This window comes from Physcomitrium patens, chromosome 11 (assembly GCF_059467195.1).
Source record: "Physcomitrium patens ecotype Gransden chromosome 11, ASM5946719v1, whole genome shotgun sequence".
NCBI classification, from domain to species: Eukaryota; Viridiplantae; Streptophyta; class Bryopsida; order Funariales; family Funariaceae; genus Physcomitrium; species Physcomitrium patens.
Genome location: NC_143420.1, coordinates 8,687,787 through 8,759,875, shown reverse-complemented (window position 1 = coordinate 8,759,875; position 72,089 = coordinate 8,687,787). Strand labels below are relative to the sequence as shown.

General features: G+C 35.3%; 3 protein-coding genes across 7 annotated transcripts; 2 read left to right on the top strand and 1 right to left on the bottom strand.

Annotated features, from left to right (window-relative positions):
* Nucleotides 1-1,819: 1,819 nt before the first annotated feature.
* LOC112288292 (uncharacterized) lies at nucleotides 1,820-2,911 on the top strand. Of its 2 annotated transcripts, none has more exons than XM_024532349.3 (3): nucleotides 1,820-2,114; nucleotides 2,248-2,372; nucleotides 2,525-2,911. In XM_024532349.3, exons 1-3 carry the CDS (start codon nucleotides 1,844-1,846, stop codon nucleotides 2,678-2,680), a joined length of 552 nt encoding a protein of 183 aa, XP_024388117.1. In that variant the 5' UTR covers nucleotides 1,820-1,843; the 3' UTR covers nucleotides 2,681-2,911. The 2 variants fall into 2 exon arrangements, with proteins under 2 accessions (XP_024388117.1, XP_024388118.1); XM_024532350.3 differs by having other exon boundaries at nucleotides 2,459-2,911.
* Nucleotides 2,912-8,586: 5,675 nt separating this feature from the next.
* LOC112288760 (exocyst complex component SEC5C) lies at nucleotides 8,587-17,521 on the top strand. Of its 4 annotated transcripts, none has more exons than XM_024533292.3 (22): nucleotides 8,587-9,438; nucleotides 10,317-10,815; nucleotides 11,091-11,221; nucleotides 11,436-11,677; nucleotides 11,893-12,087; nucleotides 12,208-12,335; nucleotides 12,454-12,612; nucleotides 12,728-12,832; nucleotides 12,937-13,011; nucleotides 13,260-13,394; nucleotides 13,553-13,747; nucleotides 13,924-14,070; nucleotides 14,192-14,318; nucleotides 14,520-14,730; nucleotides 14,886-15,004; nucleotides 15,175-15,406; nucleotides 15,535-15,640; nucleotides 15,815-15,892; nucleotides 16,031-16,087; nucleotides 16,333-16,482; nucleotides 16,611-16,814; nucleotides 16,945-17,521. In XM_024533292.3, the coding sequence occupies exons 2-22, from the start codon at nucleotides 10,357-10,359 to the stop codon at nucleotides 17,302-17,304; spliced, it is 3,615 nt and encodes a 1,204-aa protein (XP_024389060.1). In that variant the 5' UTR covers nucleotides 8,587-9,438; nucleotides 10,317-10,356; the 3' UTR covers nucleotides 17,305-17,521. The 4 variants fall into 4 exon arrangements, with proteins under 4 accessions (XP_024389060.1, XP_024389061.1, XP_024389062.1 ...); XM_024533293.3 differs by lacking the exon at nucleotides 8,587-9,438 and adding an exon at nucleotides 9,775-9,916; XM_024533294.3 differs by lacking the exon at nucleotides 8,587-9,438 and adding an exon at nucleotides 9,971-10,166.
* A 35,829-nt stretch (nucleotides 17,522-53,350) lies between these two features.
* LOC112288333 (uncharacterized) lies at nucleotides 53,351-55,730 on the bottom strand. The gene has a single exon (XM_024532433.3). It carries the CDS (start codon nucleotides 54,611-54,613, stop codon nucleotides 53,939-53,941), a length of 675 nt encoding a protein of 224 aa, XP_024388201.1. The 5' UTR covers nucleotides 54,614-55,730; the 3' UTR covers nucleotides 53,351-53,938.
* Between the last annotated feature and the right edge of the window lie 16,359 nt (nucleotides 55,731-72,089).

The window sequence follows — 72,089 nt, the reverse complement described above, 5'->3', positions numbered from 1 at the left end:
TAAGTCCAAATTCTTCCACAACTAAATGTCTAGAGCATTTTTAAGTTAGTTTTCACATAACAAGATAATGTATTTTACAAGTTGGGCTTGTGTAAAGCATCTTGTAGAACATTGTCACAAAGTTGTAAGTTAGATAGTATATATAGATGTAAGAATGAAGCCTTCTTCACTTTTATCAATGTCTTTTTTTGTTTTTTTGTATTATTTCAAGAATTTCTAATTTTCTTGTCTTTAATAATAACTATTCCAATTTGAATATTATACTAATTTTGAATAAATATCTATTCTTTTTGAGTGACATAAGAATGTATTGATGTTTTGGTTGTTTGTGATTTATATTGTTGACAATCATAGTCTTAAAATATAGTTAAATTTGATTGAATCAATTACAAGATTTGGGTAAATTAATCTTAAGATTCCATTGAACTAATCTTAATAATTGTCTTTTGTTAATTAAATTCTACACATCTTATACAAAAAAAAAAAAAAAACAAACAAACAAAACAAAAAACAAAACAAAACAAAACAAAACAAATAAACAAAAATAAAGTAAGTATAGTGATACTTATACAATAATAGAATTTTATGTTTAAAAATATTTTTACCATGTTTATTTTAAGAAAAAAATAATTAATTTTAAAATAATAGATTTTAAATTTTAAATAAATACTATCTTAACTAGGAAAATTTATATATAAATATTAGCAGAAATCTCAGCCATTGGATAAAAAAAGGTTCTGTAATTCCATATTCTTTAAGTTTCATGGATTTCCCATCTTCACAACAAATGAAGGCAATCTCTTCTACACTACATGACCATAGAGAGCCCCACTTTTCCATGCTTTTGTATTCCCACACTTTCTGAGTTTTTGAATTCCTTGCGTTTCCTTCTGCATGGCCAATAAGAAGGCATTTTGTTTCTTTTTTTTACATCATACTTGTTTTATATAATAGATAGCATATATAAACATGGATTATTTTCTTAATTTAGTGATAAAAGTCTAAATTGATACCAATCTAGAATTTTATCTATTTATTTTTAAATACATAATTAATTATATTTTTGCACTTAAATGTTTGTTGTTCTTTTCTTTTGTTCAATTTTAAAAAAAGAAATTAATTCATACAAAAAACTTGTTTGTGGTTTCTAGGTTCAACATTTATCTCTGGTGCACATTCAAATCTTCTAAAATTTATGAATTCACTAAATTACATATTTTTCCTATCTTACCCAATTAAATGCAGAGACTTTATTTAAGGTAAGTTGCAAAGACTGCATTTAAGGTTTTAGCCTTTTTGGAGTTAAGTTTGGTGGTGTGTACATTTTTCCTAACTTACCCAATTTTCTTTTTCTTTTTCTTTATTTTTTACTTCCTGATCTCAGTTCCAAGATTTAAATTATTTTAAAATTTTAAAAAAATTATTGAAATTTTTTTAATTATTATTTTGAAAAAGAAAGTAGATTACCATATATTTTTGGAAGTTACAAGCTGAAACTTAATAGATAATGCTTAATTAACAGAAACCATAACCACTCTCCAAGTTTAGAAATATAATAATAATACTAAGAATAATCGAAAAAGTAATAATTATAATACTAAACAATGAGAGAATGAATAAATAATAAATAAATAAATAAATAAAGGCCTATTCTGTGTGTCGATGTTAGCTTGACCTCCACTTCCAGAGAGTCAAAATGAGACTTATCTATACCCGCTTACAGATGTCTATACCCGGTATTCAACGGGTATCAATTTCAGGAGGCGCTGGTTTCCTCCTTCTGTAGCTCTTCGCAGCTTTCAGGGAATGTGTTTGTCGTTGTTTGGTCGTCGACGTCTCAGGCATGGCGGCCTCGAGGGCGTTGGCTGCGGCGTTACTGCGATCCTCCGCGCGATCATCGTTGGCGGGATTTCGCTCTTCATCTTCACTCGCCTCGAACGACACCCCAGGATCCGGATTTGCTCTTTCCCGGCTGCTTTCGAGTGCGTTGTCAAGAGTCTCAACCTCACATGCCGATGGCTTGAGTTTGATGAAGCTCCCTAGGCAGCCGGTCCTCGTGCCGGCCCTTGGTGGCGTTAGGCATTATGCGAAGAGAGCGAAGAAATGGCAAGGCGGTGGGTGTAGTCTCTCCCAGCTGGGTTCAAAGCTGATTTTCTTGATTGATCGATTGTACCCTAAACCCTAATTTCTATTTCAAAGTTTCTTGAATTTCGGCTTTATTATGTCTTCTGGTAATTTTGAATGCAGCTCCGTATGCAATGCTGCCTGTACCTCCGGAAGGGGAAGAAATTCCTGATTCCCGACCGAATCAGGGGAGTGTTAGGAATCGGAATCATCAAAAGCGCATGGCACAGCGAGCCGAATTTGCTAAGGTACGTTATGATTTGGCATGAAAGGTGACCAGCCGATCAATAATTTTTCGTTTTGTGATTTCTTTTCACCGTCGATTACTTTGCAGGTCACACAGCGTGATTGTTCACGGCCATGTTTTGACTTCAAATACACGTCGGGGTTTTGAATATAGATGCAAGCGCACACTCGGAGGGAGCAGAAGAGAATAGCCATCACTGCTCGTGATACTGCTAGGAGAAAGAGATGGAAAGAAGGTGCTGAAAGATCTAAAGCATGGGCCCAAGTGTGTGCCGACCGGGCCGCCAAAGAAGTTCCTTTAGCCGTTTAGAGGACGCCTGTCGCGTAGACCTCAATTTCAGCAGTTTTTTATGTTCAAAAACCTGAGTATTCTCTTTCAAATAAGGGAGCGCCTTCTTCACTTCGGGTAACCACAGCAATAATATAGATTAGTTCCATCTACAAAGTTCATATTTGCTGCAGCGCTAGGACAGGAGGTGATGACCTTGGATGTTAAGTGCAGTTTCAAGGTATGAACAAAATTTATTACATTTTACAAGGATACCATAACCTTCTGAAGCCTGCGTTCTGACGTTGTCAAAGATCTGGGTTTCAGGTTCTAGACCAAATCTTTTCGTTTGTGAAAGTGCACAGGAAGCAGCAATCTTAAGTTCGTACATGCTTGCTTCTCGTTGCTAACAAGCAATGATTACTTTTCCATGCTTAATTTGACAGTGTCAAAAAATTAGCTTCATAAATCTATTTATTTATGCTCCATGGCTTGAGTTGACATTTGAGGCGAGTTGTATATTTAGGCGTTGCAGTCTTCTGTGCCTAAATTTTAAGTCCTTATCGTAGTATAAATAAGTACTACGATTTTTGTTGACAACCTCCAATTTTAAATCACAAACCCAACGTCAAAATTCAACAAAAGGTAGCCAACAAATTCATCAAATGATAAATCCAAATCAATTTCGCTCCAGAAGGACGCACAAGAAAAAGTACGCCAAGATTACCGCACACTAGGTGGCTACACAACATTAACACCATCCTCATGGCCACCATGGCTAACACAACCACACTCAGACAAAGCCTGTGGACTCAAAAACAATGTCCTGAAGTACTCTTCACAGTGAAGGTGTCCAAAGGACAGACGGCACTGGACTATGTTGACAGGGTAGCAACGCCCACAAACTCTGAGCTCCACATAAAAGCATTTGGAGCTCTTCTTGCCATGGAAAAAACCAAAAACAGTACAAATCAAAAAATAAAATAAAATAAAATAAAACCTCACAAAAGCAAATTACACAACAATCAAAGACAGTTAAAAAACATTATCATCAAGCCATCTTTACAGGTTGAATCATTATGCATACTAACATATAATGGGCCCTGTTCATTCCTAACGCAGACACTACTTCTGCCGTTGTTTTACAAAAACTCATGAAGTAGTCCAGTAAAGAGGTTGAGTCACTATGGAAGATTAATGGAGATGAAGAATAGTGCTTCAAAAGTCGATATTGAGGAACTAATTGTCACAAAATATCAAACATAGAAGTTACACATTCAATTTGTTGCTTAATTAAAATAATTTTTGCTTCTTGTGAGTGGAGCTAATAAGAAGTTTGTTAATTGTATTCCATTAGCACAAAGACAATAGGAACATTGACATAAGATGGCATGTATTACTATTTACCTCTCAGTAGATAAATCTTTAAGACAAGGTATCATACATTTCTAATGAATAGACGTAAGCTAATTCTATTTCAGTATGTATTTTATTATCTTTAAATACCAAACTTATTTTCTATTTAAGGTAGAAAATTAAAATATGAATATTATATAATAAAATTTAGAAGGAAGTAATCTTAGAATTATAATAAAATTATAATATATATTTTTTTAGAGATTAAAATTACTACATAAAATATTTAAAGATTATGCAATAAAAGAATCTAGCTTCTTTTTTTTATTTATTTTTTCTTTTTTAAAATTCAATTAGAAAATTAGAAAATTTGATTTTTTGTAATCTTCATCAATGGTTTTTTTTAGCTTTTCTTTTTAGAAAATTATGATTTTTTAATATTTTATAAGTACAAATCTTTTTTAAAAAATAAAGAATTATTTATGTTGTCAAAAACATTTACCACAACATATTTGTATCTTTTCATTTTTATTATGTACTTTAAAGAATTTTAATAATTCCTATAGAAATTTGGATGTGTCAAATTATAACTATATAAACTTTTATACAAGATCCAAAGAAAAGATTTTTGTTCTTGATAAAAGAATAAATACAAACATCTTAACTTTATAATTGAGAGTAAAAAAAAGATTAGAAACAAATCTTTTATATTATGTTGTAATTCACAAAAAAATTGACTTATAATTACAATAGTATTCTATGTAATGCCAACTGTTAGTTATATAATTATTAAACATATAAACTTAAAAAGACTTATCAAATGTATATTAAAAGAAATAAATTGTATTGGTACTAAAGACACAAATTTAGAAAAAAGTATAAAAAATAATATAATTATGTGTCATTAATGAAGAAAGAAAGTACAAGAAAGAAAAAAAATACTTATAAGATAGAAAAGAACTAAATTGAATACTATCAAATATAAAGAAACTAAAATTCTTGAATTTAGACCAGAATTTAATTAAAGTGTTGATAACATTGATGATGGCATCATTATTGCATCCATATGTATAAGCTATGAAGTATGTCTTCCACAAGATTAATAGAGATTGCAAGGTTTGTAGCCTAAATATCAATTTGTAAGTTGTTTCTCTTACAAACATTCAAAGATGATTTTAGAACCTTTAAAGAATCTTCTTCATCATAATGGATATTTCTAGAACATTCTAAGAACTTGATAGAAGTATGAGGTAGGTAGCTTAGAAACTAAGCTACGTTTGATGACAATGTTATATTGTAACTTGCCTAATGGGTGAAAGAGAGAAGAAAACATTACATCATAGAAGATCCCATTTTAAAATATAATAGAAGATTATCTTAGAAAAATAAATAATAGTCAAGGAGGTAATAAAACTAATAAGTGATAATATTGTCTTTTTATAAAATGAGCTTCTATTTACTTAATAGGACCATAAATAAGACAAAATAAGGTAGATTAATGAAATTAATATTATGGACATCTTAAGATAAAAGTAAATAGTTGCTTCTAGAAAAAATTACTTAAAAAAACTAAAAGTGGGCACAAAATTGTGTTCTCACAAAAAATTGAGGTTCTTATGTTGATTAGAGAATGGAATTTGAGAGAAAATCAGAAAAAGGTTCTTTGTACATTAGTCTTGATTGATTAGAGTTTGTAATGAGTTTGTATAGACTTTATTAGAACTTTGCAAAGTTAAGGTTGTTATAGGGTGGTCATGGTTTTTGTGAAATAAAAATGGATTTTTTTTTTTTTTTTTTTTTAAGAATATATTGTGAGATTTATAGCAAATTTAGAGGTGAAAATCTATAGATTTGTGATTATAGTTATGTTAAATGTTTGTTGTAAGTTTAAATTTGATTAAATAACTAAATTAAAGGATATTAAAATTTAAGTGTATTGAAGTTTGGAAATTAGAGTTTAGAGGATTTGTAAGGGTTTTTAAGATTTTTACAAACCATTCATTGGAGTGAGATAAAATTTGGCATATTTGTGGCAAATTAGATTTTTATCAAATTTGGAAATTTTAAGAGCAATTAAACACTAAAAACAAGAGATATTGGTAGTAAGAGATTAGCATTGAAATTGGAAAAAGAGACCAGCCAATGACTAAGCAAATTATGAAATTTTTTTCCCATTTGATAAATTCAATCTTCTTTAAATTTTTTGTGTTTGTTTTTAACTAAAAAGTTGAGAACTGTGCAAATTTTTAATTAAGATCAAAAATTAAATTATTAATTATTGTAGTTTTGAATCTGCTATAGGATTTGGTAAATATTGATAAGGATTACTTAAGATTTGATTAAGATTTTATTACAATTTGATTAGAATTTGGTTAAGAATTCAAAAGATTTTTTTTAAGATTTCATTAGGATTTTGTTAGTATTTGATTACGATTTAAATAAAGTCTAAACAAGGTTTTATTAGAAGTTAATAGTATTTAACTTGGATTTGGCTAGAATTGGATTAGAGATTATTTAGGATTTATTTAAAATTGATTAAAGTGTGATAAGATATATCTAAGATTTTTTAAGGTTGATAGAATGTACTTAGGATAATTGAAAGATTACTTAGGTTGTTTTAGGTTGTGAAATGGTGTTTGTAGACACCTTATCTATTGTTTTGGGTTATAAATCAAACTTCAAGGTAAGTTCAAATCTCTCCACAACCACATGCCTAGCGTATCCTTAAGTTAATTTTTACATAACACAACATCAAGTTATTTTATTTTTTAAATTTTAACATACATGCCATGATAAAAAAAAATGATACATTATGAATTTTTTCATAAGCATGCTTAAAATCTCAATCAATTTATAGTGATTACACATAATACATGTAATTGATGTGCTAGTATTAAAATATTTTTTTATAATTATTCATATAAGTTCATAAGATATTCCAGTAGTTTCAGATCCCACTAAAAATTTATGATTCTGATTTATGCAATTAACTACATAGAGAGTTTAAAATGAAAAAAATTGATATCCTTATCCTTAATAGTAATCACTCAGAATAAAATAAAATAAAATATTTATCTATCCTTGTATAATTAATTAAATTATCTATTATCATTATTGAATTATCAAGTTGGTTGTTGCAGGTTGGAATCTGCTGCAAGACATTTGGATTCAAGAAATTCTATTCAAATGTTTTATATCTGAATTGGAAGAGATAAATTGAATTTATGCTCTGTATCATAAAATTAAAAACATAGTAACTAAATCATTTTAATCTTGAAACAAATATATATATATATATATATATATATATATCGTAATTGAAATTATGAATTATAAGCATATAACATTATAAGTGTTTGAGCTCATCTTAGCCTATCTCAACATGCTGAATTTAGTTCAAAATAAAATTTATAGTTGTCTTTAATTACCATATTTCAATTCATATAAATATGCTTTATACATATGTACTTATATATATGTATATAGTATCTGCAGTATATTCAAAGAATGACGTAGTATTTTAGAATAATAAAAAATGATTACTCTATAGAAAATAAAAGCATTTAATTGTAAATGTTGAATAGTATATTTGTTTTCCAGTAATGCTGTTGTGGGTCATTTTCAAAATCAATTGATAAAACATAAACAAAAACCCACATTTTTTTTTACTGTGAATTCTATATATATATATATATATATATATATATATTGTTTTCCATATAAAAACATTCTATTCTGTATTTGTATTGCACTCTTCACAAGGCAACTTGTAAGAAAGAAAAAAAAAATGTAAAAATTTAGTGATGAAAAAACATAGATTAAAGCAATTGTGGCTTTTATGTTTTAAATTATGATGATTTACACTTAGCACAATCTCAAAATCATCAAAAAGTACCAAAGAAAATACCGGTTTTATTTTTATTGCTTTATTGCATTGAAAAATATGCTTTGATTTTCCAATCTTGTTTCAATCGTTTAAATTATCTATTGCTCTTGGATTCTTTAAGAAGACAATCAAACAAAGAAAAGGAAAAAGAAAAGAAAAGAAATAGAAAAAAGAAAACATGTGAAATTGACCAACCACATTCTTATATTACGTCTACAAAATGGATAGAGCATGTCCTCCTCAGGCAAGAGAGTCCTACGCCATGAAAATATGCAGCACATATCAGCGAACTTGACGTGACGAAAGCATGGCCACTCGTATGCCGGGCCCGGTATATAGACCTGTATAATGGCGTGCTAAGTGAGCCTTGGGTGCCGGTCCCCGCGGATAAGCATGGCCTGGCACGGCAAGCGCGGGACGCTGCCATATGCTGAGGCAAAAGCTCGCGACGCAGGGCGAGGAGGACGGTCTCACTCTCTCATGAACAGCGTCGACGATGAGAATCTGTTCTGTCTCCAACTTCGCTCCCGTTTATAGAAATTCCTCTCCAATTTTGTCTGCTGGTGACCGAAGTAGGAGACTAGCTTTTTTTTATGTTGACGAATGGAGCCGAGGTATCCTTCCGTCGGGGCCAGACCGAGAGAGGGTCCCTTCCGCGCCGTTTTAATCAAGCCATGAATCTGGGGCTCTATTTGCTCTTTCACAAGCCCACTGCTACGTTGGATTTCACTGCGTCGGCCCCAGCGGCCCGAATCTGACAACGCAGCTTTGGTGTCGAAGTGTGAGGTAACTGGAACATGAGAATAAGGTGGCGACGGAATTGGTGAATCTTGATTAACCAGGTGTACTTTGGTCGATCAGGTTTCTGTCTCGTGTGGATGCATCAGGTGCCTAGATCCGATAAATCTGACACTGACTGCGGTGTGCACACGGAGCTCTCAATCGGGTTCTTTGAGGACCTGTCGCAGCTGTTGCGGCGAAAAGAAAAAGGAAGTAACCGACCAATACGCCGAAGTCCCCCCCTGTGTGAATGATCCAAGGAGATCGCGGCATCGATTGGTACTCGTTTTGGCCCCTCGGCACTAGGCTAGAACTCCTGCCGCGGGGTGGGTATGGGGGTTAAGTGGAGAAAGTATTGTCCTCACTCCAGACTTCTCGCCTTTTCAGGTGAGCGCAATTGCAGGAGCGGAGGTGCAAAACCCCTGAGGCTCACGCATCGTTCATTTAAAGCCGCTGGGCCTCGCAATCAAAATTATATTTATATATATATATATATATATATATATATATAAGCACATGTGCAATCAAATTTTATTAGTCCAGAGGGAAACTGCTTCAGGCACTTATCCAGTGCAGAAACCACAGGGAATCCCCGACGTCCCTCAGTCACGCTCTGGAAGCGGAATTCGGAAAACCTGGTGAATGGGATATAGGTAGAATCGCGAGGCGAGGGACTCGGAGGAAAGAGGGGCACAGAAGCAGTAGTCCAGACGCTACACGCTGACAATCTGCACAAGCGTCAATTGGGGTTTCCTTCAGTGTCGTTTGACCGTTCCCGGTGAGCTCATTGTCATGTGCCTGGAATCGTCCGGTTTTGCTCGCACGAGTACAATTAGTGGACTCTTCTGTGTTGAGGTGACAGCTAGGAGGCTCATCTTTTATGTGGCGAGGTCTTTGTCACTCATCTTTCGTGAGGGTGGTACTCGATGGCCAGCTGGTCTTTCTGGTTGTGATGAATTGTTGTCAGGTTGTTAGTTTCGCGGGTATTTCGTACTGATCTTTAATGATTGCGTCGGTGTTGGTGCATTGGTCGGGGAGAGGAAGTTTTGAGTAGAGTGCGGAGTATCCACTTGCCGTGGGAGATTTTTGTTGTTGTGTTTTGCTGGTTTAGCAACCAGCAAAACAATTGTAAGCTTCTAGACCTAGCGTCAACTTCCATTCGTCACGCAACAATCATGCGAATTCAATGCACGGTTCTCGCTCATCCCGTGCACTCGATTACAATTCCTACCACATGACACCAAGCGCTGGAAAGGGTACTTATATATTTAACCCTATGCAAGGAATCCCCGAGCTTTCCGCAGGATTAGACTCTTTCCCCTTCATCATAGCGATGCTTCGTTTGTCAAAACCCAACCCTGATTCCACTCTGCAACGTTCTTCGTATATTATTTTCTTAAACACTAGTATCATAGATGTCCTTTTGCAATGCCGAATCCAATCCCCGCTCTGAAGGATGCCCGAGGAAAGGTGCTATCTGCATGGTGTATTTGAGCAATGTATTAGGTTAGAGAATCTCGTGTCCACAAGATTTTTTTTTTTTTTTTTTTTTTTTTTTTTCTCGTTACAGTTCCTTCTAAGTTGCATGCAATTAAATCGAGCTTCCTAATCAATCTAATCTCTTGGCTCTTCCTTCGTGAATATATTCTTTTACAGAAGCTGCATCGCTAGAGTTCATCAATAATTCGAGAGTGCAATGGCGACGCGGGCGCCAGGACACGATGAAGACGACGAAGAAGAGGAGCTTTTACAGAGAGCTTTGGCGGAGCAGGCAGCGAGAGAAGCGAACCTCCGGACTTCTCCTAATAAACCTACCTCGGTTGATCCCCCCAAGTCCCTCGTTCTTAGCAAAGCAGCTCCACCGGCTAAGGCACCTCCTAGTAGACCAGCGCCGCAGCTCCAACCGGGAGGACATCCCACGAGAGCACCTCAGGGTGCATTACAGCCTAGGCAAACACGTCCTCCAGTTGAAGATGACGACGACGACGAAGTGGACATGCTCAGCATCTCATCCGAAGATGAAAGCCCATCCGGCCGAGGCTTGAAGCATTTAGATGCGAACGGCAAACTCTCAGCGGAAGATGCACATGAAAATGAGTGGGAGGAAGATTACGAGGAAGAACCTTCGACATGGAAACCCTACTACAAAACTGAGGTCAGTGAGTTCAAGTGCTCATTACTCTCAAATTGCTTGCCAATTGTTTGTGTGTCTTTGCTGTCTCTTTGTGCGGCGTTTCTCTAATGTGCAAGCACGATAGCTCAGTGATTATCTTCACAACCTAAACAGCCAAATAAACAATCTGGTTCAAGTCAAAGAGTTGTTTTTGAAAGCTCATTGCTTCTATTATCCATATTTGTTTGTTTATTTGTTGTTTATTTATTTTTTATTTTTTATGCCTTTGATGAGCGTTGAGAGAGTTTGGAATGCAGCTGGAAAGACGGGTGCGGGAGCTTCGAGAAACTAGAGGAGCGTATTCTGCTACCCAAAACCTGAGGGAGAGATCCGTGGTGGATCCTGTTCTTTCTTACAGCGACGATTTTATTGATCCTTTGGGACTTGGGTGCGTGACTTTATTTCAGTGCACAATATCTTCAAAGTGTTCATGTTCTGAACTTTTCTATTGGCTCTATCAACTCATTCAGATCCTAGGCTGCAGCTTTAGGCAGAAAATTTAAAGCTCATTTCTTGGTTTTCATGCATAGCTTTATTCAGAAATCTCAGAATTTGTTAGCCAGGATCTTGCTGTTGACGCTACAATTTTTGTCGAACTGCAGTGTCATTGATGTGCGATCTTTAACTCTTGTTCCGAAGACTACGAAAGGCGATGACAGCTCTCCTGCAAATATGACCGCTGCTGCTTCCATTGGACAAGGAAGTGATCGTAAGCGGGGATTTCTTCGCAGCAGGAAGTCCATTAAAGTACCCGCTGTACAAGCTGTTACTGCTCCTACAGCAGAAGACGAGGCTTCTCCTCGAAAGGATGAAGCTCCAGTGATTAGAGACCAGGCAACCAGAGGTATGTACTCCGGTTGTTTATCTGATAGATGTATTGTGCTAATTGAGGAAGCCAGGGTTTCTACTTTTCTACTTTTATCTTCATTAGGTTACTTGTTAAGTTATTATTTTAGGATCGATTAGGAACCGTTTCTTAACCCTTTCATTGGTTTACTCGTCGTAGAGAAGAGCGCTGAGAATCAGCATAAGAAATAATCTGTTGTGTTTGTCTTGCAGAAAAGCTGCTTTATTTTTCAGAGAAGTTTGATCCCAAGTTCTTCCTATCCCACGTGCACCAGAATACTTTGGCTGCCGATCTGGAGAGAGCAGAGGAGGGGCTGAACCAAGACCTAAAACAGCGCAACAACGAATTGAAGAAGCTCGTGAAGGAAAATTTTGATTGTTTTATTTCATGTAAAAACACTATCGATGGTGAGTGTATTGCTGTTATTCTGACAGTTTTTATGTCATTTTGGGGCTCATGGTTTCACGCTCTTATGTGCATGTGTTTAATGAGGGCTTTGATTTGAAAGAAGCATTGTATGGTTACAGACATTCACTCGAAGCTGCAGCAGATAGAATCAAGCACTGAGGGAGGTGGCACTCAGCACCTTAGTAACTCCATCAAGCAGGTGGAAGATGCTGCAAACCATGCGTTCTCGCCTCTTTTGGAGCGGCAGGTTCTGTATTCAACTAGTGCTAAATCTTCTTGTCAAGTTATATCATCTCTTAACTTATCTTGTCAAAGTAGCAAATATCAGGGTGGACTTATTCAAGAGTTGGTCTTTATGGTGGTAGGCTCAAGTAGAACGTATTCGTTCCGTGCAAGGGATGCTACAAAGATTTAGAACTCTTTTTAATCTGCCGAGCATCATCAGAACTTATATCAGCAAAGGAGAGTACGACCAAGCCATACGAGAATACAAGAAGGCCAAGTCCTTGGATCTATACTCTCATGTGCGTTACTAAAGCTCTAATTGCATCGGATTTTACTAAATTCCTACGAATGTGTGGCAAATGGTTTAGTAGCATTTTAATTTCATAGAGCTCATCAGTGCTTTTCGATGTCCAGGTGGGTATTCTCAAGAGAGTGTTAGAGGAGGTAGACAAGATTGTTCAAGAGTTCAAGGAAACATTATACAAGTCTATGGAAGATCCTCACATTGAAGCTGCACAGGTAAGTAGCAAATTAAACTGCTACCTCTAATCACAACTATGAAAATATGTACACATGACGTTTTGAAGATCTTACTGAGCTAAATAAATGCTCATGATCTCTAGTTGGAGACCACAATTCGGCTGCTGTTGGAGCTGGAACCAAATTGCGATCCAGTTTGGCACTACCTTAACGTCCAGGTATTAAAGCCAAGTCCTGCAATAGCTCTTCATCATGTTCTTATTTCTGAACAAGGGTAGCAATTTATTTAGAGAATTGTATCAAATGTTCGAACACATGGTTTGACATGATCAGGGAATTCGTATTTCTATCAGGCATCTTGTATGTATTTGGTTTAGGGTTGGTATTTGGTTGAATGTATTTCTTTTGTTTTCTAGCCGTCAACACTATAGAGAATGCCCAATTGCGATGAATCAATTTATTACAGGATCGGAAGATACGTGGACTTCTGGAAGGATGTAGCCTGGAGCATGACGCCCGTATGGACGCCTTTTCCGGTCGAGTGCGGGACCGTGTTCTGTCAGACGCTCGTTGGAAAAAGCTCCAAGTTCAATCAAACAAGGTAATACGCCTTATCTCAATAGTCTCCCTTTTTCTACAGTAATTGTTGGTGTCATAAATGGAGTGTTTTCTGCAACATTGAACTTGATGTAAGCACTATATAGCTTACTGCTCATACGATTGAGCTGGCGACTCTGATAAGTGCATGTTCTGTTCCAGTCCGACGTAGATTATGCATTACTGCTTGGAGAAAATGAAAAAGATGTTCGAGTGGGGAGCCTTGCTGATACCACAAGCAACGAGTCAGATGCTTTGCTGGGACGTTTCATCCGAAGGCTCACCTTGGTGGTTGTGCATCACGTACCCCTCTTCTGGCGTCTCGCATTGTCCATAGTCACTGGGAAGTTTGCCACGGTAAGCTTGTTATCAGCACCTTATGCAACCTTGGTATTTATTCTCCTCCTCTAATATTGTTTACGTCCCTATTATGCGAGTTATATTTTTACAGTTTTTTTCACAATGCCCACGAATGTACAACTGATATCAATACAGTTTACCTTAACTGATGCATTGATCCGTTGGGGATGCAGGGAACAAGTGCAGTGGGCAGGAGTTTGTCTCGGGGTAGCACTGGTTCACTGTCCAGTGATGGATCAGATAGGGTACCTAAGACTTCACACACACTGGAGGAAGTGGAGACGATGGTCCATTGCACCATTTTTCTTTACGAATCTAAAGTAAGCATATGTCTATGTTTTTGGCATTTCTAGATACTAGGAATCAGGGTTGAGTTTATGTGAGTTGTCTTCGTTGGTTTTTAATTTTAATCTGATGATGGTGCATTGCATGTATCCGCAGGTCCATGCTGCGTTCTTACAGCTTGCAGAAGCGAATGTTTTGCGTCCATACATGCGAGACGCGCTTGCTGAAGTATCAAGAGCTTATACTGCTCTTAAGAATAATGACGCTGCCCCAAGCAGCGCAGGTGACCATGATTTACCTTTTCTACATAATCAATACATTAGAACCATTCTAGCTGATTAAACGTGTAGATTTGATATGTACCCTGTTTTTGATGATACGTGGAGAATATTTTTGGAGCTTAAAGCTTCACCAAACTTTGAGTTGCTTTCATTTACGTTTTGACGAATAAGTTTTCATTTTTCCTTTGTTGCAATGCTGCCAGTGCAAATGCTGTTGGCGTTGCGGACTGAGGTGACAAAGATCTTTGTACTCCGTGTCTGCTCACTAATGCACACGGCAGTTTCACAGTTTGCAATTGATGAGGATTGGGTGCCTGTTGCCGCGGCGCAACGCACCTCCTCGCCGTATGCAATCTCAAGCCTTCCACTGCGGTTCCAAGATTTGTTGGTGACGTCCTTGGATCACCTTACAGAGTAATCAACCTTTCTCTGTCGCTGACTGTCGTTGATGGTCCTTCAAATTGCTGGCTTGTTGTTGCTGTTGACCATTAGAGTTTTCTTTTCTTTCAGGTTTCCGTTTACTTGAATGGTGGGGTCTTATGGTGCCGTTCTATTGGGTGTGGAGTCAGGATGTTGGAGAGATTACGTAAGGATGGATCTGAACTCCACGAGGATATGATCCTGCAGTTGCACCAGATGCAGGATACAGTTCGCTATACTTTTTTTGAGTGCTTCTTAGCACTCGCTGGTAAGTAGTTTCATTTTTTTGATCCTAACATGAAACAAATCTATACAATAGTTTAGAGCCACCGCAGATGCAGAAGCTTTCAGTATTTAGTTCTAAATTGAGGTGGCAGGAGCAGAATGTGCGAGTGGATTGAATCCTGATCGCTGCTCTTTGAGATCATCCTAATGCAGGGAATTTGGAGAAACTAGCGAATGAATTGGCCGTTGCAACAACCGAGGACAAGACTGAGGAAGATGAAGAGGGACAAGAGTGGGAGGATGGATTTGTGGGGCTTCTAGCTGGAGTGGAGATCACTAGCACCCATCAGCGGCTGCTTATGGTGCTCAGCAATGTTGGGTTCTGCCTTTCTACTCTATTTCCAGAGCAAACACGGAAATACGAGCATGTTTGGACCTATGAAGGGTAAGTTCTATCAGCATTGATAAACCCTATTGTAAATTTTTTATTAGTTTTTCATCTGAATATTGCTAATTTTATTATGTTTTCTATGTCTTGCCCCTCACATGTTAGTTTCTCGTGGTGTGCTTCAGGTCTGATTCGACCAGCAAAGGGGGTAACATGGCCACCTACGAAGAAGTGACAAACACTCTCTCTGAATTAGAGAAGAAGATTCTAAATCACTATAACGTTGCTAAGGCGAGTGGTTAATGGGCTATGTTGCATATATTTTTAGATCTAGGCCCTTGCAAGTAATGAATGCCTTGATTTAGTTTGACATCAGTCAGTCTTTAAAGAAGGTTGTGACTATTACCTGTTTTGTTTGGTGACTCAATATGTGATGGTGAATGATAGACTGTCCTTGAAATGCAGGCAAGAGAGATTCTGAGAGCGACAGAAGCGTGTCTGTTGTATGATGGCAGCCAATGGTCTGCCACCCCTCCAGTTAAAGTAAGCCTTGTTATCTCATTTATTTCAATGCTTTTTATGTGTGTGTATGTATATATATATATATATATTTTTACATATTTATCCACAACTTGTGCGTCTTTTGGCGGATTTTCTCAAATTGGGTTTCATGAAAAACAGGGTTTCCGTTGCGCTTTAATGGAGTTAATTCATCCTTTGGTCAGCACTCATGCAGAGGTTAGCTCTCATCTTTGTAACTAAATTTTCTATCCACAAAATCCTACTTGGACCTCGTTCTAAAACGATTAGGTCTGAATTGAAGTCGATCTATCTCTGATTATTAATTAATTACAACTTACATTGACATCAAGTTGGGGAGCAACAAGCTTTATTGTAAACAGACCTTTAATGTCAAGCATCTGTATTACGTTTATTTTACAAAAACTTTATTATGCCGATTGTGTGGTTGCTTTGATGTGCAGGTTTTTTCTGGGGCCAAACCATTTCTGGAGAAAGTTATCAACTCTCTTGTAGAGGTTCTGATGGATACGTTGGTGGCTGTTTTTAACGATAACAAAAACACTGCATTTTTCAGATTTGATATTAATGGATACTGTCAACTAATGCTCGAGGTATTGTACGCCTTTTTTTCATGCAAAACAACTGACACAATTGTCTGACTCCATTTTCGTGTTGCGGAATGTGGATCTCTCAAACCTTTTGATTGAACTTGTTCTTGGTTTGGGTTTTTTGATGGCAGTTAGAGTATGTGCAAACCGTTTTGGAGGGATATTTGACTCCTCAAGCGAATGAATTGGCTGCAAACTTTCGTGCTTTACTACTGCACGCGGTTATGGAGACTGTTGCCGAAATGACAGATCCACAAAATCATGGCCGAGGTTCCATTAGAGGAGGAAGCCAAGATGGATACGATTATGGGGGAATGACTCCCGATGATTTACAGGTATTGTTTTACACTACTACGGCTCAAAATCAATCATGTCACCCTACCCCTTCGAACACAGCCTTAAATCCCAAACTTTAATCAGGTTGTAATTCTGACATGCGAGCGCTGACTGGGTTCGTGTCTACAGGGCCTTGCACAGGACCACATCCAGACCTACTTATCCATGGAGCTCGAGAGGACTCGCTTGAACGTGCTGTGCTTCGTGGAGGCATTTTCAGCAGGACATCTAGGTAACAGGCGTGGTTCTCAATCTTTTCTTAAACGGACTACATACGTAAACAATGCTTCTGGTCGGAGAAGTGGACCTTCTAGCCTGACGGAATCCGACTCAGGGAAGATCATGGGTGGGTTGCCGCCTCCTATCCCTCACTCTGGTGTCGACTCTCCTCGTGTTCACGACCGATACCTACGAGGGCGCCTTGATCCCAGGCGTCCCTCCTTCCGTGGCAACCCTCAAATTTATGTAGATAACGATGAGTTGAGATAGTTGAGAAGAGAGCTTGTGAAATATGATACTCTCCGAAAAATTCGTAGTGAGAGAAACAAGAATTGAAGGCCTCACAGGGTCAGGCATAAATCTAATCACATTTCGTGAGTTCATGGGGACATGCATAACTGAGTTACTGAAGCCTGAGTTTGTAATGCATCTTTTGTGCATCTCGCTGCCATTTTATGACATATTTATATGCAAGCATTTCATTTTATATGCTGTGTACATCAAAGCTTGAACCTGTTGCATTGATGGTTTCAACTGGAGAATCAACTTGCTTGATTGCCATTTCAGTGAATGCTGGTGAATTGTTCATGATGTGCATACGGCACCTGGAATACCATTGAACAAGAGGCGGTTCTGCGACATTCTTTTGGATGTGCACTGTGCAGCATTCGATGGAAGAATTTAAGACATGCCCGTAGAACAGACTCTTCAACATTGCTTTAAGGCCAAGGGAGTAAGAGAACTTAAACCCGGTCAATGGTACAAGTTCTGTATCGATCTGCATCACGAACATATATGAATCACCAACACGTGTAGATCTGCAATATAGAATACTAATTTTTCAGTGAAGAAGATCTGGAGGATCGTCCTAACTGCATCAAGTAAGAACTCGCAACCATCTAAACCACTCACAAAGAGATTCCTAACGACAGTCTTCTCCAGAACCTCCATAGGTTCTGCCGAATGTTTCTTCATCTTGCAATTCAGGCAGAAGGGTATTGTTCACTGCTTCATTCTGAGTATTTTTGTTGTTCGAAAGGAGCCAGGACAAGCTGCAAAAGCAGATACTGGATTCATTTGTGACGAACAAGGGATTCTTATCATGGCCTGGTGAAAGATACCATTTAAGATTGCAGTCCTGTTTAACCATTGTTTGCGTCTACCGCAGGTCTTCGGAAACTCAATATTGATATGCTACCGCTAGAATATCTGCACTCAGGAGATAAGTCTTAGGGGGTCAATGGTATGCTGATCTATTGTCCATATTTTTTTGGTGCATCCTATGCACATCTCAGTAGCTAAAAGCTTCTCCAACAAACCCTGTTGCTGGTCAGCAAAGTCGGATGCACCGGTCCCCAACGGTGTGGCATTTTAAAAGAAACATATCTGGTCCTTCCAGGAGGAGCCGTAGAACTAGCACAAGGAAGACAGGATCTGTGATGATTATCGAAGTCCGCTTGCACATAGCATTCGGGATAGGATTCCTAGATTAACAACAGACTAATACACTACATTGAGCAAAGCTCAGCAATGACTATATGGCTACTATGCCTTGTATAGTATACATGTATGTATCTCTAGCTTAATACTGAATCCTTGTATAGTATACATGCATGTATCTCTAGTTTAATCTTGAATCCTTGTATAGTATACATGCATATATCTCTAGCTTAATTCTGAATCCTTCTATAGTATACATGCATGTATCTCTAGCTTAATCCTGAATCCTTGTATAGTATACATGGATGTATCTCTAGCTTAATCCTGAATCCTTGTATAGTATACATGGATGTATCTCTAGCTTAATCCTGAATGCTTGTATAGTATACATGTATATATCTCTAGCTTAATCCTGAATCCTTGTATAGTATACATGTATGTATCTCTAGCTTAATCCTAAATCCTTGTATAGTATACATGCATGTATCTCTAGCTTAATCCTGAATCCTTGTATAATATACATGTATGTATCTCTAGCTTAATCCTAAATCCTTGTATAGTATACATGTATGTATCTCTAGCTTAATTCTAAATCCTTGTATAGTATACATGTATGTATCTCTAGCTTAATTCTAAATCCTTGTATAGTATACATGTATGTATCTCTAGCTTAATCCTAAATCCTTATATAGTATACATGTATGTATCTCTAGCTTAATCCTAAATCCTTGTATAGTTGTGATTGCTCGTTTTACTTATTCCAAATTAATCTTATGCAAATAAACTTGTATAGGGAGATTTGAACACGGGGAATGACTAGTTGCTTAAGCGTTCACATTAGGGTCACACAATCAATAACCTCTTGAATGTATCGTCTCTATTTCTAATATCTGAACACACAAGGAAACTATAATCTCTTCCTTCACCTTATCGGTCTCTTCCTTACAGCAATTCAGTCATACCAATAATTGCTATTTCCACCAATATATTCACCTTCATAATCTCCAATTGTAATACTGCGCCCTCACAGCTTTCAACACACAATTACCCTCATTCCAATCACTGGAATTCTTCACACAGAACTGCCATTCATATTACGGTGTTTCACACAAACATAGACTCATTCTCTTTACTGAACTACAATCAGATTTTAGCATTCAATCTTTCTTCTTTTCAAATAATACCAATCACATTTCCATTCTATAATTCACTTCACAATATTCAGAAACTCTCAATCCTCTTATTCAAAGAAAATAACAAACAAAAGAAAAGAGGTAGTACCAAGCTTACCCTGGCTCACAACTATTACAACAATGGCACCTTAATTAACTTCTACAACTCCTATATACTTTCCCCTGATTCTCCAGATTCCAACCGTAATTCTATAATTAATCACTTTTAATAACTAAATCACTCATCTGTCCTCCTAAATTTTCTATTATATGGACTATTAATATATTTTACCAATATCTTTCAAAAATGAATTAATATCTATTCTATATAGCCCTACTCCTATTTGTGCAGCGTCCTTGCAAACACTCAATTGAAACCTATTTAAAAATTATTTAAAAAAATTCTACAAAAATTGCAATCCCTCTGGCCTATCTAATTAATCAATTGTTGTAGTATCTGTTATTGGTTCCACCAATTCCGGTTCCAACTGTAAATCTTCGTCCTCCTCTAATCCTTCCATCGGGTCCTGCCTCAACTGAGCTAAAAGGTCTTCATTGTACTCGCCTAATTCACGGACTTGAGCTTCCAATTTCAGGATCTGGGCATCTCTCCATTCCAACTGGCACTGAAAGTGACTCCTCTCTTCTGAAACTTTGGAAACTGGCAACGTCCATACTTGTGCTTGATCAATATTGACTAAATCCTCTGCCAATCTTGTCACCTCAGCATTCAAGGCCTCAATTTCAGCCCTTAACTGCTCCATTTCATATTTTTATTGGTCACTCAATACCAATTTCTTTTGCGCCAATAACTCGGCCTTTTCTCGTTCCATTATCAATTGATCCTTCACTTTTTCCAATTCCAAAATTGAATGATTGCGAGCCCGGAATAGTTCTTGTCTGTGGGTCTCTACCATGCGTTCTCTTTCTTTGTCCCAAGCTTCCTGTTGTTCCCAAATTTTTTGCTCCAATAGTAGCTTGGATTCCGCATTCGCTCGGATGATCCGTTCTTGCTCTTCAATTCTTCGGGTCTGCTCTGATATCACCTTTTTGCTTGCCTCTAATTCCTATTTACCACTGCTCTTTACATCCAATGCTCGTACCATGCAATGTATTTACGAAATGCACTTCAATAGAGCATTTTTAAGATGTATGCCTTCCGATAGTCGGCCTTGTGGAAACACTAACTGATTGATATCTAACAACGTCGGGACTTCATTCTCCTCCTCCACCACCGAACGAATCGGAACCGTTTCCGGTGCCACTGGACGACTAGATTCCCCAATTTCATGTATTACCTTCGTTGTATTGATATTTTATGCCAACGAATTCCGTTCTCGCTGCGGAGGCACTGGCACTGGTTTAGAACTTCTCTCTACTGGCGATATTTGCCGCAATGTGTACGCGATCACAGCATACACATAATTGGAATATAGCAACCCTGTAAACTTCCCTATTTTACACTTGGCTCCCATTTTCGCATGAATACGGGTTGCTATATAAGCTGCCTAATTGAACACCATCCCTTCAAACATTCCTACCACTGCAAATATTAACCATCTTGACATATATGTGTTGTATCGATACAACCCTAGACGCCTCAACACAAAGCACAACCATTCCATGAGCTCTAGTGTAATTGCCTCAGCCGTCCGCCAACCTTGGTTCTTCTCAAACGATGATATGCCACCTTCGAAATAACTTCTCGGTCGAAAGTCACTGGACTCCTCAACACCCACTGCAATCTCTCCAACTGGAAGAAATAATACTTTTTTGAGGATCTTCTCATCAATATCGATAACGCACCCTTGTACTACGCTCGATCCATCCTGTGGGTCATAGTTCGCGATGTATTCTTCCACTAATGCCACATTAATTGAAGGCAAACTATCTGACCTTCGCAAAAACTGAAACATTTGCGCATTTCAAAAATCTCATATTCTCCTTGGTGTCCAGCAAATCTCCAGCTTCATAGGCTCCATATTGGTAATGATTACTACGGATGGTGGTCCTAAATTGCGTTTAGCTTTCACATTTCGGCCACTTTCTTCTTTGTCCGTAGCTCTCTTTGCACTCTCAATCGCCATAATGCACACTCTTTCAAGCTCTAACAGTCAATACTACACTCCAGTACTCCGAAACACCTGAAATTGTAACACCGAAAAGAAACAATAACAGAATGCAACACCAGAGAATGACCGTAAATAGGTGCCCCACTCCTATTCTTTTATCTAGTGGTGATAACGACAACATGTTACTCCTACTATCTGTTTTTTACCTCTGTCCCATCTGACACATTAGTAATTACTAACTATCCTTTCAGCCGCTTCTACACCCTAATGCACTTAATTAGGTCTTTCCTAAGTACATTCGACGTGACCTCCTCTAGAAATTGAAAACCGGTCCTGGGTTTTATATATGATATAACTATAATCGGTTCCCGTTAATGCGGGTACAGAATCGATGACCCATGAAATCCTCCAATTGAACAGACCCATTGGAAAATCCTTCAATCATACGATATGGCCCATGCTAGCATACTTAAAATTTGTTCGCAAAATGATTAAACTTACTATCATACAACAATACCAAATCATTGGGCATAAAACTCTTCAGACGCAGTTTACTATCATAGTAACTCTTCCATCATTTTTGAGTTGCTTCCATGTTGAAGAGAGCTGTAGCCCGTATTTCATCCAATTTATCCAATTCTGCCAACCGATATTGGAGTGATTCCTTATCTCCAAGACGTTCATCCAATGCAATATATAAACTCTGAACTTCCAATTCAATTGGTAATATTGCTTCTTGTCCGTACACCAATTGGAATGGTTTGGAATTGGTAGTCACTTTATATGCATTACGATACGCCCACAATGTCGCAAACAATTTAGTATACCAATCCGTTCCCGCGTCCGAAATTATTTTGGTTAAAATCTTACATAGAATACTATTGGTCTTTTCTGTCTGCCTATTGGCTTGAGGATGATATGGTGTTGTTTTCATGTGCTTGATTTCGTATGTGTTCATTAAAGCTGTTATGGTAGCATTTATGAAATGGGTGCCATGATCGCTAATCAATTCCTTCGGACACCCAAATCGAGTAATAATATTCTCATATAGAAAAGTAGCCACCGTACTAGCATTATCATTGTGGGTAGCAATAACCTCTGTCCATTTGGTTACATAGTCCATAGCGACTAAAATATACTACTTTTGTCCATGTCTCGATGTTGGTGCAATGGGTCCAACAAAATCAATTCCATATTTCTCAAATGGTGTCTGTGCCAAGATTGGTACTAACGGCATCGCTGAAGTACCCGTGGGTCGACCAATTCATTGACAGGGATCACAACGACAAACAAATTGGTGCACATCAGAAAACATTGTGGGCCACCAATATCCAGCTATTTAAGCCTTGCGAGCAGTACTGTCTTTCGCGAAATGTCCACCACAATTATCCAAATGACATCCCTCTAGTATCGATTGTACTTCACTGGAAAAGATGCAACGACGTAGAATTCCATCTCGGCCTTGCTTATACAAGGCATCTGCCATCATCGTATATGATGCACTTTTTAAAATCAGTCGTTTCTTGAGTTTCTCACTATATGTAGGTGGGAATGTCTGAAATGTCAGATATTGAATCAATTCACTATATTCAGTTGTAATCACTTTGACGGCATATAACTACGCGTCAGGAAGTGCATCATTAATACGCTCATTACCCAAGATATTGGAAAATCAGGACAAGTGATCCACATTGGCATGTTTCTTTCTTGATCATATATTAATAGTAAAATTAAATTCTTGAAGTAATAACACCCATTGAGCAATGCGTCCACTCAATTGAGGCTTATTAATCATGTATTTGAGGGCATTATGATCCACATAAAAGACAAATGGTTATTAAGAAAATAAGTACTTAGAAGATACAACACTTAGCATCAACAAGGTTGCACACAAAGAGAGTATGGAGTAAGATATCTCTTACTTCCAACATCCATTACTTATAGGTGGTAGTTGCTGTTCTAAAAGACAATGTCTACTCTTTGACTTTTACACATATGGCCCTAGGATCCTTTTGGCATCTCACGAGTCCCAAGGGTATCCTATATCCAATACTAACTACTCTTACGTCTTACACACATGCTCTTAGGATCCTTTGACATCTCACAAACTACGAGGATATCCTATGATACACACTAATGACTCATACTTAGTCTTTGGATATTCCCTTGTTAATACTTTATCCTTTTGACTTTGACTCTTGGTCCATGACTTCATCCTATATCCATTGGATGTCCTTACCATATACCAAGAGTCAAACCTTTGACTACTAGCAACTTACCTAAGGTAATATCCTATACAAGGTAACATTTTCTACTTTTATTTTAACATTCCTACTTTGCTATTGGTCAAATGCCTTTTAAGGCTAATGCCTTTGTCAACATGTGGTATCTATCTTTTATTAATGCCTTTTATCAACAAATTAGCAAGTATGTCCTCTGTTGTACAATACTTCATATCAATCACTCCCATTTCAATCTTCTCTCTTATAAAGTGATGTTGAATGTCAATGTGCTTGGTCCTTGAATGATACTTTGGATTCTTTGTAAATGCAAGACATCCTTGATTGTCACACTTCATTGGAGTTGCTTCCATTTGCACATCTCCAATGTCCTCCAAAATTTATCTTAACCATATTACCTCCATTGCACCATGGCTTGCTACCATATATTCCACCTCCATTGTTGACCTTGTAATTGTTGGTTGTTTCTTGCAATTCCATGAAATTGCTCCCACTCCAACAAAGAATACATACCCCATTGTTGACCTTCTATCATTTACATCTCCAGCCCAATCCGCATCACAATAACCATGCAAACTAATGTTATCACCTCCAAGGCATAATTTGAAGTTCAAAGTGCCTTTTAAGTACCTCATGATTCTTTTGATGGTTGTCCAATAGATTGGTCCAGCCTTTGACATGTGTTGACTCACAACACTCACCACATATGCAAGATCCACCCTTGTGCCAACCATTGCATATATAAGTGAGCCTATTGTTGCCTTGTATGAAACACCTTGCATTTGACCTTCAACTTCAGCAAACTCTTCATCCATGAACTTCATCAACTTCAAGTTTGCCTCCAATGGTGTTCCAATAGGCTTACACTCCTCAATATTGAATCGTTTCAATATTTCTTCAATGTACTTGTTTTGGCTCATTGTAATGGTCTTCTTAGCATGATCTCTTATAAACTCCACTCCTAAATAATAGTGAATCTCTTCCAAATCACTCATTTCATACTCCTTTTCTAACTTTGCCTTCAACCAATCCATCATCTTCAATGTATTGGTTAAGATGATCAAATCATCAACATAGAGGATGACAATCAATATGAATTCATTTGATTGCATCACATATAAAGAATGATCAGCCTCACTCCTTACAAATCCTTCACTCACAAAGAATGTATCAATGTGTTGGTACCATGTCCTTGGTGATTGCTTTAGCCCATACAAGGATTTTTTCAACTTACAAACAAGGTGTTGTTTGCCTTTTTCAACAAATCCTTGAGGTTGATCCATGTAGATGTCTTCTTTCAAACTTCCATTCAAGAAAGCCATCTTCACATCCATTTTATGCATCTCCAAATCCATTCCTGTCCCAATTGCCACAATGGTTCTAATAGTGGTGAATTTGGCCATGGGAGCAAATGTCTCATTGAAATCTACACCAGCAACTTGTGAGTAGCCTTTGGCAACCAATCTAGACTTGTATCTCACAATATTACCTATTGCATCCCTTTTGGTTCTAAACACCCACTTACAACCAATTGAAGATCGATTTGGTAGAAGTTGAGTCAATTCCCATGTTCCATTGTCCATGAGTGATTTTTATTCTTCTTCCATAGCATTCTCCCACTTCAACGCATCTGTGGACTTCATTGCATCACATAAACTCAATGGATCAGCAAGAAGTACAACATTGGCATGTTCTTCACTTACTTGAGGAAAGATGTGGTCCTTCTACCATTCACCACATGGTTTTTTTTCTCTCAAAGGATATCTCCTTTCATTTGAAGAAGACCCTTCTTCTTGCATTCCATCCTTCTTCTTCCTCAATGCTTGTCTTTTTTCACTCAAAGTTTGATATTCTTCATCATCATCATCACCTTCAATATCTTCATTGTCTTTATTGTTGGTTTTAGCAATTGAAGGCACACTATGATTTGCCTTCTTTGGCACTTGATCTTGACTTCTATTTCCTCCATCCTCATTGTGATCATCATCTTCTTCTTCTTCTTTCTTTGCTGAACTTGAAGATGTGTCCACAAACACACCTTTACTCTGACTTAGACACTCTTTTAAGTGCTCAAAAGCACTCTTATGTTCCAAAAACTCTACATCACGACTTTTGATGATCTTCTTGGTTTCTAAATACATTAGTCAATATGCTTTGGTACCTTCATAATATCCAACAAATACACATTTTGTACCTTTTGCATCAAGTTTGGACCTCATACAATCTGGTACCTTTGCATAAGCAATGCATCCAAAAATCCTCATGTGTGAAACACAAGGTTTCTTCCCACTCTAAGCTTCTTGTGGAGTCATTGATATAAGTGCACTTATAGGGCACCTATTCCTTGTGTACACCACATTTATCACAGCTTCCGCCCAATATTCATGCCCAAGGTTTTGTGTATGAAGCATACTCCTTGCCATCTCCACAATGGTATAATTTACTCTTTCAACAACTCCATTTTGTTGTGGAGTGTAAGGAATAGAGGTTTATCTTGTAATACCTTGAATCTTCATGAAGTCATCAAAATGCTTTGACATGTATTCACCTCCATTGTCCGTTCTCAACACTTTGATCTTGCACTCACATTATTTTTCTACAAGAGCCTTAAATTCTTTAAACTTTGAGAAACATTCACTCTTAGCTTTAATGATGTAAATCCACACCTTTCTTCAGAAATCATCAATGAATATAATAAAGTACCTTGCTCCTCCAATTGATGGTGTCTTCATTGGTCCACAAACATTTGAGTGCACAATCTCCAACAATTTTGTTGAACGTATTGCAACTCCACTTGGAAATGAAGCCCTTTGTTGTTTGCTTTGTATACATCCTTCACAAGCAAGTGTCATGGCATTGTGGCTGAATTGACCAAGATCTAAGTCACTTACCATAGATTGGAGCTCCTTCATGCATTTGGCATTCAAATGACCAAGTCGTTGATGCCAAATTCCAAACTTGTCTTGATCTTGTGGAAAATTAGCAAATGCCGCTACTTCAACTCCATTCACCTTTTTGCAATTGATGAAGTAGAGATTTCCATCTCTAAGGTCTTTGGCAACATGTTGGCCATCCAATGTCTTGACAAAACATCCATTCATATCAAATTGAACCTTATAACCATGTGATACAAGTTTGCTCATCGAAAGGAGGTTCTTCTTCATTTTTGGTACATGTAGGACTTCTTTCAATCTGATCCTCTTCATTTGGTCCTTCACAACAATCTCCACTACAATGGAGCCAATTCCAATAGCTTGTACCATGCCATTGTCTCCCAACCACACTTTTATTGCTGGAATTTCTTCATAAGTGTCAAATGAATACTTGTATGGTGTCATGTACTTAGTAGCACCTGAATCTATAATCCACTTTGATATGGCAGCCATGGAGGCTCTTTCTTTTGCCATGAAAGCATACTCATCTCCACCAAAACTATCATTAGTATTGTTTGCATTCTCCCTATCTCCTTTCTTGGCCTTGTAGCAATTTCTAGCAAAATGACCTGGTTTTCCATAAATATAGCAATTCTTCATATTACTTTTTGAATTATCACATTAGTGAGAATAGCTACCTTTGCCTTGTCTTGAAAATAGAGCCGAATCATCACTTATAAGCTCCTTTTGTTTTCTCTTGGTCACTTCATGGGCAAGTTTTGACATGACATAGTTCATAGTAAGCTCGTTCATATTGATGGACTCCAATGCCACAATGAGGTAGTTGTAGGATTTGAGAAGACTCATGAACAATGTCAACACAATGTCCTTATCATCAACTGGTTTGTCAACAACTGCTAGTTGCTTAGCAAGTACCTTGACCTTATTAACATGAGCCATGAGGTCATCTCCTTCTTCTATCTTTATTTTCAAGAACTTCCTTCTTATCCAAAGGATGTTGGCAAGGTTTCTACTCTCATAGATGTTGCAAAGAGTCTTCCATGCTTCCGCTGGTCTATTGCAAGGTATAACATGTGAAAAGTTGGCATCATCAAGGTTTGTTGCAATCATCCCAAAAGCCTTCCTTTCATGACGTTTGTACTCCTTCTTCACTTTGATATCAACATTGTCACTTGGAGGGTCTTCACTTTCATCAACAATATCCCAAAGATCCAATAAAGCCAACAAAAGCTCCATTTTCTTCTTCCAATGGTAAAAGTTGTCACCCCTAAACTTTTCAATCACTCTCAAGCTCTCACCCTCACTTGAAGCCATGTCTAAGGATGGGATGTGTGAAAGAAAATCAAGAAAATAAGATATAGAACTCTCAAAATCAACAAGAAGGTGTTGCTGCCTTAGAAACCTAGAATGCCTTCTTTGTAAGTAAACAAGTGATTTCACTCTTGTATCACTCTCAACTTCACATATAAGACTTCTCACAAGTCTTATACTCTATCTAAACCTCTTGTATAAGCTTTGCCACTCTTCAATCACCCCTCTTTTCTCACAAAATACTTCTAACCTCACAAAAAATACTTCTTGTGAAAATAGAACAATCTCTTAAGAAATTAAGTACATGAAACCACAAAGTTAGAACATCAATGATAAGTTTCACCAAAGAAATATAACACTAGAGTTCTAAAACATCGTTATATGGAGTCTAACATCAACAAAGACTATGAGTGCACTTAACAATAAATAAGAATAAAATTACATCAACAACTAGATGCATAAGAAGGATTAGAAGATAACAAACTCAAACTTCAGCAATAACCATAAGGTCTACTCGTACAATAAGAAAGAGTTCAAAGTACTTCAAAACTCACAAGTAACGGTGAGTGGGCCCATAACCTATTAAGAAAACAAGTACTTGGAAGACACAACACGTAGCATCAGCAAGGTTGTACACAAAGAGAGTATGGAGTAAGATATCTCTTACTTCCAACATCCATTACTTATAGGTGGTAGTTGCTGTTCTAAAAGACAACGTCCACTCTTTGACTTTTACACATGGCCCTAGGATCCTTTTGGCATCTCACGAGTCCCAAGAGTATCCTATATCCAATATTAATTACTCTTACGTCTTACACACATGCTTTTAGGATCCTTTGGTATCTCACGAACTACGAGAGTATCCTATGACACACACTAATGATTCATACTTAGTCTTTGGATATTCCCTTGTTAATACTTTATCCTTTTGACTTTGACTCTTGATCCATGACTTCGTCCTATATCTATTGGATGCCCTTACCATATACCAAGAGTCAAATCTTTGACCACTAGTAACTTACCTAAGATAATATCCTATACAAAGTAACATTTTTTACTTTTACTTCAACAATGGATACCCAAGGAAATAGTGCCGAAATTTTTGAACCGAGTATATCATATCCAACGCTTCTCGTTCAGTAGTAGTGTAATTACATTCGGTAGCCATCAATTGCCGACTAGCATAATAGATTGGATGATCCAGACCCTGGTCATCCTTTTGACTTAGCACTGATCCAATAGCCACATTAGATGCATCAACATACACATGAAAGAGCTTGGTCCAACAAGGGGCCACCAATATTGGTGCAGAGAACAATTTTGACTTTAATGCTTCAAAGGCCATGGTACACTCCATGGTCCAGATGGTACTAGTCCCAGCTAACGGAGGTTTCTTTAGTAAGTTTGTTAAAGGTTGATAAATAATTACAAACGAATGAATAAATCGTCAATAATAATTGACATTACCGAAGAACCCTCGAACACCGGAGACCGTCTCTGGTCTGGGCAAGTTCATTATATATTTCACTTTGTCTGGATCCATAGCGATACCACGGCTAGAGACGATATGTCCCAATAATTTTCTTGATGGAACACCAAAATGACACTTGTCCAAGTTCAACGATATCCCAAACTTAGCGCACTGAGCCAAGCATTTATCGAGACAATTAAGATGATCTTGTTTTGTACTGAATGTACAGAAGTCATCTAAAAAGATCTCCATAAATAGCTAGAAATAGTCTTGGAAGGCCTGAGTCATCACTCTCTAAAACATGACTGGGGCGTTACATAATCCAAAAGGCATCACGCAATAAGCGAATGTCCCCCAATCCGTAGTAAAGGTCGTCTTGAGCTAGTCTTCCATTGCAATTTGAACTTGATTATATCCAAAAAATCCATCTAGGAACGAATAACATTCATGACCTGCTACAGCGTCCAATATACTATCTGTGAGGACAATGGGAAGTAATCTTTTTTGGTGGCCGCATTAAATTTCTAGAAATCTTGACAAATTTGGATTTTTCCATTCTTTTTCAACACCATCATGATTGGAGAAACCCACTCACTATTTGGTATTGGGTAAATAAAACCAACCGCAAGAAGCTTGTCTAATTCCTTCTTTATTATGAGGGAATATTTAGGATTAAGGTGATGTTGCCTTTGCCGTACCGATTTAGCATTCTCATCTGAAATAATACGATGCTCATAGAATTCAATGAAAATACCTTTTAAATCATCATAAGTCCAAGCAAAAGTGGATTTATGATGCAAGAAAAATTCGGTCCAGTAGGTCAACTCTTGTTCCTTAATACCTTCGTAGACCTTAGTTGTCCGAGGTTCTGCTGTGGTCACCAAGTTGATAGTTTGACATAAAGGTACAACAGTGATGTTCTGTTTCAACCTACGCGCTGGTTTAAAGTCAGTCGGTAAGTTTGACATGTACGAAGTACTGAATCTTATATCTAGGGCAGTAACATGGTGTATATCATACTTGGTCATCTAATCAGTACTAACATAATCCGAGTTTTTCGAGTCCGTCGGGTATATCAAGTATTTCCCCGGACCTCCACATTGGTACACCACTCCAAGGTGTAGTGCTGCCTCAATAGGTGCCTCCATAATTGGTGCTACTGTGTCGTCATCGGAGCTAAGATCATCGTCCGATGTTAATTCACATGTTGGCAATTGAGATTTTCCATGATAGTATACTAGATACATTTTTAACACCATTTTGTCTCCGTCCTTGCCAATTGTCAAAGTACCCCGATCCCAATCGTTCTTGGTCTTTGCTTGATAAAGCCAGGGTCGTCCCAATAAAATTGGATATGATAAAGTTGAACGTTGTAATCGAAAGACAATATAGTCGATTTCATATGCAATACCAGTAATCATAGTTTGAACACTCCGTAAGATATCCATTGGTTTAACCTGGCTATGATCTGCCATCCGTAATACCAATATCGTGGGTACTAAGTGTTCTAAATCTAAAGCATCCGTTGTATCAGTGTTCATTAAATTGATGCTAGAACCACCATCCACCTGAACACCCGAGATCATAACACCGTCAATCGAAACATCGATGGTTGGTGCACCTGGGTCAAGGTTCAAACTGACTTCACACACTTCTTTATCACGATGCCTATGCCGTGCTAATGATAAATTCAATGTAGAAAGACACTCTGGTACGACCCCTAGAAGTTGCTTCATAGAAATAGAAGGCCGAATAGCATCCAGATCTTTCAAAATATCATAGGATTCTATATTTAGGATAATTTCCAATGCTCTCTTTCTTTTCATTGGTTTGAGTTTAACTCCGTGAGGTAAGATATTCTTTCGCCCTAGACTCGGAATTGAAACATCAGCCAGGGCTTCCTTAGAATTCCCGCCCCCGAGAAGATCTTTCAAGAAATAGGACGTTTCTTGGAACTGCATAGAGATCAGAACTACTTGGAACGGAACCGAAGCCTCCGTAATTGGGACCTCATTGGGTTGTGCCACCGAGTCAGGTTTCATACTGGATACGAAGCCCATAACAGGACCTGGATTGGATAGTTCCCTAATTGGTTCAAATTGATCTTTCGCATCAGGATTATCTAAATGTTGAATTGGTCCTTTTTCTTTTTGCTGACTCGAGATAAGAACGGCTTGGATACATTCCACCCGATTTATCAAAGAATCTTGTGGACCTCAATTTATCTCCTCAATTTTTCCTTGGCTTTGGATCTGCTGATTCCGATTATTGAAATTGAACGGAGCATTACATTGCTGATACGTATGCCCCTACTGCTTGTAATTTCCACAAACTGGTGCATAATTGTCACTGGCTCTGGGATTGAGACATTCATTGGCATAATGACCAATCTGTCTGCAACGGAAACAATGAAGTGATCTTCATGCACTCCCATCAGGCATATTAAGTATCTCCACTGATATATACCTACTAGGCTTATTCCATATAGTGTTAGAAAATGATCCTGATTGTCCCATTGGTATTGAGGGAACTTGGTTTGATGATGTCGGTGGAGCATATTGCTGATACCTCTACTGCTCCTTACCGTAGTTTTGTAGGTTCAATGCAAATCTTTGATTAAAATTGGAACTTTGAAAGTTATTGAATACTCGATTTTGTTGATTAAATTGATTTTCATTCTATCCAAACATATTTTCCATTTATACTTGATTGACATCCCACTGGATTGGTGGGATCATGGTCTGATTACTAAATTATTGTTGTTGTCTTTGCCAATTCCAACAATTTGCTGTTAGGTGCTTTCCTCCGTAAAATGTACATTAACCCATTATTTGTGAGGGTGAGGGGCATTCTGTTACAGAATGACTGTGGCCCTTACAATTACTACACCATACATTGGTTCTAATATTGGTAGGCTTCTGCCTCTTTTCCTTATCTTTGGCCATATTGATGGCCATTTCTTCCATTTTCTTCATCAAATTCAATATTAAGGTTTCATTGGAATCTTTTAGGGCTGGCATTATTGATATCTCTGTCGTAGTTAACGCTTGTTGTTGATACAGAAAATATAGAGTATACGTTGTTTTCACGTTTGGTGGTATAGCTTGCAATGGGTTGACATTAACTGGCCCTTGAATATTGGTATTGGAATTGGTCCCTGTTTCTCACATCTATGGATAAATATCCATTGATTCGTTCCAAGTCGGATTTTGATATCTACTTTAAACTGGAATCATCGTGGCTCCCGCAGTTAAAAACTGATCATAATGGCATTCCTCCCAAACCTTGGCTCTATTAAAGGACACAGCCACCGTAACGGGTTGAGCTTCCTTTACAAACATTTTTAGCTCTGGTGGATGCAAACCATTGATTAATATGGATAAGATAAATGCCTCCGACATTTGATGATTCGGCCACTTACTGAGTATATCAGCTACTCGGCCATAGTATAATTCCACCGCCTCCCCTAGGATCATTTTGCTGTTCATTAACCTCTCTCGAAGGCGGTCCTCAAAACCAATTAGCCAAAAATGAGATAAAAATACATTCTTCAATGCTTCCCAATTCAAAAATTAACCCACTAGTTGGCGGTTGTACCATTCAAACGCTATGTCTTTTAAGATTGCTGGCAGCCATCGCAACCAAATATCTTTAGTTCTGCCTTTATTAGCTACACATGCTGTAAGAAACTGAGACAAATGTTGATCGGGATCCACACCCAAAAATCTCCAAAAAATAGGTAGTGGCACGACACTAGTCATACGATCGCCTACTGCACCCATTTGTATTGCAATCAAAATGGCTGGCCTCCTGACGCCATTGAATTTCTTGTTCCGCTAAACTCCGTTTTAAAATAATCTCTACTTTTCTTTATTCTAATTTCCGAGCTCTCAGTGCTCCTCGATTTACTGTTATTTTCCGCAAATAGTTTTATTGGTTGAATTGCAGGTAAAAATGTTAGATTTTGAAATACAATATAATTATCTTTATTGGCAACCAATTTATGCCAATCTGAAGAGCCACTATTGCTCGTTTCAGTGGTACCCCATACTGAAAAAATATCCAATGGAGTACCAAATTCTTCTACACCTCCTTTTCTTTCAATTAATGGCCTCAAGATTTCCACTGGAATGTTAACAAAATTTCTCGCGAGTGTTCTTGGCAATTTTTCTAATGGTACATACGACTGCAGAATTAACAGTCTGTCCAGTTCTTGATATGTTCAAATGTACCGATAAGCTTGCAACCATGGTTTAATCCAATTCTATTGATGCTTCCTTTTAAGATTATGTTCTTGCTCCTCTCTAAGCAAGTTCCTTCCTTGTGCTCTTTCCTGTCTTTCTCTCAACTGATTTATTTTCCTCGATGCAATGCTCTCATTCTTATTAACTATAATCTTGCTTCAAATACTATTGAAATCATCTTCCATTGCCAATTTTCTCACACGTTTGGTAATTAATTCCTAACACTCAAAGCTATTATCACTCTCCGGCAGCGGCGCCAAAATGTGATTGCTCATTTTACTTATTCTAAATTAATCTAATGGGAATAAATCTATATAAGGGGATTCGAACATGGGGAATGACTAGTTGCTTAAGCATTCACGTTAGGGTCACACAATCAATTACCTCCTGAATTTATCATCTCTATTTCTAATATCTGAACACACAAGGAAACTATAATCTCTTCCTTCACCTTATCAGTCTCTTCCTTACAGTAATTTAGTCATACCAATAACTGCTATTTCCACTAATATATTCACCCTCATAATCTCCAACTGTAATACTGCGCCCTCGCAGCTTTTAGCACACAAATACCCTCACTCTAATCACTGGAATTCTTCACACAGAACTACCATTCACATTACGATGTTTCACACAAATACAGACTCATTGTCTCTGTTGAACTATAATCAGATTTCAACATTTAATCTTTCTTCTTTTCAAATAATACCAATCACATTTCCATTCCATAATTCACTTCACAATATTCAGAAACTCTCAATCCTCTTATTCAAAGAAAATAACAAACAAAAGAAAAGAGGTAGCACCAAGCTTACCCCGGCTCACAACTATCACAGCGATGGTACCTTAATTAACTTCTACAACTCCTATATACTTTCCTCTGATTCTCCAGATTCCAACCGTAATTCTATAATTAATCACTTTTAATAACTAAATCACTCATCCGTCCTCCTAAATTTCCTATTATATGGACTATTAATATATTTTACCAATATCTTTCAAAAACGAATTAGTATCTATTCTGCAATAGTATACATGTATGTATCTCTAGCTTAATCCTAAATCTTTATATAGTATATAGGTATGTATCTCTAGCTTAATCTTAAATCCTTATATAGTATACATGTATGTATCTCTAGCTTAATCCTAAATCCTTATATAGTATACATGTATGTATCTCTAGCTTAATCCTAAACCGATAATCTATACTCAACTTACTATGTACCTGAAATGATGAAAGTATTTTGGAGTTTCATCAACATCTTCCTAAACCCAACACCTCATTGTGTTACAAATGGTTTAATATGAATTAGCACAAATAAAAATTATAGAGTGCATCAGAGATTTTGTTGACAAGCTTTTAATGATAAAATATTATACTTAATTTAATTTACTTAATTTCCAATTGTAAAGTAACTATCTAATTTATGAGTATTCTTTGATATAGATGGACCTTAGTTCTACATTTCAAAAGTATGCATCATTTCTTTTTTGAACTGAAAGATGTTTTTGCTATTGTCTCTTAATACTAGAATGTTGTCTGTGTATAATTAAATAATTTCATATTTTTTTGTTTTTTATCAAAAAATATAGATTTGCATCTTCTTTGCTCTTTTATAGCTCTTATTGTTTTAGTTTATCATCTATATGATTGTACCAAGCTCTAAGAGCTTGTAGTTGATAGAGTACTTTTTTTCCAATTTGAATACTCTTTCTTGGTTGTTTTCTTTTTCAAAGCTTGGAAGCAAAGTCATGTATATTTTTTTTGTTAGTTTTATTATTCAAAAAATGTAGTTTTGATATTGAGATGTTATAATGTTTATTTGTTTCTAGTAGCAAGTGCAACAATATTGCAAATCGTAGTCTACTTTATAACTAGTACAAAGGTTTCAAAGAATTCAATGTCCTCTTCTTACTCAAAGCTTGAAACACAATTCTTGCTTTCAATTTCTTTATATTACAACTTGATTATGTTTTGGTTTTTAAGATTCATTTTGCATAGATAGATGTTTTTTTTTCTAGTAAGTCTATAAGTCTCTAATTTTGATTTTTCTTCATTGATTTGATTTCTTGCTTGATCACTTTCTTCCTACCATCATATTACATAGCTTGTTCAATTTTTTTTTGATTCCACTTCTTCTCTTGTCTCTACATTCATTAAGTAGTTATTACAAAATCTAAAATTAGGTCTTTATTCTTGTACATGGTATCTTGGTTAAGGATTTTGGTTTGATTCATGACTAGTTGGTGAAGTTATATGAGAAACTTTGTCTTGTGGTTCTTCAATAGTTAGAACTTCTACCATTTCTTGTGGTTGTTGGATTTCTACCATGTCTTTAGAGTTAGTTAAATGAGTCTTTAGAAACAAGGTTGGTTCTTCAGGAAGTAATTTCTTTGCTTTTATAAGACCATATCTCACTTGAACTTTATCAAAGATTATGTCTCTATTTATATGTATTCTACAAGTGATTGAATCAAACTCTTAATAAGCCGTATTTTAATCATTGTAGCCTACAAAGAAACACTTCAAAGATTTATTATCTAATTATAAATTTTTTTCTTTTAAAATATATAGAATGGCTATTGATCCAAAGATTTGGAGATGATCTATCTTTAGTTTTTTATTTCTCCATTTCTCATCTAGTCTTATTATGTGATTTGATCAAATTGGACTTAGATTGATTAACTAATTTGTTGTATTAACAGCTTCAATTTAGACATAAGATAGGAGTTTACTTGCCAAAGCTATGGATCTAGTTAATTCTACCCACATTCTTTTCTTCCATTCACTTGCTTTATTTTGTTGAGGTGTAATTACTATTGTATATAGCTTTTTTTGTATTTTTATCTTTCCAATTTTTTTGGAATATATAATTCAAAGATTTCTTTTTTTATTTATTTATTTGTAGGATTAAAATTTTATTTTTTATTTTTGTTTTAAAATTGGTCATAAATTCTTCATAAAGTAGGTAATTTTTTTTAAATCATCTATTAATACAATAAAATATTTGATTTTTTTTAATGATAGAATATAGATGGATCTTACAAGGTCTAAGTATATTAATTATAACACTTGCATAGATCTATTGTATGATTGTTTTAAAAAAAATTCTTAGTATTAGCATCTAATGAAGCAATTGGCACAAATTTTCTTAGTTGTGACAAAGATAAGTAGTACCATTGCTAATATATATATATATATATATATATTTATTTATTTATTTATTTATTTATTTTCTTTCATGATCTAAGATGAAGCACTCTTTGTTGGTAAAAACTATGACTCTTCTTTCATGTATTAGAGATCCAATTGATTCAAGATTGTGTTTTAATGCAAGCACATAGAAAAATTAATGGACAAATATCCTCTCTTTCTAGGATTGCAATCATTTTGATTTTCCAAACATTGTAATTCAAAGCTCTTGTAAACCTGTTTGAGTCTCCTACCTCATATCATAGTTTGAAGACTTCATGTTTTCAACCATTGTAACAATTCTTCTTCAAATCTGCTCTGATATTGTCTTAGCTTTCTTTTAGAGTGTATAAGAGCAATGCTTACCTAAGTTTAACTATACCTTGATTAGGCTCTAATATCATGTAAATTAAAAGTAGAGTAATATACTTAAGCATCAAAGCTCAACTACAACTATATGACTACTATATCTCATATAATATACTTAAATTGATGTATCACTAGCTTCTCCTTAAATTGATAATCTATATTCAACTAGCTTGCTTAGTGGGTGAAATGATGAGGGAGAAGTAGTGTGGATGAAGTGATTTATTGCTGGTGAAATTGATATGGAATAAGTGTCGTGGGCCAGGTGATGTAGAGTGTTTAGAAAGGTGTCACTCTTACAACGATGAGGTGTTTGGGAGTTTTATCAACATCCTAAGAGCTGCATCAAACTCTAAAGATGTAGCGTTTGTCACAATGAGAATACTGATGTGTGGATTGGTTCATATAAATTTATTTAATACATCTTCTTGTGTATTCAAAAGGCATGAATGTTTTTTTGATCCTGGACAGCAACATAGGGGAGTACAAATCCAACGTGAGAGGAGTTATATCGGTTACCGCATGCACGAGGATGCTGTTCTCAGAAATTTGAACCACGCTGCCTTTTTATCTGCCAGCAAATAAGAATATGTTGAGCCAGCTTTGGAACAATATAACTTTTCAAGTCCAGTTTGAATGAAACAAGCATCAGTGCGCATCTTGTCCAAGACGTTTCAAGGGCGAGCACACATTCAAAAGATGACACAACATGTGCTCCCACTTTTTGTTAAGAACATGAAACAACCTTGCTCCTCCAATGTTTGAGAGAGTGCGGCAGAGAATCAACGAAACTAGAGGCGTCTTTCTCAGGTGGGTTCCCAGAAAGTTTGGTGTGCACATCGACGAAGCTGCAACTGCACTCCGTCGATGTCTAGCTAAGCTGTCATATGGCTGCCATATTTGAATAAGTCCTGGTAATACCGACCGAGATTTCGTCAATACGTCCACTGCAGACGTTCTAGAAGCACTGATGAACAGTGGTGAATATCAGAAGTCAAGATCCTACACATGGAACTGGACAAAATGGGATAGTATGCTGCTATCTAGACTTGCACCCTGAAACAACAAAAACCACCACTTGGAACGCCGAGTAGTATATGGGTGGGTGCTAGTTGCCGTGTTTACCAGCGAATATGAAGGCTCCGAGCACAGTCCATCAAAGTCTGCAGGAAACTCAGACATCCAGGCAATAGAAACTGTAAAGAAATAGCAACATGGAGGAGAATGGTTTGAGGAGTGAAGTTTGGAGAATCCATGTGGTCCAACTGTATTATTCAACTCCATGGAGAAGTCAGTTTGGAAGATACAATGCAAAGCCTTAGTCTTATTTTTATGAATTGCGAGTGTTTTAATACTCAATGTTAAGGCCAAAGAATGAGACGTAGTCCATGCGTGGGTTGTGTAGTTTTTACGCATGTAGCTCGAGGATCAGTGCTGTCTTTGAAAAGATTTGATGATTTTATTGATGTAACGTCTTCCTCTTTTCTAAACTTCTTGTTATGTTTTCGAAGGAAAAAGAAAAAGAAAAACGATTTCCCATACTGTAGTTAATTCTTTAGCTCACTCTTTTGTAATAACGTCCCTGATCATTAAATAAAAAAATTATAGAATATATCTTTACTTCTTAAATAATCCCCAGTACCATCCTTTTCAAACATCTCCATCAAGTTTATTACCAACAATTTGCAAGTAGTATTCTGTCCCTCTGTGCATCCATCTATTGAATCCCCCCCCCCTTTCCATTTTTATAAAATGATTTTCCTTATTTTCATTTTTACTAGTTGATTACTTAAATTCTAAATGCTCGTGATAATTTACCACTTGATCATATATTTATATTTATTTATTTATTTATACACACATATACATATAATCAAAATTATCTTAAAAAATACCTTTCACTATACATTTAAATTTTTCTAATTTTGGTAACATTCAAGTCAATTGAATGTGTTCTAGCCACATATTTCTTTTATAGAATGCTTACTATCATAAATTAAGAATTTTTAAGTTCACTCTGAGTTTTAGCAGCAGTTTCAAGCTATAGCTAATTTTGTAAATCTTCCATGATTGTAAAATGCCATGAAAATTTTGATTTTAATTAAAATATGAGGCTTCCTAGCAATAGAAATTCCTTTGCATTTCTTTTCATATATATATCCCTCTTGATCCTTTATTCCATGATTTTTAATCATATTTTCCTTTCATTGAGTATTTCTTACTCTTTTCAATAGTATTCTTTTTTAGTTATTGAAATTTTCAAGGTTGAAAGCAAATAAACATAATATTTAATTTATGATGGATAAATCCAAAAACATTTGTTATATATATATATATATATATACATATGAGTTATTTGAACAGCCAACACTCACAATCCAGTCCATAAGTATTTGCAATCCATAATAACTGTGTAGTAAATAAAAATAAACTTATATATATATATATATATATAAAATCAAGGAAATAACTTAGAAGATTCACAGTAGCTTCTGTGTTGAAAATTGGGAGCTATTATTAGTCACTGTTTGGATGGTGAACAAAGTCTATATTTATGGGGGTGAAGTGTTCTAAAGATCCTTTGGACCAATTTGGATATTGAATATGATGTTATTAGTCCAAGTCTTATTGTGTTCATCCACCAGAAACATTTTCCTTGAAAAACCCTTTCTGTTTTCATTTTGATAATCAACTTAAATTAACATTTTTCACAAGAGTTTCCTACACCAAACCTACAACTTTGTCTTCAAAATAAACTGATTCCTTAAAATAAAAAAAACTTATCATTCCATCAAAGCTTGAGAATCTAAATAAAAATAAAAATAATAATAATAATAAAAGAATAAAAAACTTCAATAGAGAGGCCAAAACCTTGTAATAACTTTGAACACTCTTATAAGATTCTTAACAAAGATTGTTTATTTGAAATTTTGAGCTTGCCATGGAGATATTGTGTTTCAACACAAAGAATTCCACTTCATCTCAACTTGAAACTAAGCTTATGTTAGGAGTCATTATTGACAAGTAAGCCTGTGGAATGTGCAGTTTGTTGACTAAAAGTGAGGGATAATGGAGATCTTGTTATGGATAATATGATTTAAGATGATGGGCTGTTGATGAAACTGCTGAAATGGTGTCTCTGGAGAGAGTACAAAGTATGAATGAAGTTAATGCTTGATCAGAGCATACATGTGTCCTTCATTCTGCTTGAGACAAGTCATGTGTTCATAATTTGTACTCCAGTATGTGTGTATATATATAAGTATATATCACAAATGGGGTAAGTCTATTGAATTGATAAGTGGGAGAAGAACAATTGCTGTATACCTTAATACTTGATATACTGAGCAAGCATTAGAGGCATATATTGGGAGAATATTAGTACTTCTTTATCTTGCTAAGTTGCATTTCATACATGGACAAGTTAACCACTATGCAAAATGCTAGAGTTTCATGCTATTACCCTCATTTTCTTAAAATTTGGTTAGCCATCCACAATTTATTCCCTTGATTTATTTTATTTATTTTTTGTCTCTTTCCATGTAGTTTCCTAAATTCAATTAGACCCTTTCATGAGAGTTATTTATTTATTTATTTATTATTATTGCGACACACACCCTATTTGACCCTAGACAACCATAACATTTTGTTCAATCCACATAGTCCATTAGCTTACCCCTCTCAATAATGTCTATACCACTTTAAATCATTTTAACCTTGATGAGAGATTGACTGCAAAACTGTAATACAACATTCCAACTGCACAAATGAATGAAACTTAAGCTCATGGCAGTTGAGGGTTTTTTCACAAACACCATATTCATGATGCAGACAAATTTCACATTGCACAAGTTGACATGAACAGGTTTTGATTTGAGAGAAATTCTATAAAAGATAGAATATCAGGTTTAGATATTAGGACACACTTTAAATCCCCACCAAAGTTAATCAAAGTCACCAATAGAATGAAAACAGTGATCTCCATTGGTAATGTGAAATAGAATTGCTGTTACACAATGGAGTCAGAAAGGCATTTAGAATCATGAGTAGCCAGGAATACCAGAAATGGAAAGATGTAGGAGAAAATGTTTAATATATATATATATATATATATTCATAGGGTATTGCTAATGTCATCACAATTTTTGCTATTGCCACCACAACCCTCCATTCACTCAACACAATTATTTAGTTTTTTGTATTCCACTTAAAAATTATGTTAATATATATTGGTATATTTTCTGTTCTTTTTTCAAATTATATAGAAAATAAAATTAATTTTCTTAAAAGATAGTTAGAAAATCAATAAGAATAAGTTGTGATAATATGTGATGGACAAAAAATTATAATAAAAATAGCAAAAATTGTAGTGGCATTAGCAACACTACATATATCCATATAATAAATGCATATGAATGGGTTTGCAAAGACTAGTATGAGGTCTTAGAATCTCTATAATACAGATTAAAAACACCAAATAGATCTATTAGAAATGTTTGCAAATCCTTGTTCACATATGCATTGTTTTTTAAAGCTTTTTCATGAGCAATTTGAGACATGATTTCTGCATACTACAGAGATCTTCTTTTTTTTCTTTTTATGATTTTTTGAATGATTTGTGCTTGCAAAGCACAGAAGTAATGTTTTTTTAATTTTTTTGAATGGTTTAATTTTCAAAAAAAATGAAATTGATTTATCAAAAAGTCAAGACATGAATTGATTATATTAAATTAGAGCCACTTAAATTTACATGGAAATTTGTAGTAGAAACTTTCTAAAGAGAATTATCAGCAAAGAAATTGCAAAAATCTTAAGAGGTTGCAAAAGAGTAAAGATGATTTTGATAAAAAAAATATTTGAAATTGATATTTATTCAATTATTTTTTACATGGTGATAATTTTTTATAAGAGGGAATAATATTAAAGTAGATCATTTTTCAATTTTATAAAATACAAAAGTGTCATATGAAATTATCTAGATATTTGTTTTATCCAATCATGCCTATAATAGTCTGTATATTGTTAAGGTCAAAGAAAATATCTAACACTAAACTTTAACATTCATTTATGAATTTTTCGTACATTATTTCTCATTTTAAATTAAAAAAAAACCAAAAGTATACAGATCTATTAATTTTTATATAAATATTTGATGTTTATTAATTGGATGATTTTTTATGCTCTAAAGATATAAATTTAAATTATAGTTATAAACATAATTAATCTAATATTTTATTTGAAGAAAATCTATCAATATCAAAATTAATTTTAAAAAAAATAAAACTGATGAGTATTCTATTATGTAGCTGATCACAAGGTGAATTACTTTTCAAAATAACATCAAAGAAGCCATAATTTCTTTGTAGGTTGAAAAATACATAAATAAAAAAATAAAAATATTTTAAGAATCAAAAATTTATAATGCATCACAATAATTTTAATCCAAGTTTCTACATTCACTTTAAGTTAAAATTATACATAGAAATGTAAATAAGAATTATGTAGCCTTGTTCTGAAACTTTTTGTACTGAAAAATCTAAAAATATTTTTAAAAGTTTTGATATGTATTTTATGCACTTAAATTTTGTAATATCAATGAAAATCAACTGCTAAGTAATTATGTGGTTTATGAAGTTTAAAACTATTAATTTTTTAATATAATTTTTTAAAATTCATACATATTGTGATTTAATTATTTTTAAATTATATATAAATATATATATGACATCTTTTATAATATTTTATTTTAAATATTTTATTTTAAATATTTTATATGATATTTTTTAATAAATTTTAGGATAGTAAAGGATCATCTTAAAAATCACCTTGAAGTCACACAACCAAACCACCTTAAAGTCACCTTAAAGTCATATAATCATATAAAAAAAAAATCAAAATCAAAATAAATCTTTTAAATTTCACAAGTAGTTTGTTACTTGAATCAAAAAATATAATTATAAAATTGACATAAAATATAAAAATAGAAAATATAAATATCTATTATATGTAATTTTATAATTTATTCTTGAATATTTTTTCAAATTCTACACTCATTTTTATATGTAAGCATATACATATGCACATAGTTAATATTATTAGAATTATTACTTATAAAAATAGAATAATTTGAAAAAATACACAACATATGGCATAGTTTTCACAACTATCATCTTTAATTTGAAAAAAAATTTAATCAATAAATAATAGTGTATTATATTATGAACTTAAACATAATTATCACAAGACAAGTTCAAAAATTATTTCTAATTAATATCAAGAGGTGCTTCCAATAGACGGACATAATAATACAATAAAATTTGTTTGCATTCTATTCAAATCTCTTTTACTTTTGGTCTCACTTCTTATACTCCTAATAGGTTTTTACTTTTGATTTTAAAAACTTTCATATATGTATATATATAGTTCTTTTGTGAATTTTTAATCAGATGTTGATCTTAAATTATAAAAAAAATATAAGTAAAAATCATGAACTTATTGATATTCTAAGCCATTCAAAATTATTAAAGATTGTGTAGATAGGAATTTCTCCTTAGCTTTATACTTGGAAAGATTTTCTATTTTTTTATTTCTTATAGTTTTAGTTTTTAAAATTTTGGTTTTTACCAATATATATATTTAAGTTATTATCTTGTTTTGGTATAGTAAATCAAATTACTTGCAATCTAGAATCGGTAAACTTTTAACTAAAGTTTGAAAATTATTGAAGAAAATTGTAAAATGATACAACTAAGATAAAAGATTTCTAGGCTTTAGAAATGTTAAATTATAGTTGGATATATAACTACTTTTAAAGTTACATAAGTTTCTACAAACTAAGTGTTCAAATATTGATACCAAATTAATTAGATGCTTGTCCATTTCTGAGAAGATTCTTGTTAAAAAGAAAAGATTTACATCTTTATAGCTCTATCCAATGGAGATTCATTGTATAAAACAAAAAAGGAGGCAAAAAGAAGATATGGTAAGAGAAGTGGAAAGTAAGAGATTGAAGCATCTAAATTAGTAGAAGTAAATTCAATAAATACACATATAACTTTCACCTATTAATGCTAGCTACTAAAGAGCACTAGTTTATGGGACTTGCCAACACCTAAGACTTTAACAAGTGCAAGGGGAAATGTAGACAAGAACACAAATGTATTTGGACTTTAAAAATTATCAAACATTACTTCTAATAACCAGGGTACTTAATCTTAGCTCAATTGATATTCAAATCATGTAAAGGTAACCACAATCAAATCTCTTAATCTTGCCCCCTTTCATTCCTAAATATTTCAATAACCGGAAAAGCAATGAAAGAGGTTCAAAACTATCTAGAGGCAGGCTCCACCTCCTCACAAGAGAGGCATTCTAGCCTTGGCCATTTATACCCATAATAATTCACCACTACACTAAAACAAAATTACAAATACCAACCCAGCACAGGGATTCAGTTTCAGCAGTGTATCACAATTGCCATTTCTATATAGAGAAGTCAACCATGAGACTGCCGTGCTTCTAACAATGAGAGAGGCTTCTAGCTTCTTCACACTGCAAACAGCGACACAGGGACTAAGATTGAGTAAGGCGGCTGGGTTTCTGGTCTCCGGAGCTTAGGAACATGCACTGCAGTGTGAGTTTTCTGTGTATATGTATGTGTGGATCATGTCTCCAGTGTCTGTTGTTGACACAGGGAGCCGTGGGAGGAGTAGGATAATGCTACTGGTTCTGGCAGCCGCTGTGCAGCTGATTCGCTGTAGTCCATTTCGATCCGGAGCGGTGGGTGATGCCAGTCGTAGTGCTGGAAGAGGTTGTACATAAGAGGGATCGTCGCCGCTGTTGCTGATACTGCTGCTGCTTCTGCAGAGCGGAAGTGGCCGCCCATTACGCAGAACCTGCTTCTGTGTGGTTTAGGGGCTACTGAGATTGTAGTTGAGTTGCCTCGGGGAGCTGCAGGATCTTCCAGTCCATTCCAGCTCGCGCCATTCCTGGTCTGCCTGGAATCCAAGTGGGGCTAGAGCTGTGACAATGATCGAGCCCGTGCTCAGATCACGGACTCTTAATCCCTTCATCCTCAAATGAAGAATCCCAATGAGATTAAGTTCTTCCCGACTAATATATATATATATATATATATATATTCCGTGTTTTCTTGTTTTGATTTTGATTTTAATAATCTGGTACGTCCTGGCCCGCCTCCTGGTTCCTTCTGATCTAGACCAGATGTCACTCCGAGCCCCAAGAACTTCCCGAATGATGAGTTCAATCCCAGTGGTACCCCCTCCCCAGTGCCTCGCTGCATCTCACCGTCTGCACATCGATGGCTACATCTTCCTAGCTCAGGCGCCTAGCGTTAACCGATTTTCGGTTTTACTGACACCACGTGCAAGCCCCAATTCCTCTATTCTCGAAACAGATAGCTCCGACCTCTTCAAAGTCAAAGATTCGACCCCTACATTGCCGTGTGGCAAAGATACCTTCGTCTCCCCCAACCTCCCTCCACAGCCGACCTGTCAGACCCACCAGGTGGATCCAAACAGGATAATTCGGCGGGCGACGCATTCACCATTTCCAAGTGCTGCTCGACGAGCTATCTGCCTGAGCAGCGTGATTCGATATCCTTCACCACTAGCATTGAGGTTAAATCTACACACATTCGTGAGGATGGACTGGTGACACAAACGACAATGCAGTTATCGAGAATCACAAAGAGACGAGTGAGACGAATCTGGCACATGCGGTGAGGCTCCGGTTATTCCTTAACTCGACGTCGGCCTCCATGCCGATGCTGCTTCTTCTTCCCTCACAGTATGCAAATGCTACAGGGGACTCAACACCGATGCATTGATTTTACAAAAACATTCCTGCAGCTTGTGGCGCTGCTTTCCAAGGCGGTGCTGGACATTCCTTCGCCTTGAAAAGCCGTCCCACTGTGCATTTTGAGCATGATTCTTGGGTGAGTGGGTGAGTGGGTGGTATTGTTCTTCTTTGATGTAAGGGAATAGAAAACACACAACAATTCGACTGTGATTCCTTTCATAGTCTTGTTAGAGGCTGAATTGATGAATGTTTCTAGTTTCTACATTGCGCATCATGTAGTTAGCAATTGTGGTGTTGGTATCTACACAACTGTTTTTCGTTCTTGGAAGAACAATGTTTAAAACTTGGTTGAATTTGGTATCCAAATGATGATTAGTTTGTTAGAAAATAGTATGTGTTATCAAGTGTATTTAGCAAGTTCTATACAACTAAGTTGTATAGAAGCCTTTATTTAAATGTGATTACTGTTACATACAACTATATCATACAACAAGAAAATTTACATACATTATTGTAGTATTTAGAAATACACATCCAAGTGTACCATAAAACTCACAAAGTTTGCCAAAAGCATCTACCAAAATTGGACTACAATAAGTGTCTTTAAACAAATCATTTCAAGACACAGCTACAATTATTACCTAAAGCAAATCTCTATTGCCATAAATGTTAATAAACCTCAAGAATTTCAACTCAAGTTTGTGATTTTCTATTCTAATATGTAGTATACTACTATAGAGACAACCAATCATATTAGAAGTTCCATCAAATAAGATAATAATAGTATTATTAATCCAATTCTGAGTTAACTTTTCAAATACATGTGGACTTAGTGTATATATATATTTTTTTGCTTGTATGAGCACAAAAGTGGTGTAGCCATGATTTGCAAAAAATAAAAAAATAAAAAAAGATAAATAAAAAAATTAATAAACAAAGAAAACAAAAACAAAAATAAAAGAAAAATAAACATGGATATCAAAATAAGATAATTCTTAGTATGTGGTTTTATAAAATTTAATAGTAAAATATTATATCAATTAAAAGAATTACAAGACAACATTAAAGTTATTGATTGCAAAAATATAAAAAAAGGTTAAAATATATTAATTTTAGCAAGGTATTTAATATTAAGAACCCTCTAACGTACTAGTGATAATATAAATTTTTTAATAAAAAATTGTTATAAATATATGCATATTAAAAAATTATGTTATTATTTTTATTTAATAAATAATCTATATTTTTTTACTCTATATAATAAATAAATAAATAAATAATAAAAAATATCTTTGTATTATCATATATTAACAAGTTAGTAATATTAAATTAGTCTTATATCTTGTAAGTTAAAAAATAAAATAAAATAAAATCTATATACAATAGACTTGGCATAGAAAAAAAACAAGAAGTTTAATTAAATTAAAATAAAAATTCGTTATCATTTAAAATAGACTTTCTAATCATTAAAATTAAAATATATATATATATATATATATATATATATAATAATGAATCAGATTTTTTTTTTAACTTCTCATTATATGCTTTTTGGATAGACTTAGCTTTGTAATATGGTTATTAAATCTCTATGTTTTGTATTTGATTTTCTTTGGCTACTAGTATAGCTTACTTACCAAACTTGTAAGAACTCTTTATCAAACTTACTTTTCTAAAATAATTACTATAGTAATAATATAAGTATATTATTAATTATAAAAATTTAATTATCTACATTAAATATTATATTATATTAATAATCAAATTTATATTTTATACATTCTATAAAAATATTAATTTATATTTTAACTACAAAGATATAAGTAGATATTTAAAATTTTACTTCTTTTAATTTTTTTTCTTTATTAATTTATAATTGTATATTTATTAAATATAGAAATGTTTATCATTCTATCAATATGCTACTAGTTTAATTCAATTAGTATTAAATAAAAATATTTTTTTAACATGCCAAAAATTTTAAATTTAAGATATTTTTTTAAAAATAAAAAATTAAAATAATTAATTCAAAAATAACAAAAATAAATTTATTCTTTAAAAAATTAGTAATATTTTTATGAGATTGAAAATTCAAAATTCAAAAACCATATCAAATATCAATTTATATTTAAAAAATCTATAATATTTAGAAATTTTAAAATAAAATATAAAATTTATAATGTAAAGAATTTATAGCATAGAGCATTAAATTGCATATCTTTTATATTTGATTATATTTTTTAATTGGTAGAAGCATTTGTAATAAAAGCATAGAAATGTTGAAGTGCTACTATATAACTTTTTGATGAAAATTTTAAAAATGAATTATCACATGCCAAAAAGTAAATTTTTTAGCTCAGTATTTGAGGATTGAGAAAATTAAGTGGTAATATCTTTATATTGTATTGTAACTTATGACAATTTAATTAATAAGTTCAACATAGTGACAATCGGCATAAATTGCTAGTTGTTAAATTTTCAATGCATATGTTCTAATATAGATCAATTTTTTTGTCAATAAAACTCAAATTTTCTTGATTGATGTATAAATTGCATTGTTTTCTCCTTACATCGGTTAAATTATGCAAAAAAAATGCATCTAATTTTCTTTAAATAAAATCCAATCATTCTAAAAAAAATTAAGATTTAAGAAAAAATAGATCCATTGAGTGAAATTATAATAAGTCTAAAATTTCTAGAATTTTTTAATCTTATAAAAAATTAAGCTAATATTTAATTATTTAAAAATCATCAACAATATTATATTTTTTAAATACAAAAAACCACTTTGTATCTAGGTTTTGGTATGAATATGCTATATAATAGAATAGAGCTTTATAAAATTAGAAAACTGTACTGAATTTTATAATTTAAAGAAATCTCAGATGTAGTCTTTAAATTAAAATATTTTCAAAATCGTTAAACATAAAAAATATGATTTTCTTAGGAATTATAAAATTAAAATACTTTTAATCTTATTTTAAATTTAAAGTACTATTTTTAGAATATAGAATTATAAAACAAATCTTCAAAATAGTAGATAAGATTTTATAGTGTTGTAATATATAATTAATAAGAATTACTTGTTTAATTTATATTACCGTAATCAAATAAAGAAATGAAAAAATAGCAAAGATCCGAAGTTATTACAAAACATGGTGTGAAACTTAGTTTTAGATCTACTTATCTACAAATAGAATACTAGAGCATGATCTATAAATGATTTAGTCAAAGTTGGCAGGATACAATTTAGAATTTTATAAGATCTATGACATTTAGCAACCTTCATATAAAGATGCTAGTTTATTCCTAATGATGTCTTTAATTGATAAGCCCTATATGTAAAGATTTGAGAAAATAATAGTTTTTACCAACATGATCAATTTGTCAATGTGAACTAACTTTCAATACACGGAGATAACAAATTAATGAAAACATTCAAGAATATTTTTTGATGTGTCATTTTCTCATACTAAATGTGATATTCCAAAGATATTAGAATTGTTCATAAGCACATATGCTATAAAACTAAGTAATATCTTTACTTTAGAAGTTGGTCAAAAATCCACATAGAAAGAAACCGTAGCAAGTATTTTTTCAGAAGCATATTATTTCGTAGAACATATATATTTTTTTATATATATATATGTATATATATATATATATATATTTAATTAAAAAAAATTAGAATGATATGAAGTCTAAATAGATTAAATAAGTTAGAGCCACAACTTATGGCAAGAAAGATAGACTTTGATAATATATATAATAAGATAAATCTTTGATGACCAATAAAATAAAAAATATTAAAAGAAATTATTGATTAGATAGCTAAGTATAGTCTTAGTTATTATTTTTATTATATATCCACCATGTATAGAATAATAGAAGCTAAGCTAGGTATTAACCTCCTTTATGTTCTTTTCAGCATATTTTGCTCATATGTTTATCTCTTAAAAGAAATATTTAGATTTATATTTTCTTTAATGTAACCAATGTATTTAATCTATTTTATAAAAAATATATTTCATTATTTTCTTAACGAATATTTTTCTTTTAAAATAATTGTTTAATTGATTGAATGCATAAGAAATGTATACGTGTTTATTTATTTATTTTCTATGTTATTTAAGTTGTTTTTTTAATTATTTTCAACTAATGTGTCTTATAGATTTTAAATAATATTTATTACTAAGAAAATATATCATTAATTTTTTAAAATTTATTATGAAATTGTATTTATAAAACCAATTGTTAGCTATTGTTGCATCATAAAATATAATTAAAAAATAGGATATTGTTTTCAAGTTTCCTACACTAATTTAAAATCATCTTGATTGAAAAGATATATCTATATATATATATATATATATATACACATAATTGCTTTTAAAGGTTTGTGATCACACATACTGGAATTGTTTTAAACAATTTCAAAATTTCATGGTTGAATTTTTCTGTAAAAAAATGAAATATATATATATATATATATATATATATATATACACATGGAACTTACTTGTTTTTTATAACATTTAATTTTCTTAGGAAACACATTGTGTCAACCTAAATGTTTAAACCTAAAATAGTATAATTTAATGCAAATCAACTAAATTCGTTTAAAATTCTTGATTGTGTAAAATTCCGTGAAAGTTTTTTTTATACCATCAATAAAATTAAAACGCAAAGATTGAATTAAAAAGCTCTGAAGGTATGAGCACCTTGTTGCAAAAGCATTTTGTTGCTTTCACGCAAAAAATTATAATGTTTTCAATGAAAAACGCCAAAAGGTTATGAAATTAAATTTTGTTTTTAAATTACAAAAATAGATGAAGCAAGTACATAGATGAGAAAATTATGGATGAGAAAATTTTGGAATCAAATCTATGAGAAAAACCATCACCAAACTAGTTGCCTTTCCTTCTCTTCTTCATCATCATGTATATACAGATATATATATATATATCTGTATATACATATATATATATACATATATATACAGATATATATATATATCTAGACTGCAAATATCATTGTAGCTGTTAACTCCAGAGTGTTCCGTGTACCAAATTTTCAGCAACAAAATTATAACTCCACTGGCATCAAAATGAACAAATAGAAATGGTAGTTAATAATCAATAATGAAGTGAGAAATAAAATAATTATCTGCAGATTGGCAATTGTGGCAATGGAAGCATTCTTCACACACAAAGATCATGTGTAGTCCAACCCAATTGTGATGCATTGGATTTGGAAACTAGAATGGCCCAATCTGGGACTGTTATATAACTAGATGGGTTAGTGCAACACTGAATCATCCTGGGCATCATCTAATTCCAAAAGCATCATCTTAGTGTTAGAATATAAATAGTCACTGCATACAAAGTATGCTACGTTGATCAGTTCTCTTGTTTGTTGAGAGGGTGACGAGGGAATCATGCAGCTGCAAATAATTTTAGGGTTTATATATATATATATATATATATGTATATATTTTTTTTTATGTTCCTGTTGTGGGTTGAAATGTCAAGACCATCCTCAATATTCAAATGGAACTAAGATTTTTGCAAAGCTTGCAATTGAATGAGTCATGATTTCTTGTGCACAGTCTAACCAACCAACTCATCATTGTGTGGAGACGGAGACATCACAAGAATAGTAGTGATAATGTGTATATTTATATAAACGTCTGAAGTAATATTATATTATGCATAGTTCAAAATACAAAATAATGAACAGTACTATGTCATCCTTGTTAGACTTTCACAGTACTCTTATTTCAATATAAGGTCAAGATGTGTTGGGGCATCTATTATTCTATCTTTGGAGGTAAGTTCTTAACTTAGAAGAGTCTCTTTCACCCTTGAATACATCAATTCTTAAACAAGCTTGGGATCTTTATGGCCAATGAGAAGCATCCACCTTTTGCTCCTGCATTAATTGAATGTTAAAAAAACCTAATTGAAATAAAATGATGAAGATGTGTTGTGTGAGAATGTGTCACTCCAGACTCAACTGCACATCAAAAAACTAAAAATTAAAACTAAAAGAAGAAAAATGGGTTTGTTTGTACTGCTTCTGTGTTTTTTTTCTTCAATTACCTTGTTGTAATGTTGTAATCAATGCTTCTACAATTGCCTTTGTTTATGAGTTGAACCATTGTGTGCTGTGCTGTGTTTTGTTTTGTTTTTTCAATATAGGTTTTATTTACTTACTTTTTTCTTTTTTAAGTAACAGGTGAAAACCATCAATAAATGTTTTGTAGTATGTTGCTTTTCCATCCAGAATCTGCTTTTTCATTGAAAAGATGCCTTTGGACTCTGCTTGAATTAGATTCATTACATCACAGAGTCAGCAAAGTTCAAAAGAATTTTCAAAAAACAAGACACCTTAGTTCTCTGAATTCCTTATCTCATGCATCCAGTTTTCATTTCTCGTTATTTTTATTTTTATTTTATTTTTCTCTTTTTCTTTTTTCTATTACAAGGATGTGGTCAAAGCAGCAGAGCAGATTTTTTCTCAAATTGCACAATTCACCAAATTCTCTCCAGACATTTCAAATCAACCCAGTTGTTATGTTTTCCTCTACCACAGTGGTTGCACGATTATTTGTGGGCTTTTCTATCATCCTTTAGCATTGTACTACGTCACATCTCATCGAAGTCTAATCTTAAAGAAGAAAATGATACTATTCTTGCATGGCATGACACTACAACTCACTCCTAGGAATATGCAATTTGGGATACAGGTGTTTGGAAGAGTTCAGAGTCCATGTCATAAACTATTTTTTAATTTTCTCCCATTCGGCCAAATGATGGGGTGTCATTAATTCCTTGGTTGCATCATTCAAAAAAAACAAAGCAAAAGCAAAAGAAAACGCCCCACCCAGCCCTTCAATCATTGGTCAAATTGGGTCTCTCATTAGAAAAGCTTTGCTTTGTCCAAAGCTTCAACGAACTTGGCTCAAAGATAATGCATTATTATTGAGGAGGTGATAATCTAGCCTCATTTTCAGGCACAAGGCGGCGGCCGAACTATCATCAAAAGAACAGGAACTGAACTGAGCAACACAATAAACAAGTAGACAAACAAAAAAAATAAATCTTGTTCACCAAACAGATGTATCTAGAAAGCGCAGCAATTACAGACAATTTTAATCATTGATGCAGATATACTAACTTTTGTCTACTGTGGCCGACATTTGTGCCCACATTCTTAACATCTGAGCCTATCGTAACGTGCCCAAGGGTTTCACCAATTAGCGGCAGTTTCTTTTACGTCCTGCAGGTGGTGGTGGTATTTCAATGGATCTGGAATCGGACAAAATGATAATCTGGTATATAAAACTACATCCTGATAAACGGAGTGGAAACCAGCCTTGGAGTTCACTAAGAAATGGATTTTTTGACTTTGACAAACACGAGTATCGAATGATGTCTCCACCACGATCACGCACCAGCGCCGCCTGTGTGATGGTTCCAATTGCAGCAGCGGTGAAGGTGAGCTCATTCGCCATGGAAGCTCTGCATCCTAATGATCCATCTATCCACGTGAGCTCACTCGAACTGACTCATTGATCAAATCGGTATCTGTGAACGCTACGCTACCAATTTTTAGTTCACCCTCTGTGATCTTGTGGGGATTGAGAATCAAGACGTCACCACTAGCGCAAGTTGAGTATTCAGTCGTGTCTCTGACCGAGTCGAAGTTCGAGGTCGACGGATTCAAAGGGCAAGTGGTATGGATTTCTCAACGAAGCCTCTGCTTGAGAGCGCAAGGAATAGGCACTTCGGTAACTCGAAGATGTTTCGCCGTAACATTGGGGAGAATCCGAATGCGCATGTCGATAATCGTATGACTGGTAATCGAAGGGGTGTCTCCTGTATTGTGATGCATACTGCACATCGTGCGATTCTGATCTCGTCGGCCAGTCGTTTGAGGCACAGTGGGAGGTCGAATTGGGAGGCTCGGTGTCCATGCTCGTGCCGCTTCGAAGCTGCAGGGGCTGGTTCGCCTGAGCCCTCTCCCGCCTATGAACATTCATGTGCCCACCCAGGGCCTGCGCGGTGCGGAACTCACGGTGGCAGAAACTGCAAGAGTAGGACCTCGGTGGCCACTGGCCGCTTGTGCTTGCATCCTCCGCGAACGCACGCACCTCCCACGAATCTGATTCGTAATTGTTTGCTGCATTTCTCCTGCTCCACGTGTTTCCTCCCCCTCCTCCTACTTGGGCGTACTGACTGGAGTTCGACGGCATCGTCCAGGACTCGTGCACATCTGGGTCATGCATCGCTCCCCATGATGAACCTCCTCTTAAATACTCTTGATCAGAAAGTAATAGCGTGCGAGTTCCCATCGCTCCTGCCAAGCCTCCCCTGAACGAAACCTTCTTCCAACTCTTTCTGATGATCACAACACAAAACTTTATCACAAAGAATACGTGCGAATCTGCTTAGTAGTGCCGCTTCGGTGAAGTAAATCTACGCCAGGAAAGCCCTCGCTGGTAATCAGGCACTTGTCTCTGAGAAGACAGAACAGTGCACCACCGACTAATGCCTCGAGAAATTGGAACAAGATTGTATTTTCAAACGGGGCTGCGATAGGTATATCTGAAGCAGGAGAAGCACTCTCCCTCCCAATTCCATCAATTACAATGAATTGTACGGGTGATCGAGCACAGAAGTATCCGCCGATACAGAGCACTCTAAATTCTATCTGCTCGTCCACAGCCTATCTGCAGACTCGATCAACTATTGTGAACTTATTAGAGCAGATATATCGGGTAGCTCAAGTGTACACCCGTTGTGCTTGAGAGGGAGGAGCCCGGTGCATGTGAAGTACAACATGACAAAAACGGACACATGAAGCTGAGTCAAGCTGAGTCATAGCATGCAGGTAGCGGACACCATCGACATGATCAAAGCGAACCGATAAGAGTGAAAATCCACGATACGCCTTGGCCTCAAAAACATAGATATCGACGACCACACCTCACCCCCCGAAACTACTAGACTACTACCTTCGGGTTAACAACATGACTAAGAGTGTTAAGCTTTTAAAGAACACACTGCTCCCACTGCCCCCACATTTCCAGGCGAAAACAAATAAATATTGAACAGTCACTTCAGTCACTTATTGGTTAGTTCAATCGTGCCCGCAGGATGAAGCAGAAGAAGAAGAAGCACAAACGGGGGGGGGGGGGTCTGTACGAATCTGGTCTAGTGGACCTAGACTAGGGTTGGGATTTACAGGGGGCTTTGGAGAGGCGGTTAAAAACTCTTCTTCTCGACTTGGGACCCAGGGCCTCGGGGCGTCCCAATCGAAACATGCAATTGAATTGAAGTAGCCCACGAAGATAGTGAAAGTGAGGATATTACGGAAGGAGGAGAGAAGACTCGAGAACTGGACTTGGTATGAAGTGAATAGTCACGAGAATATGTTGAAATGGACAAAAAAAAGTGACCCTCATGGGCCTCCACTTCAAAATGCGTCCAAGTGTTGGTGCTGTTGTCCGTCTTTCACCCCCATCATCCCGAGTGTGTCAGCCATCCACCCTTTTGTACAATTCTCATCGAACCACCATTCTCGAAAATAACTACGATCTTCTATCTCTCCGGTTGTGGTACGGCTCGCGGTTAACGCCTCGGTCAACCCGGAGTCAATCGCCACGGCCCTCGCCCTACAGTCATTCCAGTACCTCCAATAAATCTCGTTAGGAAAAGAACAAATGATAGCATCGGGTTTGGGCAGGAAATCACGCGGCATGTGGAATCGTCTGCTAGCACGGAGACGATCCAGGCCCCCTGGTGACATCACGAGCCGCAGAGAGCTCCACCTCTCTGGGTGCCAAAGTCGGAGCCACTGTCGCTGCCGGGTGGTTAGAACCTGGATTTGGTCAGAAGCTGCGGATTTCGCCGATCATAACTCAGGTCTTCTTCACCGGCCAGAACACAGCTCAGACGGCACCGATTCTCACACACCACCTCGTCGACGCAACTCCCGTCAACACACATACACACAACTATTTACATATATATATATATATATATATGCTCGTTTTCATGTCCTCAACTTGGTATACACACTTACACATACATATATACTTCTAATATATATATATATATATACATATATATAAATGTATGTGTGTGTGTGTGTGTAGATAGAGACAACCCAGTGCGTGAATAGACCCGTTTGTACCCAATAGACGAGAATATAGCAGGTGGGGAAATCTGCATGATTCTGCTTCGTCTTCTTCTTCTTCTTCTCCCTCGTCTTCCACCACAGTTTCGGTGACTATGGCAATGGCTGGTGTACGTTACACTAAGCTGGGCTGGGCTGGTCTAGTCTCAGCTCAGTCAGGGCAGCTAGGGAAACAGAAGTACTGGCTGACCCCATTCCATGTTGAATCAGAACTGCAGAAGCTGAGACCCTTTTCCTATTCCAGCCAATGCCATTTTTCTGTGTGTCTGTCCACTGTTCATGTGTAATAGTCATGTAAGTGTGAATGGAACTTTTGAAATCAGAGCCCCATGCTCCTGCCCACCACAGTCAGAGATGCCACATATCAGTTCAGTTAAGGCACAAATTATATGAAAAGAATTAGGGCTGGAATCACTGTTTTGTGTATTGTGAAGGAAATGCTCTTCAACAGATGATTTCTGTGAGGAAAATAACAAAAGTTCTATGTACACTAGCTGCCACAATGGTGTGCATTTTACTCATAGTTAGAGCTTGTACAAAAAGAATGGTTTGGCAACTTTTGCAAACACAATGGTTTTCATTATTTCAAGTACTTTTTCATGAGCTCAAATCATACCATGTGGTAATTGTGTACCACCAAGTGGAGATGCTTTGACAATGTCTACTTTTAAACAAGAAAAATTCCATGAAAAGGTCAATGACAGTTGGAGCTTTTGTGGATTATTTGGATGATGAATTATTTAAGTAGGTATTATGGAGGATTCTTCACTTTCACAAATATATGTATTCCATTTGATTAGAGCACTTATTTCATGTGAAAGGTGAATGTGCCACATGGGTATTGCAAGCTCATTGTTTTTTTTTATTTTTTTTTTGTTTTGATGGCATTCTTCAACTCATCCTGTAAGCATGTCACCATTGATGTGTGTATGTGAGAAAACACATAGAACATCTACACAGTCAGATATATATATATATATATATAGAATTATAATTATATGAAATGTATGCATTACTAAAACTTTTGATGAAAATTTCTTTGATATACCAAGAATGGGTTATGAGGAAAAATGGAAGGGAATGGTTCTTTTCTTTTCTTTTTTCAATTTTAATAGCAAAATCCATGATAATGATTACTATAGTTGCTGTTTTTTAAAATGAGGCAGAGCTTGGCTAGAATATGATCTGACCTGGGCTGGGGAGGGAATTAATTGGTTAGTACACTGAGAATCAAAATAATGGACGCCCATTGATTATAAATATGAAAAAGCGAATAAAATAATAGAAAGCAAAGTGAAAATTTAATGGATGTCTGTTAGCCCCCATGTGTGTGTGTGTCAATGAATTAGATCCTGCCAGTTGATTGACTCTGCTCCAAAATTAAAACCATGGCCCAATCATACATCGCCACCGTTTGGAAGTTCCCCATGGAATTTCCATCCATCCATACATGTATACAAAGTGCTGCCCAAGGATGGATGGATACTTCATTTTTCATCCATCCATGTTGATTGTCACGTCAAGGAATGTTCGGTCTGGATAAGTATGGTTTTTGAGTCTATGTTAAAAAGAATTAAAAATTTTAAGTAATAAGTAAAATTTAAAATACTAAAAAAGATTAAGAATCATGTTTGGAATAGAGGGTTTGATTTTAATGATTTTTTTTGGACATAAGAAACATAAAAAACGTTTGTTGATTATGGATGAAACTTTGAAAGATACATCGGACAAGAAAAATTTAATTGAGGTACTATGGTAAATAATTACTAAGTATAATATTGATGTATTTTTTTTATCTCCTATTATTAGTTTTATGTAACTATTTTTTAGATGAAAATTTAATTATAAATTGAAATATATATCCCATATTTAATATTTGTAATTTAATTGACTTTTAAATCCATCAACTTATACCAAATAATATAAAAAAAAATTAGCTAGATTATTATTGTGTATATATATATATATATATATATATATATATTTATTATATAACAGGGCTTGGATATAAGACAAAGAGACAAAGAAGCCTTTTCATTGGCTGAACATAGAAACAAGGGAATATGGATGAATGAGAGAATTGATGGATGACAATACTAGAGATAGTAATGTCCAAAAGCTCTAGTTTCCACTAGTACATATATATATATATATATATATATAATTACATAGATTAGTAATAAATAATAGATAATAAAATGGTTAATAAAAAATAATAATAAAAAAAAAATTTAAATCATAATCTTATGCATAAAACATGAAAAGAAGTTTATTCTTATTTTAAAAGTAGTAAGAATTTTTAGCTTATAATTATATATAATAATAGATATTTAGCTTTTATATATATATATATATATATATATATATCAAATTAAATTTCATTCTACTAACATGTAAATTTTTCAAGCTATATATTGTGCATGTGGAAATTTTAAACATAAGATTTTTGGAATTTAAAAAAATATTTGTAATATATTTTAAATAAATTATATCAAATATATTTTATAAAATAATTAAAATTATATTTCTATTTATATAAAATTATATTTAAAAAATTTATATCTAGTTGATTTAATTGTTCAATTGAAAGCATTTCAAAGAGTACCATAGCTAAGAATTATACTAGAAGTCCTTAAATGTAAGGTTAGATAGTCTTTAAAGATCTTTAAAGACTATATATAAATTTAGTAAAATAAATAAAACTAAAAAATAAAAATCAACCTTATAAAAGGTAGTATAAAGTAAAGATCTATCCTTTTCTAAGTAATTTTATAATAAAATTTTATTTTTAAAGTATCTAAGACTTTTGACATTATAAAGATGCTTTAGAATAATCTCAATTTTTTTGTAACATATGTGTAGGTTTCATAGTATAATTTTTTTTAGATTTATTTATCGAGGATTTAATAAGTTTTATCAATTTTTGTTATATTTTAAAAGACAATCTCCTTGTCTAACATTTGTTTTATATTGTTTGCACTTTAAACACAACAAAGTTTTGTTATTTTGTTAATTATGCTATAATCCATAGGAATTTTTTTTAATTCTTGGAAACATGTATCTTAGCAACTCCAAGTTATTGTGCAATCTTTATAATATTTTTTTTATTGTCACGGACATACTCATGTAAGCCAATAATTACATATATAAATAAGTAAAAGTAGATGAAAGTAAGTTAATTCTATAGTATTTGCTATGGAAGTTTCATAGAAGCTTCATAGATGCTTCTTTGACTTTATAGGTATCTTTAATTGACTTTTTGGATTAGAAACGTGGTCAACAAGTTGGCCATGTGCCACACATGTTGTTAGCTTGAAGACCAAGCTAACAATGTGGCCCACACGTAGAAAAACTTGCCTTGTAAGTCAAGGCATGTGTCATACAAAGTCAACACATATTGGAGGTCCTATAGAACGTCACCGCGTAGCCCTTAGTTAGATAGTATATATAGAGACAAGAGTAAAGCCTTCTTCACTCTCGTCAACTCCTTTCTTGATTCCAATCTAGTTTCAAGGGTCTCTAATTTTCTTGTCTTTTGGCAATAGCCATTCCAGTTTCTCTTTCAATATACATACTTGTTTATTTATATTTTGTTACCCCTCCTTGAGTGAAGACTCACTTGTCTGAATTGCTTTTTCATCAAGTTCTTGTCCTTGACAGATTGACAAGAGTACACCTACAATATCACAGCTTTGTCTAATCTTGATTAAAAGTGGATTACTCCTTTTTCTTCATAAGATATAAGCATATTAGAAGTTGCGGATTACCTTCTTCTAAATTGATATTGTCCTTAGTATTTCCTTTGTTCTCAAGTCCTCTCTTCTATTTGTCTTGAGCGATATTAGACATCTTTTCTTTTCTAAGTGTTATCATGGCAGAACTTGCTGAAATGAAGAGTATAATGGCACAAATGCAAGAGCAATTGAAGGAGTTAATACTTGCGATGCATCAACTCAATTTACCACCACAAGGAGCAAGAAGATTGGCACAAAGTGAAGATATAGAAATGGTTGGAGTTGCTTCAATATCTGCACCAAATCATGTCCCTTCTTCTATGGTGGAATGTCCTTCCAGTGTTAGAGAACCAAGAATTGCCCTATCCCAGAAGTTTGATGGCACCAGATCCAAGTTTTGATGATTGATCAATTAAGTGTAACTTGTGATTGAACTTCTATTCCAAAGCTATCCAACTCCAAGATTACAAGTTAGATTCATTGGTATGCTTCTTTCAAGTTCAGCACTATCATGGTTTACATCTTTTCTTGAACGACGAGATCCAATATAAGATAATCTAGAGGCTTTTCTAGCGGAGTTTCCATCCATGTATGGAGAACATGATGCAATTCGTGTTGCAACCAATAAGATCCATATTTTACGACAAAGCAATCGATCAGTAACGTTGTATGCTTCACAATTTCAACAACTTACAACTGATATTAAGTGGGATGATGCTGCACTTATTAGCCAATTTTTCTATAGATTACAATATGAGGTAAAAAAATTAATGCTCAACTTACTTGATCCTCAAACATTGAGTCAAACAATTGACTTTGTTGTGAAGTGCGACAGTTGCCTTTTTGAATTTCGATCTGAGAACCGTACAAGTGGACCTCAACGTTACTATAAATCAATGGCAACACCAACACCTCTTCAACACTTACATTCGAAAGTAGATGATATGCAAATTGATGCAGTACATTTCAAACCTCTTATTGAGTAAGAAAAGACTTGCCGTCGTCAAGAAGGATTATGTTTATATTGAAGAGAACCAAAGCACACTACTCAACATTATCCAAAGAAACAACGTAATCACAAAATGGAAAGTATGGCTGTGAAAGAAGACAATATGTTGGAAAACGAGTTTGTCCAGTTACAATAAGGACCGTGCGGCTGGAACCTTGCACAACATCTAGTAAAGGTCTTATTCTCTCTTTAGAGCCCTCTCCCTATTTTACATTAAATGTTATTTTAGGACCTAAATATTACAAATTCTTTGCCTTGTTAGATTCAAGAGCCTCGACGTGTTTCTTAGATGAAGAATATACTAAAAGACATAGCATATCTTTAGTAAAGAAAACTAAACTTGTTCATGTAGAAATCATAGATGGTCATCCATTGTCTTCTAGAGATATTACTCACCAAACCGTTCTTATAGAAGTAATAATCAATGGTCATAATAACTTTGTAGTATTTAATATCATTAGATCTCCCTCTAATCTAGTCATTTTAGGTTTATCGTGGTTAAAAAAATATAACCCTCAAATACATTAGATTTCCCAAACTCTTACTTTCTCTAAAAGTATAATAAACAGTGCAATTAATCATGTAGAGAGTCATAAGTCCACTTCAATTAAACCCATGTTTATAGGTGCAAAAGCTTTCTTGCATGCTGCTATAAAAGAATCACCATATATTATTTATGCCACACCCATTTCTAACGGTGCAAAGACTTCACGTGGCATTCCAAGCCAATATCAAGAATTTTAAGATGTCTTTGAAAAAAAGAATGTGGATACACTCCCGGAACATCATCCCTATGATTGCTCAATTGACCTTTAAGAAGGAGCACAACTGCCATTTGAATCAATCTACAATTTATCACAAAATGAGTTGATTGAATTCAAGGAGTATATTGAAGAAAATCTAGCCAAGAATTTCATACGCCATTCGAAATCTCCGATATGAGCTCCAATTCTATTTGTGAAGAAAAAAGATGGATCATTGCAGATGTGTATTGATTATTGAAAACTCAATAAGATTACCATCAAGAATAGGTATCCACTACCTTAAATATCTGGTCTTCTTGATCAGCTGTATCAAACTAAGATCTATACAAAAATAGATCTTCGGGGAGCATACAATCTAGTATGCATTAAAGAAGGAGATGAATGGAAGATTGCGTTTCGAACTAGGTATGGACATTTTGAATACATCATGCCTTTTGTACTTACAAATGTACCAGCAACTTTTCAACATCTAATGAATGATGTTTTTTGAGAGTTTTTGGACAATTTTATGGTCTGTTATCTAGACGACGTCTTGATCTATTCTAAGAATCCAAAAAAATATGAACTTCATGTTCGTCATGTGTTAAAAAAATTAAGAGATGCGGGACTCTATGCCAAGATAAAAAAGTATCTATTCCACACTACTCAAGTCGATTTCTTAAGTTACATCATTTCAAATGATGGACTTATGATGGATCTTAAGAAAGTTCAAACTATTATAGATTGGAAGATCTCAAAAACAGTAAGAGATGTCCAATGTTTTTTAGAATTTGCCAACTTCTATCGGATCTTCATCAAGGACTTCTCTCGAGTTGCAGCTCCACTTACACGTTTGACTTGTAAATACAAACTCCAATAGAATCAAGAAGCAGAAGTTGCTTTTGAATCTTTGAAGAAAGTGTTTGTTTCTATAGCAATCTTATATCTTGTTGATTTTTCCAAAGCGTTCTTTATGGAAATAGATGCATCAAACTTTGCTCTGGCTACGGTTTTATCACAAATGGGAATAGATGACAAACTTCATCTAGTAGCCTTTCATTCAAGAAAATTCTCAATAGCAGAAATGAATTATGAGATCTATGACAAAGAACTTCTTGTAATTGTGGATTCATTTCAAGAATGGTATCATTATCTAGAAGGCGCTTCTAATTCTGTCATCATGTATACGGATCACAAGAACCTCGAGTATTTCATGTGAGCATGTGTATTAAATCATTGTCAAGCTCGTTGGAGCATGTTTTTATCAAGATTCGAATTCATCATCACTTATTGGCCAGAAAAACAACAATGTTTATCCAATGCCTTGTCTAGATGTTCTTATCTTGAACCAAAAGAAGGCGATGTAGCTTTTGAGCAATAAAGAACAATTCTCATGGAGTTGGAGCAATTTCATCTTCGAGCAATAAAATCAACATTGACTTTTGATTTAACTTTTTTCAAGCAAGTCCAGTTAAGTATGCCTTTAGATCCTCTTATTCATGATATCAAGAATAATTCTTCTAAATCTTATGATCTCTCTAAATTTGAATTCAAGAACAACCTACTCTATTTCGAAGGACGCCTATATATTCCAGAAGGACAAGCACGTTTACGTATTCTTCAAGCTCGTCATGACTTCCCAATAGGAGGATATTTTGAATATAATAAGACTTTGGAGCTGATATCTAAGGATTTTTGGTGGCCTCAAATGTGGAAGGCAGTCAAAGATTTTGTACAATCATGTGATGTTTGCTCAAGATCAAAAACTCCTCGTCATCGACCTTTTGGACTTCTTCAGCCATTACCCATTTTAGAACCACCATGGTCTTCTGTTTCTATGGACTTCATCATAGATCTTTTAATCTCAGGTTCTTATGACTCTATATTTGTGATAGTAGATAGTTTTACCAAGATGGCAAATTTTGTACCATGTACAAAATCTATCACAGGTGAAGAAACATCTAAGTTCTTTCTTGACAATATTTATCACTATCATGGATTACCCAAGGATATTATATCAGATAGGAGAACTCAATTTGTATCAAGATTTTGGCAGACTCTTTTCAAGATTCTAAAAGTAGATATAAAACTATCTTCGGCATTCCATCCTCAAACTGATGGACAAACGGAGCGTGTTAATCAAGTTTTGGAACAATATTTAAAATGTACCATTAATTATCAACAAGATGATTGGACAACTCTTTTGCCATTGGCAGAGTTTGCTTACAATAACACGATACATTCTTCTACAAAACAAACACCTTTCTTTGGTAATTATGGTTATCATCCACGACTTGATACTTTTGACTTTTCAAAAGTTGATAATCTTGCTACGAAAGATTTAGCGATTAATTTATCAGAGCTACATGCAACGATGAAGGCGTAGTTAAAAGAAACTCAAGAACAACAAAAAGTCAATGCGGATGTCTATCGAAAGAAACAACCACCATTCCACTTAGGTGATAAGGTATCGATACTTTGTTGCAATATCAAGATCACTCGTCTTTTTGATAAGTTGGATTATCGAAGACTTGGACCATTTTCTATTTCTGTACAAATCAATCTAGTCGCATATCATTTACATCTATCAGAGTCAATGAAAATCCATCCAGTATTCCACGTATCTCTTCTTGAAACATATAAGATAGTAGACATACCAAGAAGATGACAAGCTCCACTTCCTCCTATAGAAGAGGACAATAATAAAGAGTTTGAAGTAGAAAAAGTCTTAGATTCAAGGCAGCGCCGAAAAAAATTAGAATATCTTGTTCATTGGCACGGATATATTATTAGTGAATGCATATGGGTGTTACGAACATAGTCCTTAGAACCTTTTAGAGACAAGTTTCTAGAACTTTCTAGAGACAAGCTTCTAGAGCCTTCTAGAAGCAAGTCTCTGGAACCTTCTAGAAGCTTCTTAGTTGGTAGAAGTTGCTTAAGAAGCTTCCTAAATAGAAGTATATATTGGGATCGAGGCTGAAGAGTTCTTCAGTCTCGACAACACATCTCTTGGTGCTCTAACTCACCTCTCTGGTGTTGTTCTCATCTGATTAATCTAGTTCTTGCGAGTTCTTCTTGAACTTCTTGTTAGATCTCGAGTTTGTATTTCTGTGTCCGTGATAGTTTGTCGAGACTACACTCACCTCAGATATCAGAGCTAGTTTCTTCTTTGTTAGAGTGTGGATTATCCCTCTGCTTGGAAGAATACTAGCACTTTAGAGGTTGCAGATTACCCTCCTCTAAACTGATACTTCTTTTGTTACAATATTGGAGTCTTATTTTTCTTGGAGAGAGTGGATTATCCCTTTTCTTGAAGCTCTTAAGGCATTTTAGAGGTTGCGGAGTACCCTCCTCTAAACCAATATTGTCTTCTTGTAGAGTCATTTCTGTCCTTCTCTTAGAATGGTCGGGGGCCAAGACATTAGTATGACGAAAAGTTCAGAGTCCAAGTTAGATGCTATCATGAATGCCCTCGCTACGTTATCACAAAGAATTGCAGAGATTGAAGGAGTCGTGGCAAGGCTTCATAATGATGGAGCATCTGGGATGGCACAATCTAGGTTGCACCAGTCTCAAACTTCTACACTTGGAGAAGCAACTTTGCCTCAGGTTCCACAAGCACCGCTGGTTCTACAACATAAGGAATCCTGAGTTAGCCTTCCGGACAAGTTCGATGGTATACGTTCCAAGTTTTGAAGATTCGTCAACCAAATCAAGTTGATAACAGTTTTACAGCCCGAACGCTATCCAATGGAGGAGTCACGTGTTGGGCTTGTTGGAACCTTACTTACAGGGTAAGCTCTATCATGGTTTGTTCCTTTGTTTGAGAAACGATCGTCCATACTAAACAACTTTGAAACCTTTTTGGGGGCATTTGCGGAAGCATTTGGTGAACACGATAAGGTTCGATGGGCTACAACAAAGATCCGGTCACTACGACAAGGGATGCGTTCTACATCAGTCTATGCATCGGACTTCAGGCAATTAGCATGCGACATCCATTGGGACGAAGAAGCATTGATAAGTCAATTCTATTGGGGTTTAAGGGACGATGTGAAGGATTTGCTGTTAACTCTTCTTGATCCGCAAACGCTCAACGAAGCTATTAGCTAAGCTGTGAAGTGCAATAACCGCCTATTCCAACGTCATCAAGACCAACGTTCAAGACAACATATCGTTCGCCACACCCCAACTATGTCGACAAGCAGCGTGAATTCACATTTAGAGGTAGAAGACATGCAAATTGATGCAGTACGTGTCAAATCTCTTACTCTAGAAGAAAAAAAGCGGCGTATGGAAGAAGGTCTATGCTTGTATTGCGGTGAAGAAGGCCACAAAGTTGGAAACTACCCCAAAAAGCAAAATCGACGTATTATCAAGACTAGGGGTGCATTTATTCAAGAAAACGAGGATGCCCAGCCACAATAGGAACTGTGCGGCTGGACAGTGAAATATCGCAACAACAACCAGGTTCCTTTCTTTCCGCTCAACCTGCCCTTTGTTTTACAATCTCTTTGCTTATTGGCCCTCAAAAACTGAGAACCTTAACACTATTAGATTCAGGAGCATCTGCTTGTTTCTTAGACGAAGAATTTGCAAAGCGTCATAAGATCCCTTTAGTACAAAAATCCAAACCTGTTCACGTTGAGGTCATAGATGGACGACCTTTATTGTCTGGTAGTGTCACCCATGAATCAGAACCTTTAGAAGTGACGTTTAAAGACCATAGTAGTCATATTATTTTCAATATTATTAGAACCCCATCAAATCCTGTTATTCTTGGTCTTTTCTGGTTAGAAAAGCATAACCCATCCATAGATTGGAAGTTGCGGAAGATGACCTTTCCCATAAAACCACCCAAGAGCAAGCCTAGTAGAAAACCCCGAATAGAGAAATCCTTATTTATTGGAGCAAGAGCGTTTATAAGATTGTCCAAGGGAGGCACACTGTTTGTCATTTATGCGACTCCAATTACCGGGGAGAAGATCTCGACAACAAGTATACCGGAGCAATATAAGGATTTTAAAGACGTGTTTCAAAAGAAAAATGCCAACATGCTACCGGAACACAGACCATATGATTGCACCATAGACTTACAGTAAGGAGCACAACCGCCTTTTGGCCCAATCTACAATCTATCGCAGATAGAGTTGGCGGAGTTGCGGAAGTACATCGACAAGAATCAAGCCAAGAACTTCATCCGTCATTCCAAAATTGTCAACTGGAGCACCCATCTTATTTGTGAAGAAGAAAGATGGCTCGTTGTGGATGTGCGTGGACTATCGAGGCCTCAACAAGGTAACAAAGAAGAATCGTTACCCGTTATCCTTGATTTTTGGTCTCTTAGAACAACTTGGACGTGCAAGGATCTTTACAAAAATTGATCTAAGGGGAGCTTATAACCTCGTACGAATGAAGGAAGGAGATGAGTGGAAGACAGCATTCCGTACAAGGTATGGCCATTTTGAATATAATGTCATGCCCTTTGGTCTTACCAATGCTCCAGCGGTCTTTCAACATATGATGAATGACATTTTTCGAGAGTACCTTGACGATTTTGTTGTCATCTATTTGGATGATATTTTGATATTCTCCAAAAATGAGGAAGAGCATGAAAAACATGTTCGTTTGGTATTAGAGAAACTACGCGAGCGAGGACTATATGCCAAGTTGGAGAAGTGTTTATTTCACCAAATAGAGATAGAGTTTTTGGGATTCATTGCGACTACGGAAGGCTTGAAGATGGACCCCAAGAAGGTGGAAGCAATCGTGTCTTGGGAGGTTCCGAAGACGGTTAGGGACGTACAATACTTTCTTGGTTTTACCAACTTCTATCGGATCTTTATCAAGAATTACTCTCAAGTTGCTGCTCCTCTCACTTGGTTGACATGCAAAGATAAGCTGGAATGGGGACCTCTAGCAGAGAAGGCGTTTCAAAACCTGAAGACCGCATTTACTACGGCTCCAATCTTGGTACATCCAGACTTTACAAAGGCCTTCTATTTAGAAACTGATGCTTCGGATTTTGCTTTGGGAGCTGTACTTTCACAAATAGGAGAAGACAAGAAGCTCCATCCAGTTGCATTCTATTCTCGAAAGTTCTTTGCTGCTGAAATCAATTATGAGATCCACGATAAGGAACTTCTTGCTATAGTGGATTCTTTCCAAGAATGGCGTCACTTTCTTGAAGGAGCTGCACATCTAGTGACCGTATATACAGATCACAAGAATTTGGAATATTTCATGTCGGCTCGAGTTCTAAATCGACGTCAAGTTCGATGGAGTATGTTGCTATCTAGGTTCGATTTTATTATCACTTATCGATCTGGAAAGCAGCAAGGACTATCTGATGCCTTATCGAGGAGATCGTATCTTCTACCAAAGGCTGGAGAAGCAGCGTTTGATCAATAATGTACGACATTGTTGAAGCCAGAGCAATTTTAGCTTTGCGCTACTATTATGCCAATTGATGCTGACTTCCTGAATCAGGTACGTGCCGTAACCATTGAAGATTCAGTAGCCATTGATATTAAGCAGCGTGCCAATGACGACAAGTTCAAGATGGAGGGAGATCTTTTATACTTTGAAGAGCGGTTATATATCCCAAAAGGACCAGCACGACTTCGAGTTCTTCAATCTCGCCGCGATTTTCCAACTGCGGGATATTTTGGATTCAACAAGACCTTAGAGCTTATTTCTCAAGATTTTTGGTGGCCCTAAATGTGGAAGGATGTGAAAGATTTTGTCCTCTCCTGCGACATCTGTTCAAGATTCAAGAATCCTCGGCATCGCCCTTATGGACTCCTACAGCCATTGCCGATTCCACGTCGACTATGGTCTTCAATTTCCATGGACTTCATCACGGACCTGCCATCATCGAACTCATTTGATAGCATCTTTGTCGTGGTAGATCGGCTTACAAAAATGGCACACTTTGTCCCTTGCAAGAAGACATCGTCCAGTGAAGTCACAGCAAGACTCTTTCTCGATAATGTCTATCGATATCATGGACTTCCAGATGATATCATATCAGATCGAGGAACCCAGTTCGTATCGAAGTTTTGGAGATCTCTCTTTGAGATACTGAAGGTGGATATCAAGCTTTCTTCGGCTTTTCATCCTCAAACTGACGGTCAAACGGAACGGGTGAACCAAGTCTTGGAACAATACTTACGATGCAGCATCAACTATCAGCAAGACGATTGGACCACATATCTGCTGCTAGCCGAGTTTGCATATAACAACACCCTCCATGCGTCGACTCAATACACACCATTGTTTTCCAACTATGGATATCATCCAAAGCTTGATTTATTGAGTCTATCAACAAATAACAATCCAACAGCTGAAGGATTTGCGAAACAACTATCAGAGCTTCAAAATACGTTGAAGCTTCAATTACAATCCGCTTAAGAATCCTACAAGGCGTCTACAGATAGATTTCGGAATCAAGCACCTATTTTCAAAATTGGAGATAAAGCATAGCTTCTTCAACGGAATATCAAGACCAAGCGACCATGTGATAAGTTGGACTATCGAAGATTGGGACCATTTATCATCCAAAAGCAAATCAATCCAGTGGCGTACCATCTGGAATTATCGGCTTCTATGAAGGTACATCAAGTCTTTCATGTTTCTTTGTTGGAGCCTTATCGAGAGTCATCTTTTCCTAGAAGAGTGCAATGTCTGCCACCTAGTATTGAGATCGAGAACCACGAGGAATACGAGGTTGAAAAGGTACTGGATTCTCGGCGAAGGTGGGGCAAGTTGGAGTATCTTATTCATTGGTGCGACTATGACATTAATGAGAGAACGTGGGAGTCAGCTGAAAATCTCACCAATGCACCGCAAAAGGTACAGGAGTTTCATCAACAACATCCTCATAAATCTAAGCCGGTTTGACAATAGCTTCTTTCTGAAGCTTGCTCACCCAAGAATATAAGAAAGGGAGAGAGCACCACCAAAATTCATAGTTGATGTTGTTATTTTCTCCATGATAAAATAGAATTTTTTCAGTAGCCATAGTTTGGTCTTCTGATATGGATAGCCAAGAGATAGATACTATACCACTCAAATTATCTCAACCAACTAGTTCACGAAGGCGACCCCGAGATGAAAAACCACCTGTACCACGACGATGATGGAGGATATCAAGTAACCGATCACTGGTGATTGTATTTGAGTCCGAGCCTGCTTACGATGGTCAACCAGAAGGCATATTTGCAGGACCATTTCACAATGAAGACACGAAAGTTCATGCTTGGTCAGAAGTTGAAGGAGTGGGCCACTACCGTTGGCTTCAAGGGCCGATGAACCACTTACCTTGCGAACAATAGTTGGAGTTCATATGAGGCGTTATGCGACAGATCTTCATTTTCTTGCGTTGGTACTGATTGACAACAACATTGCTTCTCAGAGACCTCGAAGCTAAAGAAGGGGGTGATGTTAGGGACATAGTCCTTAGAACCTTCTAGAGACAAGTTTCTAGAACTTTCTAGAGACAAGCTTCTAGAACCTTCTAGAAGCAAGTCTTTGAAACCTTCTAGAAGCTTCTTAGTTAGTAGAAGATGTTAGGGACATAGTCCTTAGAACCTTCTAGAGATAATTTTCTAGAACCTTCTAGAAACAAGTCTCTGGAACCTTCTAGAAGCTTCCTAGTTGGTAGAAGTTGCTTGAGAAGCTTCCTAAATAGAAGTATATATTGGGATCGAGGCTGAAGAGTTCTTCAGTCTTGACAACATATCTCTTCGAGCTCTAGTTCACCTCTCTGGTGTTGTTCTCATCTGATTAATCTAGTTCTTGCCAGTTCTTCTTGAACTTCTTGTTAGATCTCGAGTTTGTATTTCTGTGTCCGTGACAATGGGAGCCAGTAAAGAATCTTACAAATGCAGCAAAGGTGGTAGAGGCTTTTCATCGACGACATCCATCAAAATCAATATGAAAACTTTTTTTATAAAGAAACAACATCTAGGCAAGATAAAATTCTACTTTCAATCTTTGTTTATAGCTTCTTTTTAGTTGTGATGCTTCGAAGATGGAGAATCAACAACCAACGGATTCGACTCAAGAGCCTTCATTTATTGACCTGTTGGATGAGACATTACAATTGTTACAACCTTCAAGACAATGCAATCGAGATGAAGATCTTCAAGAATGATATGTTCTTCCTCGAATAAATGGCGAGATACAATGCATTTGGTATCACGACTTGGGAAGGAACTCCCGATGTTTGGTGATTTTACTAGAGGTAGGAAAAACTCTTGATGGTGTTCCAAATGTTCTATTCGAAGGAAGTTATGAAGGCCTCAACAATGATCAAATAACTAGGTGGTCTTTCCACCCTAGTATGGGACACTACCGATGGTTGAGAGGCCCTATCAATCATCTTCAAAGAGAACAAAGATCAGAGTATATGGCAAATACAATTCGTCGCATCATAGATTTCTTCAACATATGATGACTGATCCTCGTAGAACTCGTCTCTGGAAGGGGAGGTACTATCACAGATATACTCATGTAAGCCAGTAATTACATATATAAATAAGTAAAAGTAGATAACAGTAAGTTAATTCTACAGTATTTGCTATGGAAGTTTCATAGAAGCTTCATAGATGCTTCTTTGACTTTATAGGTGTCTTTAATTGATTTTTTGGATTAAAAACGTGGTCAATAAGTTGGCCATGTGCCACATATGTTGTTAGCGTGAAGACTAAGCTAACAATGTGGCCTACACGTAGAAAAACTTACCTTGTAAGTCAAGGCATGTGTCATACAAAGTCAACACTTATTGGAGGTCCTATAGAACATCACCATGTAATCCCTAATTAGATAGTAAATATAGAGACAAGAATGAAGCCTTCTTCACTCTTGTCAACTCCTTTCTTAATTCCAATCTAGTTTCAAGGGTTTCTAGTTTTCTTGTCTTTTGGCAATAGCCATTCCAATTTTTCTTTCAATATACATACTTGTTTATTTATATTTTGTTACCTTTCTTTGAGTGAAGGCTCACTTCTCTGAATTACTTTTTCATCAAGTTCTTGTCCTTGATACTTATAGACCTAATAGAATTACTACAAATAAAAATTAAATAATTAAAATTAAATTATATTGACATTTTTTGCTTTTGAAGAAGGCTGTGAATGA

What these genes read in the sequence shown, in the direction of transcription:
- LOC112288292 (XM_024532349.3), top strand. Translation starts at nt 1,844, where the DNA reads ATGGCGGCCTCGAGGGCGTTGGCTGCGGCGTTACTGCGATCCTCCGCG. An exon ending in AGCGAAGAAATGGCAAGGCG is followed by an intron (nt 2,115 to 2,247) that starts GTGGGTGTAGTC and finishes TTTTGAATGCAG; the next exon opens with CTCCGTATGCAATGCTGCCT. An exon ending in AGCGAGCCGAATTTGCTAAG is followed by an intron (nt 2,373 to 2,524) that starts GTACGTTATGAT and finishes TTTTGAATATAG; the next exon opens with ATGCAAGCGCACACTCGGAG.
- LOC112288760 (XM_024533292.3), top strand. Translation starts at nt 10,357, where the DNA reads ATGGCGACGCGGGCGCCAGGACACGATGAAGACGACGAAGAAGAGGAG. An exon ending in ATTGATCCTTTGGGACTTGG is followed by an intron (nt 11,222 to 11,435) that starts GTGCGTGACTTT and finishes GTCGAACTGCAG; the next exon opens with TGTCATTGATGTGCGATCTT. An exon ending in CGCTGCCCCAAGCAGCGCAG is followed by an intron (nt 14,319 to 14,519) that starts GTGACCATGATT and finishes CAATGCTGCCAG; the next exon opens with TGCAAATGCTGTTGGCGTTG.
- LOC112288333 (XM_024532433.3), bottom strand. Translation starts at nt 54,613, where the DNA reads ATGGGAACTCGCACGCTATTACTTTCTGATCAAGAGTATTTAAGAGGA.